General features: G+C 40.9%; 3 protein-coding genes and 1 pseudogene across 5 annotated transcripts; 3 read left to right on the top strand and 1 right to left on the bottom strand.

The window, feature by feature from the left end:
- Positions 1 to 29,929: 29,929 nt before the first annotated feature.
- LOC149404337 (dihydrolipoyllysine-residue acetyltransferase component 1 of pyruvate dehydrogenase complex, mitochondrial-like) lies at positions 29,930 to 33,278 on the top strand (annotated as a pseudogene).
- Positions 33,279 to 41,089: 7,811 nt separating this feature from the next.
- LOC149404336 (uncharacterized) lies at positions 41,090 to 42,364 on the bottom strand. Its single transcript, XM_089607491.1, has one exon. The coding sequence runs from the start codon at positions 42,362 to 42,364 to the stop codon at positions 41,090 to 41,092; it is 1,275 nt and encodes a 424-aa protein (XP_089463617.1).
- A 7,287-nt stretch (positions 42,365 to 49,651) lies between these two features.
- On the top strand, positions 49,652 to 54,523 carry LOC149404335 (Cysteine proteinases superfamily protein). 3 transcript variants are annotated; one of them, XM_089601322.1, is made up of 8 exons: positions 49,655 to 49,734; positions 49,889 to 50,071; positions 50,180 to 50,264; positions 52,124 to 52,187; positions 52,719 to 52,824; positions 52,999 to 53,053; positions 53,710 to 53,763; positions 54,009 to 54,523. In XM_089601322.1, exons 2-8 carry the CDS (start codon positions 49,908 to 49,910, stop codon positions 54,150 to 54,152), a joined length of 672 nt encoding a protein of 223 aa, XP_089457448.1. In that variant the 5' UTR covers positions 49,655 to 49,734; positions 49,889 to 49,907; the 3' UTR covers positions 54,153 to 54,523. The 3 variants fall into 3 exon arrangements, with proteins under 3 accessions (XP_089457451.1, XP_089457448.1, XP_089457444.1); XM_089601318.1 differs by having other exon boundaries at positions 49,666 to 49,734; positions 49,915 to 50,071; XM_089601325.1 differs by lacking the exons at positions 53,710 to 53,763; positions 54,009 to 54,523 and adding an exon at positions 53,138 to 53,676 and having other exon boundaries at positions 49,652 to 49,734; positions 49,917 to 50,071.
- A 5,790-nt stretch (positions 54,524 to 60,313) lies between these two features.
- Positions 60,314 to 60,938, top strand: LOC149404334 (uncharacterized). The gene is made up of 2 exons (XM_089607490.1): positions 60,314 to 60,687; positions 60,764 to 60,938. The coding sequence occupies exons 1-2, from the start codon at positions 60,314 to 60,316 to the stop codon at positions 60,936 to 60,938; spliced, it is 549 nt and encodes a 182-aa protein (XP_089463616.1).
- Positions 60,939 to 72,089: the final 11,151 nt, after the last annotated feature.

The following is a 72,089-nucleotide window of genomic DNA, read 5'->3' as shown; positions in this document are numbered from 1 at the left end:
TAGTGGAGTCAGTTGGCATTAAGCTAAACTTGGAAAAGGTTTGTGAACTTTTGGGTCCAAGTGTTTAGCTCAAGCTTTGTTCATTTGGGTCCATGAGGTCACTGTCACGAATCACATCGATAGGAATAGTTAAACTGGAAGCTAAGTCAAAACAAGAACGAAAATAGTCAAAAGGGTATTTTTGTCTTTTGAGACATATGATGAAATGAATGTCAATAAATTTTTGACAAGGTCATTTTATGACATGTTTCACTCGGCCATGACTTGATCATTGGGCCTTGTGAATTAATTTCATTTCATAGGAATTTTATTGAAAATTCTTATTGGGCCTTTTTCATGTTGTCATGAACAAATGGAAAAGCTTCTAGAAGCCTTTTCTAGAAGGCTATAGGCGCCCAACATACCCAAGAGATAGAGAGAATATTTTGTGCATAAATGTATGAAGATACTTGCCAAAAGAAAAAGAGGAAACAAATTTCCTCTAAGGGAAACAAGAGGTAGGCGCCCAAGTTGAGAAAGAAGCAAGGCAAGGAACAAAAAAGGAAACAAATCCAAGGCTTAATGAAGCCTACCTTGGCCGAGTGCATCATAGAGGAAAAGAGGAAATTGGCTCATGAATATGTGATATTCTATAGAAGAGGAAACTACCTTATTGAAGGTGAGACCTCTCCTATAAATAGGAGCCTCATTCTTCTCATTTTTCTCATTCCACATAAGTTAGAGATTGAGAGCTTCTCTCTCTAGACCTTGTGGTGGCCGAAATCCTCTCTCTCTCTCTCTTTCTATTTTATTTTTTATTTTTCTTGTTTTGGCACCTAGGTCCTCACTCGACCTAGTGTTTAGCTCTGCGACTTCGAGACTCGTTCTTAAGTCGTAGCGTTTAAAAGTGCCCACTCACTGATTCCTTCTTTTCGAGTGATTTAGTGATAGAAACTTTCGTGGTTGCTCGAGGTGCCGAGGAAAGAAAGAGAGACGTGCTGCGAGGGGAGACGAGCGTTGCAAACTTTCCACAAGCTTCTTCAAAGTTCAAGCTTCAAGAAAGGTTAGTAAACTTCTAGCTCATATTGGTTTTTAATTGCATGTACTTGCTCTTGTCTAGGTTAGTAAAAACTGTTTTACTTGTAAAAGAAAATTTTTAAAATTCCGCCGCTTACCGAAGCGTTAATTATTTTCTCAAACCCTAGATCGATTCCAACAGAATACTCTCACTAATTGATCAACATTTCACCAGTGTTCCACATATGTGATTTTCAATCCAGCTACCCAAGCTTAAATTAATCACGGACCATGTTTTAGCTCTCTGCACGAACTTAGATGCCCAACATGTAATTCAGTTTAATACGGAGGCTATGAATGATTATTGTTATTGATTCTAACTATAAAACAACCCACTAATCAATTATGCTTATAAAGCAAACTTTATATTATATTTAGTAATCATTTCTTTTTTTATTTTATTATCATAAATGGGCAATATTCCTAACAGAAGATTCCATGGCCATGGCACGACTAAAGCACGAGCATGGCACAAAGAAGATTCCACGGCCACGACACGACATGGCATGGAGAAAATTTCATGGGCATGACACGAAGAAAACCATTCCCAGACCTCTTTCATCAATGACAAGCCCATTTCACACAATCAACAACTATTTCCTCGGTTACAAGTTCTTAAGAGCTAAGTTCATCGGTCAAAACTCATTCACTCGGTCACAAGCTAGCCTCCAAGGTCCTAGGATTGCCTTCTCAGTCCTAGAAGAATCCTCTCGGCCACGGATGATGCCTTCTCAGTCTCGGACGAATCCTCTCGGTCACAGCCACGTCTCCTTAATCTCGGGCGTGCCTCCTCGGTCCCGGACACTGCCTTCTCAATCACAAGCCCACCTTCTTGGCTAGATACGATCCCGGGCACATCCTTTCGACTAGGGCTTGGTCCCATGCCTGTCCTCTCTGCCTGACACAGTCTCAGACCCATCTTCTCGGCTATGCATGGTCCCAGGCCCACCTCTTGGCCAAGCACGGTTGCAGGTGCGCCCTCCAGCCTGGCATGGTACTAGGCCCCTCATATCGGTCAATAAGGCCATCTCGGCCAGAAAGGCTCCCACGCTTCTTCTTCTCGGCCGACAAGGCTCACAGACATCGTCCTCTCGACAAAGGGCTTTCCAAGCTTCCTTCTCTCAGCCAACATCCCAAAACCGACCAAAAACCCTATCCTACCTATTCTTTCACCTAAAATGGGTCCTACCACCCATTTTAGGACACTCCAACTCCAAGAACTTTATAAAACCCCTTTCATTTCACCACACCCAAGGAGGCCACAAAAAGTATACATACTCTACACAAATTCACTCTTGTCCATATTCTCTCAACCCCACAACCAATTTCCAATTGAGATCAAGAACATCATATCACCTCTCTCTTCTCCCATCACCTCAAAAACACCACATCTTACTCCCATCGCCACAATTTCTCATTCTCTTACGATATTCCTCTCAAATAACAACCACCATAAAGAAGGGAAGTATTTTTCTTCATCTCTCTCTATAATTTGAGAATAACCACTCTTATAATCTTTTCTCAAACACTCCTTCATACATTTACTCATAAACATGTTAGGAATTATTATGCTTATAACCGTGCGAAATATAAATAATTACGCTACTAGATCAAATTAATTAAGCGATTATATAAATGATCTAGATTTGCTAATTGAATACTAACAAGTAGAGAGCAATTTTACCCAAGCGATGCATAAGAGATGAAGGGATTTTCAGAGTACTTACATGTTTAGTATCCAACTACTAAAAACTTTGTTTAAGTTCTTCGTGAACTAATTCTGAGCTCCAATTACTAGATCTTCAAGCTTTGATCTTCAGTCTTGAATCTATGGGTTTTCGGAATCTGGATTGCCTTTCTTGACTCTGAAACTTCGGGAATGACGATAAGACTTTCGTCGTTTGGATCTCCAAGGATGACATCGTAGTCTTCCAAGCCGTAATCTCCGAATGAATAAAAAAATACAGTGTGGGCTCACTCGTTATCTCACACAATGCATTTCCAAAATCCATGTTGTATATTTGAAAGAGGTTGACCCCGTTCTTCTCGCATGCTACAATCCTCTTCACGCGGAACCCCATTTCTCCTCGGTCTACAGAGACAAAATTCTGAGTTGACTAACTAATATAAAATGCTAATATGATAGAAAAGAACTGTCTTTTCTGTATACTTTCCTCGTTCCATTGCTATCGCAGGCTTTATACAATCGAGCAAATGATATCGGATCAGATAGATATCTCTTCAGCACAACATATGTCATTGAAAGGATCTCGGAGAACCACCAAAGCACGAAAGCCAGGCTCTGTCAGAAAATGGATTCATATTTGAAGAGTGCATAACTGCATGGATAAGCTCATACTAACCCGTCAATTTGGGATCCGATTCGGGATTTTCCTTGGGAGGTCTCGGGAAGGAATTGGAATGTGATAATATCAATTTATACCTAACAATCACTGAATTAGGAGTTCGGGTCGTAGTCGTATTTTTGGAATTGGAATCACGAATTCCAAGGGATAAGGATAGAGCAAAATTCGGCTACCAAGAGAGAGAGAGAAGCGGAAATTTGCTCTGTTGCTCTTATTTATAGTGGTAGGAAAGATATATTTTAGAAAAGAATTCGGTTTTCTTATTCTCCTATATTCATTCTTATTATGTAATCAATTATGAACTATTGGATCTTTGATTATTAATTCTATTTTTTTTCTCTCAACCATAATATCATAATCTGGGATATTATATTTCATTATTTTCCTCCTAGATTTAAGGAAACTAGTTATGAGAAAATAATAAGGACAATATTTTATTTTCTTATTTAATAGTGAGAGAACTTATTTTCTTATTTACTAGAGAGAGAATATCTCAACCATTATTCTTTCTTAGATATTAGGAAAAGTAATTATGAGAGATTACTAAAGACAATATCTTATTTATTTATTGGAGCGAGAAAATCTCAACAATAATTATTGTAAAGGATAAACTTTTGAACCACTCGACTGGTAAATTCACTTTTAATAAACGAGCTTCCGTTTGTTACAATTAAATTATTGAGTGAATTATGATCATAAAATTTTATCGAATTAATTTAAAATATTTTGAGGTAATGGAAAATCTCGGAATAAATAAAAGATTTATCGAGTTCGTCTCGAATAATAAATATTTTCCGAAGAAATATTCCGGAAATTAATTTAAGAAATAAATTCTCAAGAATGAGAATTATTTTCGAGAAACCTTAAATATTTTTAAATTAATCGAAAACGAACGAGAAAATTCTCAGTTTAATCATATAATTAAAATCCGATCGGTTACAGATTTAATTAGATAATTATTTGATGAATGATATAATTGTAACAATGTTTATGACCCATTTGAAAGGAAATTCTCAAGTGGGGTCAGTTTGAGGTTATGAGAACAGAAGGAATCAATGAATAAATTTTGAAACTTCCTTCATATATAAGGAAATTAATTCTCTCTCTCTCTCTCCTCCTCATTATCTCCTTCGACTTCTTCTTCTTCTTTCCTTCTTCTTCTCGCGCGCCCACCTGCAAACACAAACAGAGGGGAAATAAATTCAAACAAACAACAACAAAGCAACATCAACAACCACCACCATCATCACCATCCTTTTCTTCATCTTCTTCTTCTCCTGGCTCTTCTTATTCCTCGCGCGCTGTCAACCCTCGAGACTGAGCTCCACCGCGCGTGCGCTCTGGCCAAGAAGGACGAACGCCGTGACCTCACCAAGGATGCCGACCGAGAACCAACGCCGGGAAAAGAGTGAGTGAGCACCGGGAAGCTTGAATCTCACGAAATCAAGGTAAGAAATTCTTACCCGAAGTGGATTTTGGGATTTAGGGTTCCGAGATTCAAAATTGGGGATTTTTTTTTATTAAATTGAGGAGTTTCGTGAAATTGAAATGTTTAAGATGTTGGGTGTGCTTGGTTTGTGTTGATTGTTGCCCGGAATCGTGGATTTGAAATGGGTTGCTTGAGTTTTTCTTGATTTGGCCAAAAATTGGAAGAATTAGGGTTTATGTTCATCAAATAGGGGTTTTGTTATGAGGATTGTTTGATGATTTAGAGACGTTTTCTGGATTGCTTGTGCTCAGATTTGTGAATTTGAGTTGATTTTGTATTGTTTTAATTTTATGAACCTATCTAGACAGCTTGATAAAACGAAACGTGGGCAGTCCAATGTATTCTGAGATAATTCTTGTTGATATTTTTTTCCTGGATTGTAGACTGAATGGGCTTTATAAAACATCTAAGAATCTAAAAATCCATTAAGTATTGAATGAGACATGAATTTTTGAAAGAATTTTGTAACTAATTAGGCCATTACAAACAACACGCTTGGGATAGAGCAACGTTTGCATACTTTTAAAATAAATAATCAAACAGCATAGGTGGCATAAGTGATAATTAATAAAAATTACTTTTATGACATTAGTCGTTTAAATTCGTTGTTCTCTCTCTTTAGGTTATGAATTCGTCACTTTCTCTATCCTATTTTTTTTTCAAACATTTTTTTTCAATAAAAACTTCAAAAATCAATATCTATCTCATATTAACTCGAATAGACCCATTGTGTTAGATGAAAAATAATTTTTAATACCATAGATGTAGAAAAATTACGTTACTGCCTTAGATATGGAAATAACATATTTTTTTTAAATCATATGGAAATAAATGGAAATTTATTGAATATTTCTAGGAAAGTAATTTTTATCGGCTATCACTTATGCCACCTAGGCTGTTTGGTTATTTTTCCAAACGTTTTTAAACGTTGGCTATTTCAAAAACATGAATATTTTTGTTGGCTATTAAACTACAGTGCCCTTTTTGAAATCGGTGTTTCAAAGCTGGGAAAATTGAAACTCCGAACCTGTGAACTAATTTTACGAGATGTTTTTTAGATAGTTGTCTTGATCCAAATTTGGCTTATATATCTCGTTAGAAAAGTATGGAAGTTAGTTTTGTTATGAAACTAGAATTGTTGGATTTCGATTTGTGTAGCTGAAATTATGACATGTTCTTTAGCAGCTATTCGGATCTTAGATTTTTTTTTAAAATTTTTGGGTTTGTACTTGTTTGATTCCAGTTTTGATTTGTGAAATGTGAGATTTGTGGGCTGGTTCTGATCTGTTTGGCTGGCTATTAGTATGGTCTGAAATTGTGTGTTGTTGTGGTTTGATGGTTTGAGTCGGAAATTCTATGGTTCGGTGATGATTCGTTTTTAACCGAGGTTTGTTTCCGAAGATCATTTGGCTGATTGTTGTCTCGGTTTGAATTGTTTGTCTCTCGTGATTATTTTCGGCTAGATATCGGATTTGTGACTCGTTGTTTGAAACTCGGCCAAATGATACAGAAAATCAAAAAGAATTTGAGAATGTTGTTTATGTTCGTGTTTGGTTTCGATACCCGATCGAATTGTGATATGGTTAAATTGATTTGAGTAGTGGTTTGAATTTGATTTGTTTGAAAATTTGTGTTTCGCATCCGGTTTTGGTTTGGAAATTATTGGGTTTGTTTGATTGAGGATTATGGCTCGCCGTTCAGTGACGGAGTATCGGGAATTTCTCGGATCTCGAAGTGAGATCGAGAATCTAGTTTTTAGGATTCGAGTATGAATTTGGATTGTGAAATTGACTCGAGGCTCATTTTCTGAAGTTTACAGCTTATTTACAGATCGAGTCGGGACGAGGAGAGCCGACAGAACCGAATGCATCGAAGCAGGAAGTTACAAAATTGAAAAAAAAGTAGATCCCGATCTAACTCGTGAGTTCGTAAATCACTTTCTAGCGTTTAATACTCTCAAGTTAGATCGCAGATCTAATGATTTGGATTTGCTTTAAATAATTGTTAATTATTTAATTAAAAGATGTTCGGGAATTTAATTTTGGTTTATTAATTTGGAATTCTCGGTTGGTATGATTTCGGATTATTTATTTAAGACTCGTTAAAAATAATTATTGGATTTTATTTTGTACTATTTCTTCGGTTCGAACACATATGGGTCTTAAATAAGTTTAATTTCTAAAAGATCGGGAAATAAGTAAATTAAATTCTCAAACCACGAATCGACTCGCCACGAATCCCGACAACGAACCTTAACCTCTTCAACATTTCCTAATCGAATAACTAACAGCGTTTCAAGTTTGGATTCTAGTTCTCTCGACGCTTCAGGACGTGCTAAGGGTCTTGAGAAACGTGTAAAGCGAAGAAACTTCGGAAGTCAACAGGTTTTCCGACGAACTGTTCCGGGTAAGTGTGGAGACCTAAGTTAACTACATACCAAGGGAATAACTCTGTTTACGTGCATTTTTACGTGTTAGTAAACAAGAGTAGGAAAATACTTAAAAACGAATAATCTCAAAGATTAAGCTTCGACCTCTTTTCTTGAAAACTTAGCTCGGGTTCGCCCGATAAGTTCAAACATAGACTTGTGAAACCCAGCCTCTGCTACGTGATATAATCATCCCCAAGGGGAGAGGAGTTCTCCTTTTGGTCGAATTCTATAGCTAATCAATTAGGTTAATTTTTGCCTCTCATGAACCTCATATTTATAGTAGCAAAAAGAAGATATTCTAGAATATTCTATAATATATTATTTCTTTTTATTGTGTTCACACTGTGTGTTCACATTATGGATTTAATCTTAGCCATTGGATCTCATTTCATGAATCCTACTTTTTCTCTCATCCATCAGATCAGTATCTAGGATTTTATTTTATATGATATTTTATTTGTTAAGAGAATAAGAAAATATTTCTCCTTAATATTCTCCTAAAAATAAGGAGAGAATATATGACAATCTTATTTCCATATATATTATTTTATATCTCCTTTATTTTAGGAACAACAAAGAGAAAAAAAATTGGTTTTTTTGCCTAACTGATATAATCGGCCATTTAGCAGTAGGGGAGGCCGAAATTTGCTCAGTGCAAGGCCCAATTGCTTTAAACCCATTTAACTCTTATTTACTTGTCGAACAATAAATAAAAAAATTTATTTACTTGATCCAACAATAAATAAACTGTATTATTATAAATATTTATTTAATTCCGTAAATACCTGTTTTTCAGAATTAATGTTGTTAATCACCATTACAGCTTTGTGAGATAATAATAATGTAATCATTATTATTAGAAAGTTCTTATTCGCATTTATCGAAGCCGAATCGGGACGATGGACTTAGTATTTGAAGCTTAACAATCTTGATCAAAAGAAGAAATGGTCTTTTCTCTTTTACGTATCGATTTGTCTAATCTTGGTCAGTACTCCACGGTGTAAGCCAAGACTGCGCTCTCCTTTAATACTAGAATTATATTTACTCATCGTGACGAGTGTCACTGATTTAGTCAGTACGTGATCTTGATCCTCCAGGTTCAACTCGTATCGAGATAGGTCAATTTGTTCCGTTATACCTTTTCCGTTACATATATACCCTGAGCACAGTTGCTTCCCTAGCGAAAGATTCTTCCGAACGTAAGCCAACTTCGGAAGTGCGCGCAATCAATCGGTTCTAGAATCAACCATTCAGTGAAGAACATTTACCTTCTTTAAGGAATGCTGAATTTGTTGGCATTGGTGCCCACAAAGAATAGTAGTAGTCATTACTTATGTACATTTGACGTACTGAAGTCTCACGAAGACTCTGGCTTGTAACTGCTGAAACATAGAGAATCTCAGTGTGATTGTTATGAGAATTTATGATGACTGGTTATGAGACATAGAGAGTTGGAGACTCTGTAGTTCTTCCCAGGTATCTTCTGAAGATACTGAATTGACCAGTGCAATCCTAGAGACATTGTAAAAACAAACCATTTAACATCTTCTGTCTCAGAGTCACTATGTATGAATTGCATCATACTTACCTCAATCATGAAATGAGATATGTCATTTCATAGCTTACGTATTCTCATTTGAGAAAGTCAGAGTTCTAGATTCACTATGTGACATAGACAAGACCTATTGGTGAAGTACTAAGTTATGGAGATGTCATCAACAACTTTGTGAAGATCTCATAGATATGGAATTCATGTACAAGATTGTTGAAATGTAATGTATATCACATCATGTTTTGTTCCTTGGAATGTGAATAAATGAACAAGCTAGTGTCCAAATTGAGTCATGACTCTTTTGGATGAATCAATGTGACTTGTTAGCTCCTCGTCAATACATTGTTTCTAACTTATTCACAAGCGACAAATGAGTTGAGAAATAACAACTAGAAGGGTAAAATGGTAATTTTATAAATCTCATCTAGTTGATGATATTCATGAAGGGTAAACATAGATAATATTCAATGGATCCACTCATCACAATTAAGTAGAATTTTGAGTAGAAAATATATTCATTTGAATCGAGAGATTTTCAGTGTCAACTCTTTAGTGGAGTCAGTTGACATTAAGCTAGAACTTGGAAAATGTTTGTGAACTTTTGTGTCCGAGCATGCTAGCTCAAGCTTTGTTCATTTGGATCCATGAGATCACTACCACAAGTCATTAGAGTATGATTTGTTAAACTAGTAGCTAACTCAAAACAAGTTCAAGTGTTGAATTAGACAAATTTTACGAAAATTGTCTAAAAGGATAATTTTGTCCATAAGGACCATAAGTGGTATAAATTTCAAAATAAGATTTTGGACATTGTCATATGATGACAATGTAGATAATCCACACAGCCAACATGGACATTTGGGCCTTGAGGATTGAATCTCATTTTATGGAATTTTATGTGAAAATTCTACATGGGCTTTTCTTATGTTGTCATGAACAAATAAAGACATCTAGAAGTTTATTCTAGACACTAAATTTCGTGGCCCTCCATCAAGAGAAAGGGAATTTATTTTGTGCATTGATGTTTGAAGATACTTGCCAAAAAGGAAAATAGGAAACAAATTATAGCACATGTGCTACATGGTTTGGGCGGCCAAGACAAGAAAAAAGGGAAACAATTTTCAACCTTGGTATTTTGATAGGAATGAGAAATAAAGATTGTGCACATGAATATTTGATATTCAATAGAAAAGAGGAAACTACCTCTTCAAGGCAATCCATTCTCCTATAAATACCACACCTCATTCACAATGTTGAAGACACAAGTTTTAGAGAATGAGAGCTTCTCTCTCTAGCCTTGGAATGTGAATAAATGAACAAGCTAGAGTCCAAATTGAGTCATGACTCTTTTGGATGAATCAATGTGACTTGTTAGCTCCTCGTCAATACATTGTTTCTAACTTATTCACAAGCGACAAATGAGTTGGGAAATAACAACTAGAAGGGTAAAATGGTAATTTTATAAATCTCATCTAGTTGATGATATTCATGAAGGGTAAACATAGATAATATTCAATGGATCCACTCATCACAATTAAGTAGAATTTTGAGTAGAAAATATATTCATTTGAATCGAGAGATTTTCAGTGTCAACTCTTTAGTGGAGTCAGTTGACATTAAGCTAGAACTTGGAAAATGTTTGTGAACTTTTGTGTCCGAGCATGCTAGCTCAAGCTTTGTTCATTTGGATCCATGAGATCACTACCACAAGTCATTAGAGTATGATTTGTTAAACTAGTAGCTAACTCAAAACAAGTTCAAGTGTTGAATTAGACAAATTTTACGAAAATTGTCTAAAAGGGTAATTTTGTCCATAAGGACCATAAGTGGTATAAATTTCAAAATACGATTTTGGACATTGTCATATGATGACAATGTAGATAATCCACACAGCCAACATGGACATTTGGGCCTTGAGGATTGAATCTCATTTTATGGAATTTTATGTGAAAATTCTACATGGGCTTTTCTTATGTTGTCATGAACAAATAAAGACATCTAGAAGTTTATTCTAGACACTAAATTTCGTGGCCCTCCATCAAGAGAAAGGGAATTTATTTTGTGCATTGATGTTTGAAGATACTTGCCAAAAAGGAAAATAGGAAACAAATTATAGCACATGTGCTACATGGTTTGGGCGGCCAAGACAAGAAAAAAGGGAAACAATTTTCAACCTTGGTATTTTGATAGGAATGAGAAATAAAGATTGTGCACATGAATATTTGATATTCAATAGAAAAGAGGAAACTACCTCTTCAAGGCAATCCATTCTCCTATAAATACCATACCTCATTCACAATGTTGAAGACACAAGTTTTAGAGAATGAGAGCTTCTCTCTCTAGCCTTGCCATCCCAACCCCCCCCCCCCCCCCCATTTCTCTCTCTCTCTCTCTCTCTCTCTCTCTCTCTCTCTCTCTCTCTCTTCTTGTTCTTTTGTTTTGGCACATAGGTCATCATTAGACCTAGTGTTTTGTTTTAGCTCTTTGGCTTCAAGAAAAGTTCTTGAGTCATAGTGTTTAAAAGTGCCCACACACTAAATCCTAACCATACTCGAAAGACTCTAGTGGTAGCAACGTTCGTGGTTACTCACTGGTTCAAGAAGACTCGGGGGAGACATGCTTAGTGGGGAGACGAGCGATTCAACCTTTCCAAAGGCTTCTCAACACTCAAGCTTCTAACGAGGTTGGTACCGAGTGAAAACTCAAAGTAGTTTTATAATTTTAAATTATATGCTCATGCACTTTGTCTGGATAGTAAAATCGTTTTACAAATTTTTAAAGAAATTTTTATATTTCGCCGCTTGCTATAAGCGATAATCTTTTCTTAAATCCTAGATCTATTCCAACATAATTTTGTATCTGTAAATCACTTCCTCCTACGACCATGTCCAGACCTCCCAAAACACCTATTTAGTCAGCGTTTTATTAGCCTTTAACATGGTGAATCAAAGAACCCAGCAACATGATCTAGATGTCCATGATTACTTCAGGATTTAGATCAAGCGTCATTGTGACCATCATAAGCGATCATGGCTAGTGCATCGTAATGGTCCTTAAACGACGCATCTATCCAAACCAAAGTCTGTCCAGGTCGTACACCTTCTTCAAGTGTAGAATGCTCCCACTGAGTGAAAAACCTTCACGCATGTCCCACATATATGACTTTAGATATGGCTTTCCAGGCGCATATCAGTCATCGACCGTGTTTTAGTTCACTGCATGAACTTGGATGCCTAGCATGCGACTCAGTTTAATACAGAGACTATAGAATGATAAATATTTGATAAATCTTTGGATTAAGATACTATCGTTTTCAACTAAAAAAATATAATGAATGTCAAAACTTTATTTTATTAAATATTTCAGTGAGAAGTTACAAATAATATCCTCTCGTGGGCAAGAATTCCTAACACGGACCTGTATCTCTTGACTTATGGGCTAATGGAAACTCACCTGAGATCAACTCTTTGTATAATAATCTTTTTTTGAACCCTTTCTGTAATCTACGTTCCTAAAACTATCTCCTGTAAATATCGCAAACCCAGGAGTTTATATGTATATATAAAAGTCGTTATGAGACTCAAAGTTTGAATTGAGAAAAACGAAAAATTTCCTTGGGTTTTTTGTATAACCACTTTTGATACTTATATATTATTGTACTTAAATTATGTTTAATATAAGTGTTTATGGTTATTATGTTTATTTATTTTTGTATCTGTTTGATATGATATAGTGATATGACGATTATATGATATGTGATGTTGACCTCCGTTGCGGCTCGTGAGTCAACAGGAGCTCGCGGGGCGTGACAAGTTTTGTGATATTAGAGCCCATGTTTAGCCTTTTCTGTAGATTTGAGATATACGTTTCCGGTATGGATTGTGGTGTCGTGCAAGTGTTGATCGTTGACCTATCTCTTGATAGGTACGGATGGCACATGCGGGGATCCACACGTATCAGGAGGCGCTGTTGAGCATTCCTCCGTCCGCACCGACTTTCAGCGGATTTAGAGGTACATTAACTTGGACTAGATGGATCGGCCTCACTATAGTGGATGGATGCTGTTGTGATGCATTTTAGGTTCTGGACGAGTGTAGCCCTGACCTTACTTCAAGGTTCTGCGTTGAGCCGCTGGACGCGGTACGCTTCGACTCTAGGCATCTGTCGTGATTGACAGATGTTTCAGGTGGTGCTTGGAGGGGCATTTAAGCACCGGGAACATCGAGATCACTGGGAGGAGGTGGCTCGAGAGTTTCACCAGCTAGGTTTTGAGTCTTTCCGCCAGTATGAGGATCGTTTTGCAGATGACATCATCGGCGACTGCCCGTGCGCACATGATTGGGGGTAGCAAGTTATCTTTTACCGGGGTCTACGTTACGAGTTCCGATACCCAGCTCTGCTCCATGATTGTCCCTTGATCATAGTGATCCTGTTTAGTGTGCAGTAACAGTATTTAACCGACACGTCAACAACCAAAATCTGTTCAGGCCGTACAATTATCAAGTGTAGAATGCTCTCCTAAAGTGGTCAACTTTTACTTCATTCCACATATATGATTTTAGATTCAGCTATCCTGGCATGGATCAATCACCGACCACGTTTTAGCTGACTGCACAAACTTAGATGACCATCATGTAATTCAGTATACAACAGAGGCTATGGATGATAGTTATTGAAATTCTGATTAGTTGCGAAGACAAGATGTCGCACACAATATTTTGACAATGTGTCCGACAACTTGCTTGAACACAGATTATGGATAAACAACAAACAGTGCAAAACAAAGTACACACGATATGGTTACCCAGTTCGGTGAAACACACCTACGTCTGGGGGCACTCTGCCAGTGGAAATGATTTCACTATCTTGTAGTCAATAGTACACGCAAGGTTTATATATGATTACAATCAACAAATCAATAAAACCTAGAGACTATTACCACCAGTGAACACCTAGTCAGGGACTCCCCCTGAATTTGAGCTCCGTCTCAATTCCACCATTCGAGCAACCGCCTGGCTCGGATGACCTTCAGCTGTTCGTGAACCTTCAATCACGCGAACACAAAACCCAACTCTCACAAACACTCAATCTTTGTGGAATAGTGTTTGAGAGAATACACCGCTATTAACAAAACACACAGCCTCCCAGTCCGCCGGTCTTGCACGTCTAAGAGCTCTGAGTGTTTTATCAAAAGCGTCAAGGCTGCTAAGGGGGAGCGCATGTCTTTTATAGCAGCTTCACAAGCCTGGAAGTGAATTTCGGGTTTCCTTACCCAGCCTCAAATGAATATCAAATAATCAAGTCACCAGCGAGGCAAATATCTTGCAATGAAGACAGCAACGAGGCAAATATATTGTAATGAAGTCAGCAGCGAGAATATCTCATAATTAAGTCACCAGGGAAGCAATCTGTAAATACTGGAAACTTGCCTGAAATAAAGTCTGCACACAAGAGGAAAGATGTCATACCAGAAGCAGAAACATAACGACCGACATCTTTCCTCATAACTTGCACTAAAAAATAAAGCCAACAAATAGCGTAACAACAATCTCCTCCTTTGGCTATTTTTTAGGCAAGCACTTCCAGGAACAGTTCTCAACCAGAATGAAGTCAAAATAATACCAAAGGCAATGATCGACCCACACAGAGGGAGGAACAAACAACAACCTGAAAAAGGATGAGAACTTGAACAAACAGCATTACATAATCCATCAAGGGAGAGGGAGAAGATGTCTTACAAACCAACCAGAAAATAGTCTGAGACACAAAGTAAACTGTAGCGACACACCAACAGAAAGATGTCTGAAAAGAAGTTAGATGTTACAGGCCAGAACAAATAAACATCAACCAGAGGAATTAGAAACATCTTTTGCTTGTCCTTCAGAGCCCTCGGAATCACTGACAGCATCATCCTCGGTATCTTCATTGTCTGTGTTGTCATCCGGATGCACAAAGTGACTTGGCTGAGAAGTGGTAGCACCATCAGAGGTAGAGGAAGAAGTCATAACCGAGATAAGCCGTTCACAAGCTAATTTCCTTCGAGAGGAGATATCAATGATTTCCTTGAGCGCAGCAACTTCTTCAAACAGGCCTTTGAGAACATCACTCCTAGCATTTTCCGAAAGGGGAGCAACCTTGATGGTGTGACCACGGGCGACAGAAGATGCGACAGAAGGCATAGCAAGATCTCTGGCATGTTTCCCCTTCATACAACTTAGGGCTGAAAGAAAGTTCATTGGGAGGCTTACGAGCAATGTCATCAGCCCTTAGTAAATCTCTCTTCTGACCACCATTATACCAGATAGGAGAGAAGGGAAGCCAATGGGAAGCTTCACAGCAAAGGACTTAGCGTGCTTGGCCAGTTGGTTGAACACGAACTCCCCGAAGTCGAAAGACACCCGAGTACCACTCTGATAAATGAGGCATGCTAGGTCGGACTTGATGCTCGAGCCATGAGAGGAAGGAGCCCAATTAGCAATCCCAATTATGTACAGAACAGAATATTTTGCCGAGAGATCTGAGGATGGCAGGGAACCCTTAGAGGGCCAAATCTTCTTCTCGTCGTTAGTGAGCTCTTTGGCAATTGTTGTCGCAGTTTTTCGGACAACGATTTAGGAGTCGCAGACGGTCAGACCCAAGGCCGGACCAAGTGGTCTCGTCTCGACTCGAGCGTGTCGGACTTGGTATCCCAAGTCGTCCCTTAGCTGTTTGTGATATCTGTCCCGTCCAGGCATCTAAAAAGCAAGTAGAAAAGGTGTGAACTACAAAGGGGAAACAGAGGGGTTGCCTCTGTTTACCTCTCCGACGCTCAACATTAGTAGGATTGAGGTGGTTTGTAGAGGGTTTAGTGTTTAGGGGGCCATGGACGGCTCTGACCCGGCCATGGCCGGCTCTGACTCGGCCGTGGAGGCCATGGCCGGCTCTGACCCGGCCATGGCCGGCTCTGACTCGGCCGTGGAGGCCATGGCCGGCTCTGACCTGGCCATGGCCGGCTCTGACTCGGCCGTGGAGGCCATGGCTGGCTCTGACTCGGCCGTAGAGGCCATGGCCGGCTCTGACCCGGCCATGGCCGGCTCTGACTCGGCCGTGGAGGCCATGGCCGGCTCTGACCCGGCCATGGCCGGCTCTGACTCAGCCGTGGAGGCCATGGCCGGCTCTGACTCGGCCATGGCCGGCTCTGAGGTGGCCGTGCGCCGGGAAAGGCTCGGGGAAGCCGCCACATGATGTCGTTGCCGTACCGGGCCGGGACGGACCGGTAACAACAATCACATCCAAGGAGGGAAGCCGATCGGCAGTGACAATTTTCCCTCTTCCAAAGAAACTCATTGATTGTAGTGGAAGAGACATCAAAGCAGTGGCCACGAACGTAGACTTTCCCAAACTCAGGGTGATGAGGCTGATCAATCTCAGAAGACAAATTCACAATGCACTCTTTCACCAGTTTTGGGTAATAAGGCCCGATCCCAGAGACAGTTTTGAGGAGTTGAGCATCATACATGAGTTCCATAATCACGTCAATCTTCAAGGCTTCCTTAGACAGTTCCTTTTCGGGAAAAACAGTTCTGTGATAGACATACCTCCACTTTCTGACACGATCTTCCTCATGAAAGGAGATATTATCCAGAGGAGCGGCAGGAACATCTTTAGGAAGCTTTTGACCCCCAACAGATTTCCTGGATGCAAGAGACACGATCTCTAGATGAGCAGCCTCTTCTTCCTCCTCCATATCCTTCAGAACATCAGGAATAATCTCCTCAACGGATTTTCTCTTCAGCTTCTTCTTGTTCAAACCCATCTTTACCGGTTTCTTCATCTTCTTCTTAGCCGGGATGGGAGCGGCAGCAGCACTTTCTTCCAAGGACTTTCTCTTCTTCTTTCTCTTCTCCGATAGAAGAGTGGCAATAGAGACGTCATCATCTTTCTGTACCTTCTCCTTTAGAGAGGTAAGAATATCCTCTCCATCATTCTGGACTTGATCAGTCTTCCTCTCTTGTCCCAGAGACGAAGATGTTGGGACATTTTTCACGACTTCTTCAGTTAAGCCCAGAATGCCACCAATGTCATCAACAGGAGGTGGCTCTTGAACATGGAGGAGTGGATCTAACATTTCACTATCCCTAGGATTATCAACATGGGTAATAGAGTGGAGTTCTTCATCCCGAGTGGAGTTCTTCGTTAGGAGCCGCTTCCTCTCTTCTTGTGAGGGCTCTCAACAGAAGATCCTCCAGAGTGGAGTTCTTCATCAGTAGCCGCTTCATCTCTTCTTCCTACTTCAGAAGAACTGATGGAGCTTGCTTCTCCGGTGATGTCTGTGATCGAGAGAGCGGCTTTCTTGAGCATTGCACTTCTAGCGGAGAGTGAGGGATTCACAGGAGGAATTGATGACCCAGTGATTGCACCTCCGGCCTGACCATCGGCGCATTCACTGGATCGCAATCCTCGAACCCTGACACCGTGCTTGTTGCTCTCCGGTCTAGGTTTCCTTGTCTTGACATCTTTCCCCTTCATTGTGGTTTTTTCTTTCTTAGAAGGAATGGTTGTGTTAATCCCGCTTCTGGTACCAACCATTTTGAAGAGAATTTCAAGAAAACTGCCACACAAGTAACCGTCGAGAGGGGTGAAAGCGCAAATATGAGAAATAAAGCTCAAGAACAGCGAAGAAAAACAAGGAATTTCAAAGTTCGAACAAGAGGTAACTTCCCTTTCTTTCTCGAGAATGGAACCGTCTGCATGTATGAGAAACTGGCAAGTATCAACACGACGTCGTGACATATAGTGGACCTTGATCCATCTTAAGCCCAAGGAAATAACAAGTGGCACTTTAGCCCGGCAAAACAGTCGAATGGGCCAACTAGAGAAATGAGCCCATGAGAAAACTTTCACGGAGCATCTGTGGACAAATAACAGAGAGATACCAATACTAACAACACAGAGAATAAAACCAAAATTCCCGCCAAAAAACTGTAATTGCTATTGTTCAATCACACACAATCCTAGATAGGATATGAGATTTTCAAATCGGTTAGCATCCAAAGCCTTAGTGAAAATATCTGCGAGCTGTTTTTCGGTGTGAATATATTCGAGTTTGATCTTTTTATCTTCTACATGATCTCGAATAAAATGATGTATGATCTCAATATGCTTGGTCTTACTATGTCGAACTGGATTCTTTGAGATATTGATGGCGCTGATATTGTCGCAGAATAATGTCATGACATCTTGTCCAAAATCATATTCAACAAGCAACTGTTTCATCCAGAGGAGCTGAGTGCAACTGCTCCCTGCAGCGATGTATTCAGCCTCAGCTGTGGACAAGGAAATGCAGTTATGCTTCTTGGTGAACCAGGAGATGAGATTGTTTCCAAGGTAGAAACATCCACCAGAGGTACTTCTTCTATCGACCGTGCTACCTGCCCAGTCAGCATCATAGTATCCCACAAGCGTAGAGGTGGTATCATAAGTATACAAAAGGCCAAAATTAGCAGTTCCTGAGATGTACCTTATGATTCGCTTTGCTTGAGCCAGATGGCTAGCTTCGGGATTAGCTTGATATCGAGCACACACACCAACAGAGTATGCTATGTCCGGTCGACTGGCAGTGAGGTAGAGGAGACTACCAATGATGCTTCTGTAGAGGCTTTGATCAATAGATTCTCCATGTTCATCCTTAGTAAGCTTAATATGGGTAGCGGCGGGGGTCCGCTTGTGAGAGGATTGTTCCAATCCAAACTTCTTTACTAAGTTTTTAGCATACTTACTTTGGGAGATAAAGATACCATCACTCATTTGACTGATCTGAAAGCCCAGAAAATAATTAAGCTCACCTACCATACTCATTTCGAATTCAGACTGCATTTGTCGAATAAAAAGATCCACCATCTTGTTCGACATTCCTCCAAAGATGATATCATCAACATAGATTTGAGCTATCATGAGATTGCCATCCTCTTTCTTTATGAACAAAGTTTTATCAATGCCACCTCTGGTGTAACCATTCTGGACAAGGAACTGAGTTAGTCTTTCATACCATGCCCGAGGAGCCTGCTTAAGGCCGTAGAGAGCTTTTCTGAGTTTGTAGACATGTTGTGATGAGCTGGGATCTACAAAGCCTTTAGGTTGGGCCACATAGACTTCCTCATTCAAGTACCCATTGAGAACTGCACTTTTAACATCCATCTGGAAAAGTTTGAAGTGTAGATGACAAGAGATGCCAAGTAAGAGTCTGATGGCTTCAAGTCTCGCAACAGGGGCAAAGGTTTCATCAAAGTCTATGCCTTCCACCTGTGTATAACCCTGCGCCACAAGTCTAGCTTTGTTTCGAGTTATATTACCATGCTCATCAGATTTATTTTTAAAAATCCACTTAGTTCCAATGACATTCACATTGTCAGGTTTAGGAACTAGCTCCCAGACTTCATTTCTTTCAAATTGAACAAGTTCCTCTTGCATAACATTAACCCAATATTCATCATCAATAGCCTCATTTACATTCTTAGGTTCAATCTTAGAGACAAAGCAGAGATTACCAATCATCTCCCGATAGTTTACAGGAGGTTTGGGGCGAGTCCTTATTCCTTCACTGATTTCGCCAGTCACCTCATGAGCAGGATGATTTTTCTGAATTCTTCCGGAAGGAATTCTTTGTTCAGTCTCAGGAGGAGTCCCTTCATCCGGAACAATGTCGCTCATTTTGTCATCAGCATCTGTCCTGACATTAGGGCTTCCAAAAGAGATGTCGTCCAACGAGTTCTCAACAACAGTCCTGACATCTGTGTTACTAGGAAAAACTTCATCTTCATCATTAGTATTATTAGTAACATCATGATCATCGTTTACCACCACATTTATGGATTTTATCATAGACTTAGTGCGTTTGTTAAAGACACAATAGGCCCGACTATTTCTAGACTACCCAAGAAATATACCTTCATCACTTTTAGGGTCAAATTTACGTCGAGGATCCCTGTCAGCAAGGATATAACAAACAGAACCAAAGACATGGAAGTATTTCACATTTGGCTTTCTCCCCCTCCATATTTCATAATGAGTGATGGAAGTACCTGGACGAATAGTAACTCTATTATGAATATGGCAAGCAGTATTGAGAGCTTCAGCCCAGAAGTGTGCTGGAATGTCTTTGGCCAACATCATCACTCTAGCCATTTCTTGAAGGGTTCAATTTTTCCTCTCAACAATTCCATTTTGTTGTGGTGTGATGGGAGCAGAGAATTCATGGGCTATTCCTTCTGCAGTACAAAACTTAGCAAAGCTCATATTCTCAAATTCTCTCCCATGATCACTCCAAATTCTGATCACTTTGCCGATGCTTTCTCCTTTTTCTCTCTGAACCTTCTTGCATAAGGCTTCAAAAACAGCAAAAGTGTCAGATTTCTCACGAATAAAATCAACCCAAGTATACCTGGAGTAGTCATCCACACACACAAACACGTATCTCTTCCCTCCAAGACTCTCGACCTACATCGGTCCCATCAGATCCATGTGAAGGAGTTCCAGAACACAAGATGTGGTAAGATGTTGCACCATCTTGTGAGACTTCTTCACCTGTTTCCCATTCTGGCATTCACCACATATTCTTCCTTCAACAATCTTTAGATTGGGGACACCGACAATGGCTTTCTCAGAAACAATTTTCTACATGCTCCTGAGATTTAAGTGTCCAAGCTTTTGATGCCACAACTTGGTTTCGTCAACCTTGGTCATGAGACAGTTGTTGGTCTAAGTGTTTTGAACGGGAGACCACATGTAGCAGTTGTCACGAGATCTGGTTCCTCGCATCAGTTCATCATGTTCCTCATTTACCACCACACACTTATCACGAATAAAATTGACACGTAAGTTCAGATCACAAAGCTGAATAATACTGATAAGATTAGCAGTAAGACCTTCTACCAACAAAGCCTCAGTCAAGCAAGACATACCAGGATAGTTTAGCTGACCTTTACCCACAATTTTGGCTTTCACTCCATCTCCAAGGTAACATGACAGTTAGAGTAAGGTTTCACGTTGGTCAGGAAGGTATGATCACCTGTCATGTGGCGGGAGCAACCACTATCGAAGTACCAGTCACTCCCGGTGGACGCACTCAGAGATGTGTAAGCAATATTGGCATGGTAGGATGTATCTTTTACTCTCCATTCCAACCGAGTAGAAGGTTGTCGGCGAGGCAGGGCATTTTTGTAAATGAACTTTTGCTGACGGACATTTCTCCCGTATAACCGATAGCAAAAAGGTCGAATATGGCCCTTTCTACCACAATAATGGCAGACCCAACGAGGTCTGTTGACAAGAGACCTGGTTGGTCCAGAGGGATGTTGCTGATGTAGATCTTGAAATTTGTCATTACCAGATGGTTGAGACATGTTTAGCAACATTTGGCTAGCCTGCTTTTGGGGAACAAAAGTGGTGTGGGATGATGAAGCACCGTGAGTATATCCAAGCCCTTTCATGTTCTTTGCAGGTTTGCCAATGGTGAGGATTTTGTCAAGACTGTCAGTCCTGGAGTTCAGCATCCTGACAGATTTAGTCATCTGATCTAGTTCTCCATTCAGCCGACTGACTTCCTTCTTCAGATCTACAATGGTTTCTAGAAGCCTTGCCTTGTCTTCAGTCAGAGTGAGGATAAGAGCACTCTGTTTGTCGAGAATCTGGGATTCCTCAACCCATTTGGTGTGCAGAGTATTGTATGCATCATTCATGGCATCGTCAGATAGTTCTTCCTCTAGAACAAATTTCTGGGAGCATTCACCTAATTCATTAGTAGATTCATGAGTATGGATAGAAGCAGTAAAGGCCACAAAGTTACTTATCTGATCGGAGTCGCTATCTTCATCTTCTTCATCCGATAGAGTAGCGTTGTACCCCTTTTTCTGTTTCTTGAGGAAGTTGGGACACTCCTTCTGAATATGTCTGAAACCTTCACATTCATGACACTGAATACCTTTCCCTTTTCCGGAGCGTTCACCACTTTTACCATTCCTGTGAGGGTTAATATTCTTCTGGAATCTTTGTTGGAAATTGTCCTTGACATCTTGCGAGACATTTTTCCCATTCATCTGATTGAGTCTCTTCATAACCCTGCTATATTTTTTTGCCAGCATAGCTATAGTATCGTCAATATCATTGTCAGAATCCGAGTATACCTGTTCCTTTTGTTCATGAATAGAGCTTTTGAGGGCCATCCCTTTGTGTTTCTTCTCCATCTTGGGCATAGAAAGCTCAAAAGTCATGAGGGATCCCATGAGTTCGTCAAACTTCAGCGCGTTCAGGTCATGGACTTCTTCAATGGCCGTGATCTTCATTTTGAATCTTGGGCTTAAAGCCCTCAGGGTTTTTCGAACAAGGTCTCGGATGCGAACGTTGAATTCAGCAACTGATTCATCTTCAAGCATAGTGAGGGCTTCAAAGTTAGTTGTGCGATACTGTAGCTTCTGCTCACGGACCTTTGTGGTTCCCTCATAGGCAACAACAAGAATTTCCCAGGCCTCTTTGGCACTAGTGCATTTGTTTATCAACCTGAAAACATTTTTATCAACTCCGTTAAAAATGGCATTAAGTGCACGAGAGTTACCCAGAGCCCCCTCATCTTCAGCAGGGGTCCAGTCCTTTTCGGGTTTTTGACCAGTAGAGGCTCCTTTGTCATCAACATTAACATGAGCTTCCCACCCATGTATCACAGCTTTCCATGTTCTGCTATCAAGGGATTTCATGAACACGGCTGGACTGCTTCGAGCTCCACCTTTCCCGCGCGCAGGTCGTGCTCGGTCGAGCTCCTCCATCGTCCTCGCTCGCCTCTCCGCTTGCAGCTTCTTCTACCCGGGGAGTTGCGCTCGGCCAAGGGTCACCTTCGTCGGGCCTGGAGAAGAACGCCACCTCGAGCTCGTCGGAGCTTCTTTCGCTCGGTGGCGGACGCGCGCGCTCCTCCGACCCGGCACCGGTTCCTCGAGTTCCTCGGGCCCCGGTGATGCTCCCTGGCCCCGGTGTCTCGCGCGCGCAAGGACGGTCTCAGTCGAGCTGGGCCAGCAACAGAGGTTCTCACCCCTCAGATCCACGTGACGAGGGCCGACGTTCCTCAGATCCGGCAGGCCTCCGTCCTTCGCCGGTGCCAGCTAGGCTTATTCCCTCTCACCCGAGCCCTTCTTCCCCGGAGAGGGACGTCTCGGTTTCGGCTGGGTGGGGTGAGCTGCCTTCGTCCCCGAGCTCGTCTCTTCCCGCGTGCCCAGATCCCGACAGCGCGGGCCCAGGTTGTGGTGTCCTCGAGCTTGGCCCATCCCCGTCGAGCTCGGCACGCGTTGTCCGGGCTTCGTCGGTGACGTCACTGTGCGCGGACCAGATCCAAACGTCGTCGGAGCCCGCTCTCCTCAGCGGTGGATGCGCGAACCTCTCCGAGCCGGCGGGAGTCCCCCGGGCCCCTTCTCTCTTGGCGGCGCTCCTTGGTGTCCATACTTCGCTCGCCGGAGGGGGTCTCAGGTCGGGACAGCGGGCGAGCTCCTCCGTCTCCGTCCCGCGCGGCAAGAGTTGGGCTCCTCTAGCCTCGGCGACATCCTCCGGCCTGGACGAGCTCCCTCTCCCTCACATTGAGTACGGCCCGAGCGCGCGATTTCAACCTCATGCGATCTCTATTCCGGGAGTGGCTCGGTCCCCGCATGTATTGCCGACTCGGTCTTTCTCAGGTCTGGAACCCGTGAGACGGGACCCGGTGACGTCTTCTTCTTTGAACCCGTGCGACAAGGACGAGCCTCGTCCGGGCTCGATGGTGGTCCCTTCCGGTGTGTGTAGCACAGAGGGTCGGCCCTCTTTCCGCGAGGAGTCTCCCGTAGGTTCGATGGCGTGCTTGGATCATACAGAGGTCGCGCCAGATCCGTCCCGCGGGGAGGCGCCTACCTCGCAGGGCTGGAGCGAGGTTCCTACGATAGGAGCGGGCGTAGCGCGGGGCTCGCCTTACCTTATTATGTCGAGTTTCGCGGGCGACGGCGTCCGGGAGGGAGGAGGTCGCTCCGTTGCGGTCCCGACGGGCGTGGAGCCGGGATGTGGGGGTAAGTCTCTTGATTTTGTACCTTGTGTGGAAAGAGGTTCGCGTGGTGGCAGGTCGGAGCGCGGCGAGGCGCCCCGCGTCCCCGTCGTTAGGCTGATTTCGTCAAGTAAAGGGTCAGAGCGTCTCGTCCCCAGGCCGCGGGTGGATTCTTTACGTGCTCCGGCCATAACGTCGGCCCCTCGCGCCGACCCCGACTACCACCCTTCTTTTGAGAAGACGAGGAGGAGAAAATATGTGAAGTCTCGCGGTGAACGGAGACGTAGGTTGGGGGAGTCGCCCGTAGACGGGGGCGTGCCTCGCCTGAAGAAGAAGAAATCGCGGGCAAGGTCGAGGCCGCCCGTAGATGAAGCTGAGCCTGCCTTGAAGAAAACTTGGCCCTGCTCCCGTCTCGCCTCAAATTCAGCGAAACCACATGGTTTCTCCGGTCTCAACGTGCCAAGTTCGGTCACTCTCGGCAAGATTACGAGGTTTCGGGATGAGTTTGGCGCCTTGTTCGGCGTGGAGCTCCGCGTGCCACGAGAGATGGAGGTACCAAGCCGTCCGCCAGAGGGCTTCATTGCCGTCCATCTCGACAGTTTGAAGAATGGCATGGGTCTTCCGCTGCAGCCCGTCCTGCAGCATCTTCTTACCGCCCTTGGTCTCCACCCTGCGTAGCTGAGTCCCTCTTGTTATCGGTATGCTGCGGCGTGTCACGTGGCGTGGTACGAGAAATGCCAACGCGCCATGACACTCGATGAGTTTCGCAGTTTGTTCACGTACTATCCTAACGTGAGCGCGCGAGGCTTGTACTCCCCTCGGAACCGTACTAACTCATTGTTCCTTAAGGGTTTTCCTTTGAGGGTAGCCAAGATATGGAGGTCTGACTGGGTGTGGGCGCCTGACCATTTACTGGGGGTCGTTCCCAGGCAGTTTGGCGTGATGGTTGACTTCCCCCCGGGCGAGAGCTCGTGCGACATCGAGGAGTTTCTCGAGCATTTCGAGAACCTCTCCGAGTATGATGACGAGGGTGCCACGTATATGACCCCCGAGCGGTGGAGTAGTTCGGGTTGGTTCCCACCTTGCGGATCCTCCCCTGCCGACGTGTCGCGATCTCTTCCAACCGTTCCTTCCGATCCGGGGTCGCCTTCTGTCGCGCGATCGGGATCGCGGTCATGTTCGGGATCCTCGACGTCGTCAGCTTCGACATTGCCCCTCTCAGACTCTTCGGCGACCTCTGCGGGGTCGTTGACCCGGGCCGCCATGCGTCACGCATCGCCCGGGGGTGCTTCTATGCCGCGCCCGTCGGATCCAACTCCCTTATCATCTCCGCGCGCTCTGACTCCCTTGGTAGACCTCTCGGATCCGCCGCCCCCCAGGTCACCGACGGCGGTGCAGGATGGTAGACGGACCTTCTAGACCGAACTTTATACTTAGCCATTTTTCTCAGCTTCCGTTCATGTTATCTTTACTTGCATTATACTTAGCCATTTTTCCTCAGCTTGTTCATGCTATCTTTACTTGCATTATACTTAGCCATTTTTCTTCAGCTTCTGTTCATGCTATCTTTACTTACATTATACTTAGCCATTTTTCCTCAGCTTCTCCTTTTTTTTTTCAGGCATGGCTCCTACAGGTCAGGGCGCGAGGAGAAGGTTCGTGCCTTCGTTGGTTCCGCCCGTCAAATTTCGTGGGGCGTCTGACGTGTGTGGTCCTATTGAAGCTCCGACCCCCCGAGCTCCGCGTGAGAGGACGAGCGAGCGGAGGAGGTTCACTTCTTGACCGGATCTTCCGGTCACCTCTCAGGGCGGGCCGGACGCTTGTGGCTCTGACGTGGTTCCCGTTCCTTGCCCTGTCGGTGAGGAGGGGGGTGCGTGCCCCCTCCAGCCTTACCGGTCGCGCCCCGCGCCGCACCGAGCGCTCGTGACCCAGCGACTAACTCTCTCCCCCCGCATGATGGTGGTTTGAAATGCCGTGCCTCCGACGCCGACCCCCCCCCCCCCTGCCGAAGAAACCTCGCGGTCCGACAGTCTCCGAGCTTACGGATCGCCTTGGCGAGCGCTGCCTTCAAGACTTGGGGAAAGTTCGCATCGGAGACTTCAAATCGGTAGTGTCGAAGGGCGGTTCCCAATCGATACGAGATGCGACCGAGCTTTCTCGCTCAGTAAGTCTTCTTTCCTCACCCTCTCGTCGGTGGTGTTAGTTTCTTGACCGTCTTTCTTTCGTGCAACTTTTTATGGTATGCGAGCATAACGAGCAGGTGTACCGAGCTTCTCACGACCGGTTGCAGGAGATAGGGGACGTCCGCAAAGAGAGGGACTCCCTTCGCAAGGAGGTGGAACGGCTGAAATTGGAGGCCCAGTCTGCGCGAGTCGTCGGCTTCGACGAAGGCAAGGCGACCGCTCGCGTCAAGGTGGCGCAGCTGAAGAAGAAATTGGAGGAACGCGACCTGGAGCTGAAAGAGGCGGTGTTATCATCCGACGAGCGGTCCGTCGAAGTATCTCGTGCTCGTCATGAGATTTTCGATCTCAAGGAACGAGTGAGGTGTCTTCAGGGTGAGGCGGGACATAACGCCGGTAAGCTCGCTTCCATGTGCGCTCAGCTTGACGAGGGTGAGAAAATGATCGAGTCTCTCCGTGCTGACCTAGCGAGCGCGGCGACGACCATCGCCCAGCTCGAAAAGTCGATCGAGGTCGAGCTAGAGAGGATGGAGGCTACGTGGGACGAGGCTTCTGGCAAGATGTTTTGGATGGGGGCTACCATGTGCCACGAAGGCTACCAGATGGAGAATGCCGGCACCGCTCCGACTTACGTGTTTCTTGACATCGAGGGCGATCCTGCAAGACTCCGTGCTGCCCAGCCTGCCGTGCTCGCGCCCGACGTCCCGATTGCCTTTCCTGTCCCCACTCAGGCGGTCCTCGAGGGTTCAACCGTGCCGCCCGCAGCGACCACTCAGCCGGGTCAGCAGGAGGGTCCTTCCGAGGGTGAGGCGTACGTGGACCTGGGGGATAGCCTTGATGGTGATTTTGATGATGAGGATTGACGCCTCTGTAGTGCTCTCGTTATTTAGTTAGCTTTTCCTTTTGCATAGACTTTTCTTTTGGTGTAGCGCGGTTTGTTGTGCGCTTAGTTAGATTACGAATTTAGGGGACGGTGCAGTTGGTTGTGCACCTAGTTAGATGTTTGTTCGACTCTCTTTTGGTGTGTTTAAATGGTGGAATGAGAGTTGCCTTTGATCTTCATCTTTGAATGTTATACTGTGTTGAATATCTTGCTTGCTTTGATGTCTTTGACTTTAGGGGCGCTTTGCCGTCTTCCTCGCTGTTGGGCCGGACATCGTTGATGTCTCGAGTCCCCGTTCGCGTGAGTGCCTCGTGGGCGCCTCGCCGCCTCCCTCGTTGTTGGGCCGGACATCTTTGATGTCTCGAGTCCCTGTTCGCGTGAGTGCCTCGTGGGCGCCTCGCCGCCTTCCTCGCTATTGGGCCGGACATCTTTGACGTCTCGAGTCCCTGTTCGCGTGAGTGCCTCGTGGGCGCCTCACCGCCTTCCTCGCTGTTGGGCCGGACATCGTTGATGTCTCGAGTCCCTGTTCGCGTGAATGCCTCGTGGGCGCCTCGCCGCCTCCCTCACTGTTGGGCCGGACATCTTTGATGTCTCGAGTCCCTGTTCGCGTGAGTGCCTCGTGGGCGCCTCGCCGCCTTCCTCGCTGTTGGGCCGGACATCTTTGATGTCTCGAGTCCCTGTTCGCGTGAGTGCCTCGTGGGCGCCTCGCCGCCTTCCTCGCCGTTGGGTTGGACATACCTGACGTCTCTGACCTGCGTGAGTGCCTCATGGGCGCCTCGCCGTTGGGTTAGACGTACCTGGCGTCTCTGACCCTGTTCGCGTGAGTGCCTCGTGGGCGCCTCGCCGCCTTCCTCGCTGTTGGGCCGGACATCGTTGATGTCTCGAGTCCCTGTGTATCATTAACCCCCTAGTCTCTTGCGTGATCTTGTAAAGATCGGGGAAGAGACTTAGGAGGCTACTTTCACCCTTAGTTCCCTTCATTGTGACATAAACATAAGCGATAATTACGCGTCAGGTGGTAAATAAGGATTCGAGAAAGGGGTAAATGGATGTCATTGAACTAAAATAGTGTTTTGCGGTTACATGGGACCGATTACAAAGACACTTTCATCTGTGTTTCACTACACATTTCGTTGAAATAAAAAATAAAGAAGGTAGAAATAAGTCGCTGGCTGAGTTCGTGCATCACTGGTAATATTATCTCAGATGTTCGGCGTTCCATGGGTGCTTGATTTCCTTCCCGCTTGTCTCCTCGAGGCGGTAGGTTCCGTCACGGATCTTCCCAGGTGGGTCCGAGCACTCCTGCGCCGAGCTCTTGGGTGTTCTGGAAAACTCTCCGTAAGACGAGCCTGCCTTCACACTACCAGAAATGTGGGATATAACTACAGTTTTTTTTTTAACTTTAGTTTAGCCTTTTAATGGAGTCTTTGAATACAGACTACAGTCACCTTTTTTTAGGCCTATATTAGACTCTAGTCGAATATAAAGCTGTAGTTAATGGTCTTTTTTTCTCTACAGTCAATATAAAGAAGTAGTGGTAATACCAAAAAATTTAAAAATTACCAAAATTTCACCACTTTTGAATGGAGGGAAATTTCCCACTAAAATTTAGCACATTTCACTACAGCTAAATCTAAAAAAGTAGTGGTAGCACTAAAAAAAAAAATCTAACATTTCATTATTTTGACGTTGGAGGGAAATTTCCCACTAAATTTTTTGTTTTAACAGGTACATCAAAATCTCTAAGTCTAAAATTGACTAAGTAAAAAAATAAACCTTGTCTCTCTCATATTCGTGTATCTCACATTCTCAGTCACTCTCTCTTCGTAAACCTCAGATACTCTCTCTCTCTCTCTCATCTCGTATTTTCACCCATCGCCGTCAATCTTCTTCATCTTCTCCGGTCTTATTCTTCCACGTTTCTTTTCCCCTCCGCGAACTTGTGACTGAGCTTGTGGTTCCTTGGTTTCAGCGAGATTAAGCGTTGATTGGGAGGAAGTGAAAGAGTCCCTGAGTGCTCTGAAATTCGTTCAAGCAAGGTAAAACTTAAAACCCTTAACAGCCTTGAATCTGAGATTAGGTATTTAGTTTCGGATATTTGGGGCTTTTCGTTGTGTTTATGGGTCTTAGTTGTTGATTTCCGTGGCTGAGATTGTTTTTTAGATTGTGCAGTATTTATTTGTAATTATCAATGATCTTCGTCTGACTAAGGATGGTCTTGTGAGTGATTTTTCAGTTGATTGATCCTGTGGACAAGACAGTTGACAGAGACTTGTCTCTCATTCAAGAATTGGGGCTTAAGCTTGTATACGCGATGAACACTCATGTCCACGCCGATCACATCACCGGGACCGGTCTCATTAAGGTTTGTCAACACACTACTCTTTCCCTTGACTCAGAACTTGTGATTGTTTGAAATCGTAAGGTCATTGTAATTTTTTATATTTTGGGATTTTGATTGATAGTTGAATTGAAACGCAATTGATTTGAGCAGGGCAAAGTGGCGGGCGTGAAGTCAGTGATTTCTAAAGCAAGTGGTTCAAAAGCTGATGTTCTCACCGAACCGGGTGATAAAATCCATTTTGGGGGTCTTTCTCTCGAGGTAATTAAGGATGATAAAAGTCAAAACATTACTCTTTAATCCTCGGGAGTTGCAGGGTTTTAGCTTTGCTTTAATAGGAGTAAACGTCAATGAATGTGAACCATTGCAAGTGATTTGTTTCTTGAGTCGTTTTAATCTACTAAATTTTGAATCTTTTTTCTTTTATCATATTTCGAATTGATTGGGTCAATGTAAGGTATAATTTAACATATATGTATATATTATACATATATGATATTTGGTTTACTGCCTCTGTTAATACAAAGATTATTGTTTAAAAAAAAAGATTTAGCTCCTCTGATTGAAGCTTGGTTGTTTATATTTCATTTTTCTTACTTTGTGATGCAGAATCAAGGGAATATTGCTAAATGAATGAAGAAAGAAGGAGATAAGGTTAGGATTTCAATTAACTGCTAGAATAGTTTCTCACGTGGACATTTTAAGCCATCGTAGCTTAAGTGTAACTTTGCTTCTTGAATCTTCAACCTAACAGATTGAAGTTGGTGATGTGATTTGTGAGATAGACACTGATAAGGCAACCCTTGAATTCGAATGCCTTGAGGAAGGGTAATTTTCTATCCTTCTGCTCTATAATCTTGTATGAAGTTGTGTTTCTATATAATATTCTTTAATCAGATAAAACTTAAATTTAGATCAATTTTACATATTCTTAACCTCTCTGTGTATTGCAAACCTTATCATTGCTACTTTGATCATGCAAGTCTTAATTCTGGCAACAAACATCTTAGAGCTTTTCAGATCCAACTGGATGAAAAGTTCATTAGCTGTCAATCAATCATATATAATTGTCTGCAAACATAAAACATCTTCCTCTTTCAGGTACTTGGCAAAGATATTGGCCCCTGAAGGTTCAAGAGATGTGCTTGTTGGACAACCAATTGCTGTAACAGTAAGAAAATAACATTTACAGTTGACTTGGTTTCTTTTATTAGGATCAGTGTGCCTTCTCGAGCTATTAAAATAATAGGGTTTAAGAGCAGATAGAGTCACAAAATTGGATAACAAAACCAAACAAACAATTATGGTGGTAAAGATAGTAGCCCCTGGAAGAATTCTTACAATTAAACACTCTTTTCTTTTACAGTGGCATTTTCATTGCTTGTTGTATTTTCTCTTTGAATTAACTATTGAGTTTCAAGTCTCTTGAACATGAAATTTTCATTGTTGGCTGTATGTTTAGGTCGAGGATCCGGCGGATTTGGAAACTGAAAAAAATGGAGTGAGCGGTGGCTCATCATCTGCAAAGGAGCCCATCCGAAATGATGTTAAAAAGGAAACGGTTCTTCAGAAGAACCCAGTCTAAAGGATCAGCCCATCAGTAAAGATACTTATTGCAAAACATGGATTAGACTCATCGTCTTTGAACGCATCAGGCTTTCATGGACGTTATTGAATTGGGGTGTTTTAGCTGCAATCAAATCGGGAATCGGATCTTCAAAAGCTTCTTCATCTAAAGAAAAGTCAACGCCCTCTCATCAATCTCACCCAAAACCAGCCCCCACAGCAACGACCGACAAAATATCACAGTCGAAGATGTCGGGTTCGTTTGAAGATTTTCCCAATACTCAAATACGGAAGGTAATTTTCTTTTTCTTGTTGTAAACGCTATATAATTTTTTTTGTTGTAAACGCTATATATTTTTTTTTTCTTGTTTCCTTTGCTGACAGGTGATTGCTAAAAGGTTGTTGGATTCAAAACAGAATACACCACACTTATATCTCTCATCAGGTTAAATTACTCTACACTCATCAAACATCTTCTGTCGCTAAGTAACCGACTTGAAGGATTTTATATTTCCATCTTCACTTCATTTTTACAAATGCATAATAAATTAATTTGTTTCCCTTTTTATTTAAAGGTAAATCTTATATAATATTTTTTTTTATTATCATCTGTTTCAGATGTTGTACTTGATCCACTTCTTTCACTCAGGAAGACTCTTATAGGTACGTCACACAATTCTACTTGGGTAGTTTTTGAGATTCATTGACCCTTGCACATAATATATTTTTGCTGTTATCTCAACTACAAATCAGGATAATGTTAAGGTTTCAGTGAACGATATTGTGATTAAAGCCGTAGTTGTCGCTTTGCGAAATGTACCAGAAGCAAATTGTAATAACTCACCAGTTTCTTCTTCGTCTTTCACTTCAAAAAGCACGTTGTTTTGGTTTGTTTCTGAATTTTTTCATTCTTCCAACTAAATTTAATAATGTGAAATATTCTGATCCCATTGCCGATCTATGTGTGTTCTTAAAGAATGAAGCCTTTGTCTCCTGCATCCAGTTTCATGTCATTGTCAGAAATTAGGTTCGCTTAAAATTCTAATATTGAAGTAATTTGGTTTTGTGCATTAAAGCTTACTGGGATGCTGAGAAATGAGAGATTGTTCCGTGTGAGTCTGTTGACATATCAATCGCAATGGCCACCGAGAAGGTAATCTGTCAGAAACATAAGCTGAGAATTGAAATCATAAACCACATCCATTTTTAAATCACATAAATTATAACTTTGCAGGGTTTGATGACTCCAATCGTGAGGAATGCTGACCAGAAAACCATTTCAGCTATCTCCGCAGAGGTACATTACTAACTATTTTAGTTTTCTGAAATAAAATTCCATGGCCATGTCTATTCTTCTTTCACTCATTCCTGTGACTACTTGCCATGGGATCTTTCAGTGGGAAACAAATGATCATTTGATTCAACATAGTTATTAGACTATCAAGGATAATTTGTTTATTCAATGACTTAGATTAGGTTCTCATATATATACATATATTTGTTACATTTGATCGTTTTAGGTCAAAGAACTAGCTCAGAAGGCTCGGGCAGGAAAGCTCAAGCCACATGAATTCCAAGGAGGGACTTTCAGGTGATGATTTTTTCTGAATTTGTTTATGTTATCACCCAATACTTCTCTGCTCATTGAACACCACTAAGAGGGGGATTTTTCAATGTTTGTTCAGCATTTCAAATTTGGGAATGTTTCCAGTGGACAAATTTTGCGCAATCATAAACCCGCCACAGGTTTGTTGTCTTGTTTAATTTTGTGTCATAAAACATTCCTTTAGGTCTTTGAAATCTCTCGTTCAGCTGACAAAAGATTATATCTGTACTTTTAGTTTGCCGTAATCTTTCAATCATTGCAGGCTGGTATCCTAGCAGTAGGACGAGGCAACAAAGTTGTTGAACCAGTTGCTGGCTATATCGGTAAAGTTTAAGCTCCCAGTAGTGTAGCCCAACATCTTTACTAATACAGCTTGTGTACTTTATTTTTTTCCTTCTCATTGTCTCGCATCTTTTAGAAGTTTATTAATGGATATATTTTCAGGCCCTCATCTTTGCCTATACTTGGTAGAGTTCATGATAAAATTCCAGATTACAAGGTTAGTATGTTAAATCATATATAGTTTCAAGATCATACATGCGCAAATTTTGTTCTCTGACCTACAATGGTAAGGGAACGGTGCCTAGATACCATAATGGACATTTTGAGCTTTATTTTCTTTTGATTCAAATAAGCAAACGTGTCTATCGATATATGTTCTGCAGAATCAAGGAAATATTGCAAAGTGGAAAAAGAAAGAAGGAGATAAGGTTAGCTGTTAAGTCTTTAGATCACCAAGAGTTGTTGACTCGATTGAACTTTAGAAAAAGAAAAGTGTAACATCCATTTTTTTGTCTGTCTTTAAAATTATTCAAGTATCTTTCAAATAGTATCCATCTGTATAGATACAATGATAAAAACACTCGTATTTTTATTGTTTCACTTTCCAGTACTAATTTTGGGTGTATTTCTTATATTCCAAAAACTTGTAATGCCATATTTATGTAAATGATATTTATTATTGATTGAATGAAATATGATATTTTTGGATATTATTATTATGTGTTTTATTGAATATTTATATATTATAAATGTATTTAAATATATATTTTTATTAAAAAAATGCTCTACAGAAATAAGATGTAGTCTATATTGTAAAAATATAATTTCATAAATATAAACTACAGCTAAACAATGTAGTCTTCAACAGAAAAGAATGGAGTTATAGGCAAAGAGATAAGACTCCAGTGCAATAGATGCCACGAAAACGCCGTAGTCTGTCCAACTCAATTAATTATATCTACTCTTTAAAGTTGTAGTGTTTATTGACTCAAAATTTGAACAACTACATTATTAAAATGTAGTCTTCAACAGAAAACACTGGAGTCATAGGCAAAAAGATAAGACTCCAGTGCAATAGATGCCACAAAAACGACGTAGTCTGTCTAATTGACTCAATTAAGACTACTTGTTAAAACTGTAGTTTTTTTATCTTATGTAATTGAGGTCTATATAACTACAGCATAACATTCTAGTAATTATATATGCCACTAGTAAGACTACATCTAAACAATGTAGTTATATATTTTAACTACAGTCTTATAAAACAGATACACTACGGCCAAACACTGGAGTCATAATCAAAGAGATAAGACTCCAGTGCAATAGATGACAGTCAGTAAACTGTAGTGGATTTAAAATGACTACAGCGTTCGGCAGTAGTTAGAGGCCAAATTTCTGGTAGTGTCAGCGAAGCGACGAGCCTTCACCCTGGAATTGTATTGGCGTTCGACGACCCTCTTTTGCGCCGCCATGGGTGTGAGTGCGTCTTCTCTTCTTTCTTCGATCAGGTCCAGCTCGCCTCGGAGGGTTTCGTCATTCCCTTCTGTTGGAATTGATCTAGGGTTTAAGAAAAAGTTTAACGCTTCGTTAAGCGGCGGAATTTTAAAAATTTTCTTTTTCAAGTAAAACAGTTTTTACTAACCTAGACAAAGTGCAAGCACATGTAAATAAAAACTAATATGAGCATAGAAGTTTACTAACCTCTTTAGAAGCTTGAACGTTGATGAGCCTTCGGAAGGTTGAAAACGTTCGTCTCCCTCGCAGCACGTCTCTCTTTCTTTCCTCGGCAACTCGAGCAACCACGAAAGTTTCTATCACTAAATCACTCGAAATAAAAGGAATTAGTGTGTGGGCACTTTTAAACACTACGACTTAAGAATGAGTCTTGAAGTCGCAGAGCTAAACTCTAGGTCAAATGAGGACCTAGGTGCCAAAACAATAAAACGAAATTGACAAGAGAGAGAGAGGAGAGGGGCGGTCACAAAGTCTAGAGAGAGGCTCTCAATCTCTAACTTATGTGGAATAAATATAATGAGAGGAATGAGAGTCCTATTTATAGGAGAAGGGTTGGCCTTGGAAAGAAGTAGTTTCCTCTTATTTTCAAAACCTTTATGAGCAATCTTTTATTTCCCATTCCTATCCAAGATAGGCGCCCACCTCATGCAAATCCCCAAGGGATTAGTTTCCTCTTTTGTTTCTCTCTTGGTTGCCTTGGCCGAAATTCCCTATATAAGCATGGGAAATTTGTTTCCTCTTTTTCTTTTGGCAAGTATCTTCATACATTAATGCACAAAAGGAACTCTCTTTCGCTTGGGTATTTGGGCGCCCATTTCTCATCTAGAAGAAGCTTCTTCATTTGTTCATGACAACATGAAAAAGGCCCATTAAGAATTTTCAATAAAATTCTTATGAAATGAAATTAATCCACAATGCCCAATAAGACTAATATTGGCCGAGTGAAACATGTCATTAAATGACCTTGTCAAAAAATTTATTGACTTTCATTTCATCCTATGTCTCAAAAGACAAAAATACCATTTTGACTATTTTCGTTCTTGTTTTGACTTAGCTTCCAGTTTAACTATTCCTAATCGATGTGATTCGTGACAGTGACCTCATGGATCCAAATGAACAAAGCTTGAGCTAAATACTTGGACTCAAAAGTTCACAAACCTTTTCCAAGTTTAGCTTAATGTCAACTGACTCCACTAAAGAGTTGACACTGAAAATCTATCGGTTCAAATGAATTTATTTTCTACTCAAGAATTCAACCTAATTGTAATGAGCGGATCCACTGAATATTTTCAGTGTTTACCCTTCATGAATATCATCAGCTAGTCGGGATTTACAAAATTATCATTTTACTCTTCTAGCTGTTATTTCCTCAACTCATTTGTCGCTTGTGAATAAGTTAGAAACGATGTATTGACGAGGAGCTAACAAGTCACATTGTTTCATCCAAAAGAGTCAAGACTCAATTTGGACACTGGCCACTTCATTTATTCACACTCCAAGGAACAAAACATGAGGTGATATACATTGCATTTCAGCAATCTTGTACATGAATTCCATATCTATGAGAACTTCACAAAGTTACTCATGACATTCTCACAACTTAGTACCTCACCAATAGGCCCTGTTCGGAATAACGTAGTGAGTCCGAACTCTGACTTTCTCAAATGAGAATACGTAAGCTGTGAAATGGCATGTCTCATTTCAGGATAAAGGTAAGCACAATGCAATTCATACGTAGTGACTTCGAGACATAAGAGGTTAAATGGTTTGTTCTTATCTTGTCTCTAGAAGTGCACTGGTCAATTCAGTACCTTCAGAAGATACCTAGAAGAACTATAGAGTCTCCAACTCTCAATGCCTCATAACCAGACATCATAAATTCTTCTAACAATCATACTGAGGTCAATAGTCCTTTGACCCTTAGATTGCGAATATATCGTTTTAAGCAAACTACGAAGAGTTTGTTCATGCAAATCTACATTTGTCTCTTCGTAAGTTGTTTAGTTTGTTTATGGACTAAAGACTAATGTTTTATCATAAAGCTTCAAACAGACAAGGAAGAATGTATGAACGTTTCAACTTTTTATTAATGAATAAGCAATTACAAGCAAGAGTCTTCGTGAGACTTTATTGCATCAAATGTACAATATAAAGACTACAACTCTTCTTGTGGGCACCATTGACAACAAACTCCCACTTGACTCAAAGAAGATGTGTGTAGTCCTTCATGCCTAATCCCTCTCGATGTTGGTCGAAGACCTTTTTCGCTAGGGCCTTGGTGAATGGAACTGCTAGGTTGTCCACCGTTGAGATCTTCTTCACTTCCACGTCTCCGCGCTGCACGATCTCTCGAATCAAATGGTATTTCCTCTCAATATGTTTAGAGCGCTTATGGCTTCAAGGTTCCTTTGAGTTAGCGACAGCCCCACTATTATCACAATAAAGGGTCATGGGCTCGTCGACGTTTGGAACAACTTCCAAATACTTAAGGAATTTTCTAAGCCATACAGCCTCTTTAAATGCTTCACAAGCAGCCATATATTCTGCTTCCATTGTGGAGTCAGCAATGCAAGATTGCTTAATACTCCTCCACACAACAGCTCCACCATTAAGGATGAACACAGATCCCGAAGTGGATTTCCTGGAATCCTTATCCGCTTGAAAATCGGAGTCGGTATATCCCGTCATAGTCAGGTCAGTACCTGAGTATGTAAGCATCAAGTTCCTAGTTCTTCGAAGATACTTAAGAACATGCTTAACAGCAATCCAGTGCTCGGGTCCAGGGTTGGATTGGAAACGGCTAACTACGCCAACGACGAAATAGATGTCAGGTCTAGTGCAAAGCATAGCATACATGAGGCTTCCTACGGCAGAGGCGTACGGAATTTTCCTCATGTCTTCAATCTCTTGTGCAGTCTTGGGAGACTGGTCCTTAGAGAGTGAGACTCCATGCCTAAAGGGTGTTTATCCCTTCTTGGAGTCTTGCATCAAGAAGCGATCCATCACCTTATCAATATAAGATGCTTGAGAGAGTGACAGTGTCCGGTTTTTCCAATCTCGAAAGATTTGGATCCCCAGAATGTACGCGACTTCTCCTAGATCCTTCATGTCGAATTGCTTTGCTAACTAGACCTTAACCTCAGATAACTTACCCACGTCATTACCAATGAGTAGTATATCATCGACATATAGTACCAGAAACACAACTTTGCTTTCGTGTATTAACTTGTAAACACAAGGCTCATCTATTGACTGTTCAAAGCCGAAGCTCTTCAAAGTTTCATCGAATCTAATATTCCATGACCTAGATGCTTGCTTTAATCCATAAATGGACTTAAGCAACTCACAAACCTTGGTCTCTTGACCTTCTTCCACGAAACCGTCTGGTTGAGCCATGTAAATGCGCTCGTCAAGATTGCCATTCAGGAAGGCTGTCTTGACATCCATTTGCCAGATCTCATAGTCGAGAGCTGCAGCTATGGATAAGAGTATACGGATGGATTTAAGCATCGCAACTGGCGTGAAGGTTTCTTCATAGTCAATCCCTTCTTGTTGGGTATAACCCTTCGCCACAAGTCGTGCTTTGAACGTCTCGACGTTCCCATCAGGACCCCTTTTCTTCTTGTATATCCACTTACACCCTACGGGTTTAATCCCTTCAGGAAGGTCTACAAGTTTCCAGACTTTGTTGACATACATCGAGTGCATCTCAACTTTCATGGCGTCAAGCCAAAGGTTTGATTCAGAACAAGCCATCGCTTGGTTATAGGAAACAGAATCATCCATGTCAGAGACGGCTACGAGAGAGTCTCCATATGACATGTACCTGTCAGGCTTTTGAGTAGCCCTCCCACTACGTCGAAGTACTACTTGACGAGATTCTGATGAGTTAGGTTGTGTTTCAGTTGGGGTAAGAACAGTTCTTACAGATGAGGTAGAAGCTTCCTCACCCAACTTTTCTTCAAGCACAATTTTGCTTCTAGGTTTTGCATTCTTCATAAAGTCCTCCTCGAGGAAACGAGCATTCGTGCTAACAAAAGTCTTATCGTCCTCGGGACTATAGAAGATGAAACCCTTGGTTTCCTTTGGATATCCCACAAACAAGCACAATTCTGACCTACTAGCCAACTTGCTAGTCTTTTGCCTTAGCACGTGTGCAGGGCAACCCCAAATTCGGATGTGGCCCAGATTTACTTTACGGCCAGTCCATCGTTCATAAGGAGTACCAGGAACCTATTTGGACGGAACTTGGTTCAGAATATAAGCGGTTGTTTCGAGGGCATATCCCTAAAAGGAAAGAGGGAGTGATGAGTAACTCATCATTGATCTAACCATTTCCATAAGAGTTCGGTTCCTTCTCTCTGACACTCCGTTTTGTTGAGGTGTGCCAGGTGCGGTAAGCTGAGAAGCGATACCTTCTTCTTTAAGAAAGTCATCGAACTCTCTAGTTATATACTCACCACCTCGATCAGCTACTAAACAAGCTTCAGTAATAAGTACAATACCTTTTACTTTGGTTTTGAGGTAGGCAGGAAAGTTCCTACGCCAGTGACCAGGCTCATTGCAGTGGTGGCATTTGTCGTTAGACTTATCCACCTTTGGAGCCTTTGGCGCCTTCTTCTTCGTTTGAACCTTAGGTTGGTTCTTCTTCTCGGCCTTGCGAGGTCTCTTCTTAGATCCAGAGGTGGAGGCAGTAGCATGTACCTCTCCTAGAGCCCTCTTTTTCTTAGTGAGTGCCTCACCGATTTAAAGTTCCTTCATGAGCTCGGTAACAGTGTACTCTAGCTTGTTCATGGAGTAATTCAGCCTGAAGGTATCAAAGGTTTCGGGGAGAGTTTCCAAGATCATATCTATTTTAGTCTCCCCATCAATCTCATATCCAAGGATCTCCATTTCGTTTAGATAGCTAATGATCAGCATCATATGATCTCTAACGAGAGTCCCAGCCTTCATGCGACAGTTCATAAACTGTCGGACCGCTTGTTGCCTAGCTTGACGTCCTTGCCCTCCAAACATCTCATGGAGATTGTAGAGCATATCGGTGGCAGTTTCGTAATCACGATGTTGTTGTTGCAACACATTGTTCATCGATGCCAGAATATAGCACCTCGCAATCTCATCAGATCGAAGCCAGGCCGCCAGGGCGTCTTTTTCCTCTTGCGTCGAATCTTCATTCGTTTGAGGACAGGGGGTGGTGAGAACCCATTTGTGATTGTCGACAGTAAGGACTATGTCGAGGTTACGTTTCCAATCGACGTAATTGTCGCCTTCGAGTTTATTCGAGGAAAAAATGGTTGAGAGAGGGTTGAGAGATATTTTGCCTATAAAAGTTGAAACAAGTTTATGATTAGTCTTTGGTTTAGGATTTAAGTTTTTAAATATTTAATAAAATCCAAAGGTGTTATAAACTAAACGATAATTTACTCCTTCGAGGGAAGGCCGCAAAAAATCTCCATTTATAAGTAAATGACTCATCATTAATGCTTAGCCAAGATGTCAATACACCAATTTTGACCAGCCACCTTTTAAATTGGTTTGATCACTCACATCCTTTCGCAGGGCCTCGAGGGAGGATTACTAGGGATTGAGTCTAAGTGTGTAACCAACCACTTAGTCCAAAAGATTGACTTTGAAAAACAATCCGCCGAGGGGAGGTCTTGTCTCATTGTCTCACTTTCGGATTTAGCTCAATGCCTTATAACCAGACATCATAGATTCTTCTCACAATCATACTGAGGTCAATAGTCCTTTGACCCTTAGATTGCGAATATATCGTTTTAAGCAAACTACGAAGAGTTTGTTCATGCAAATCTACAAGCAAGAGGTCAATAGTCCTTTGACTCTTCGTAAGTTGTTTAGTTTGTTTATGGACTAAAGACTAATGTTTTATCATAAAACTTCAAACAGACAAGGAAGAATGAATGAACATTTCAACTTTTTATTAATGAATAAGCAATTACAAGCAAGAGTCTTCATGAGACTTTATTACATCAAATGTACAATATAAAGACTACAACTCTTCTTGTGGGCACCATTGACAACACCTTCTTCATCGAAGTGTTCCACTCGGGGGGAGGGGATTGCTACTTCGGCAGGGATGGCTGCCTCGACGCCGTAGGTGAGGGCGAAAGGTGTTTCGCCGGTGGCGGAGCGGGTTGTCGTCCTGTACGCCCAGAGAACGAAATGGAGCTCTTCTGTCCACTTACCCTTCTTGTCTTCCAGCTTCTTCTTCAGGTTTTCCTTTATGGTTTTGTTGATGGCCTCGACTTGACCGTTTGCCTGGGGGTGTCTGGGAGATGAGAACGTCTTGCTGATCCCTAGTTCCTCGCACAGGTGACGGAGCTTGTCGTTGTCGAACTGCCTCTCATTGTCTGTGACTATGGACGCAGGTATCCCGTGGCGACATATTATGTTCCTCCATATAAAGTTCGTGGTGTTGCCCTCCGTGATGAGACCCAAGGGTTCTGCTTCGACCCACTTCGTGAAATAGTCGATGGCAACGATCGCGTACTCTCGCCCCCAGGTGCTTTTGGCAGCTTTCCAATCAGGTCGATCCCCCACTTCGCAAGGGTCGTGGGACCAGGACCGGGCATAATGGGGCCGGAGGCTGATGGGGGACATGAGCGAATCGTTGGCATTTGTCGCACTTTCGAGCCAGGTCGTGTGCGTCTTTCTTGAGCGTAGGCCAGAAGTATCCCTGCCGAGTGATTCCCGCAGATTCCCTCGTGGATCTCTCTAAGGACACGGTCAGCCTCGTCGTTTTCCAGGCATCGGAGGAGTGGTTGCAAGAATCCTCACTTGTAGAGCGTGTCACCCTGCAAGGTATACCTGGATGCTTGGTACTTGAGTCGTTTCGCTTCCTCATGGTCGGCGGGTAGCTCGCCGTGGCGCAAGTATTTCGTCAGGGGGGTCGTCCAGGTCGGCTCGCCTCCCGTGTTGATGGCGAGGATCTCTGCCCTCTCGATTGATGGACACGCGAGCGCCTCGACAGGGACCCTCCCCAGCTCCTCGTCGTCCGCCCCAGAGGCCATCCTGGCAAGTGCGTCGGCCTCGGCATTGGAGCCCCTCGGTACTTGTTTGATCTCGTACCAGGCGAATGCTTCTAGACGGCGACGGGCTTCGGCTAGATATGCGATCATGTTCTCTTCCTTGGCTTGATATTCTCCTTCGACCTGCTTTGTGATAAGCTGTGAGTCACAGTGTATCCTGAGGTTGCATGCGCCGAGCTTCCTGGCAATCTCAAGTCCTGTGAGGAGGGCCTCATACTCAGCCTCGTTGTTCAAAGCTTTGCAGCTGAAGCGGAGAGCGTACTTGAGCTTTTCATTTTGCGGGTTGGTGAGTACCACGCCTGCCCCTGAACCGTGGGAGTTCGACGCCCCGTCGACGTGCATATCCCACACTGGGCCGCAGGGGGCGGCCTTTCTCTTCGGAGCTGGCGGCTTCTCTTTTGGTTCTTCCTCTGCTTGTTGTGTCTCCACGTCATATGTGAATTCCGCGATGAAGTCGGCCACCGCCTGACCCTTGATGGTGACCCTGGGTTGAAATTCCATGCCGTACTCGCCTAACTCTTGGGACCAGATTGCCACTCTAGAGGATGTCCCTTTTTGTAAGGCTTTCCTGATCGGGTGCTCCGTTCGCACCACGACCTGGTGAGCCTGGAAGTAAGGGCGAAGCTTCCTGGCGGCCGTGGCCAAGGCGAGGGCGAGTTTTTCTATCTCGGGGTACCTGGTCTCGGCGTCCAAGAGCGCCTTGCTGACATAGTAGATGGGTTGTTGGACCTTGTCTTCTTCTCGAACCAGGACGGCGCTGACCGCCCTGGTTGATACAGACATGTAGAGGTAGAGTGTCTCGCCGTCTTTCGGCTTTGCGAGGAGTAGTGGGGAGCCGAAGTAGGCCTTGAGCTTTTGGAACGTTGCTTCGCACTTTTCGTCCCACACAAAGTTTTTCCCACCCTTTAAAGCCTGGAAGAAATGTTGGCACCTGTCCGTTGCCTTGGACACGAAGCGACTCAGGGCGGCGACGCGCCCGGTCAGGCTCTGAACTTCCTTGACTCTCCGTGGGCTTTTCATTTCGAGCAGTGCTCGAATCTTCTCGGGGTTTGCCACTAGTACAAAAAAGACCTTTGGGTGCGACTTTTTTCGCACCCAAAAGTCAATTTTCGCACCCAAAGATATCATTAGGTGCGACTTTGGGTGCGACTTTTCCGCACCCGAAAGTCCGCACCTAAAAGTCTTGGGTGCGAAAAGTCGCACCCAAAAGTCTTGACTTTCGGGTGCGACATTTAGGTGCGACTTTCCGCACCTAAAGTCGCACCTAAAATGTCACCAAAATCCATGGAAAAGGCGGGTAAAAGAGCATTCGGTGCGACTTTGTCGCACCCAATACTTTCCCGCTATGACAAGAAATAGTGCTTTAGACGTCACTCTATTATAAAGTGACTTTAAATCTTTGGAAAAACATGCTTTAGTTGTCACCTAATTTAAAAGTGACTTCAATTCTTAATTTATTTATAAAAATAAAAAGCAATTAAATACATTCAACCTCAAACTTTGAAACACATCCTCAACATACATATGAACAAGAGATCTTCAGCCTCAAACTTTTTTAATATCATATCCCAACAATATAAGTCTAACTTTGGCTCGTCCCATAATGGGAGGCACACAAAGCATATAAAGATAATATCCATCAATCCCAACAATACAAGTAATTTGAAAAACAACATGCAACTCAAATCCAAGTGCTAGTCAATAAAATAAGTCCCACAAACTATTGCTCGTTGTAAAGAATACAGTGCAGTCGTTAATTTATGAATACAAATCTAGTCTGTTGCTCATATTCCTTCTCTATGTGTATGCCTGCTCACCTACTACCACTCACGAAGAAGGGTTTCCCTTTCTTTGATAAAGCAACGGCTCCAACGGCACCCATATGACCTTTACCGACCCCAAGACAAAGTCCACTTTCTGAATCCCATAGCCGAACCTGCACATGTAAGAAAATAGCTTTCAAATAAAGAAATCGAATCAGACAAATAGCAGACCAAATTGTTATAAAGACGTAATTCATCCTATAAATTGATATAAAATAACCCAAATGCAAGGAAGAATAAAACAACCTTACAAGCAAACAAAGGAATGTAAAACTTACGTCTTTGTCTTTGCTGCTCTGTCAAGATATAAACAGAACCAACAATTAATTAGACATTAACTGTGAGCAATAAGGATCAGAAAAATCAAAAGCTTAACTAGACGTACCACTTCATAACTATAACCATATAACAGAATAAAACAAAACTTTCTAGGAAAATACTAAAAGGCTTACCTTATTTGTTTTTGTCAACACAGATAACTGAAACGAGGATTTACTAGCAGTAGCTTACTAAATTTATACATTATATGAAGAACTGTAGATGAGCACCTGGCGTGTAGACGCATCCCAAACAGTTACTACACCGTCATAGTCACTGCTTGCAATGTGACCTTTCGTGTATTTATTCCAGCTCAAACAACTAAGTTTACATCGCGCTGGCATCTCAACAATAGGGCAGTGGATATCAGCTGGTTCATTAACCACCTGGAAGCAGTAACAGAATCTTAACTGTCAGCAAATTGATTCAATTGAAACATAAAAAAACAATCTGTGACTGTACATATCTTGGTGTTATTGTATAAAATCCTCTTCGAAACTCTTGTATCTGATAAATGATAAGCTGGATGGCCAATTCAGGTGATAATGTTTATCAAACCCAACACTACGGCGTAGCACATCATTGGAGCCACGAATTGACATGGCTTTCAATGTTTAAGGATTTTGTACTGAATTTGACAGACTATGACTCTCAAACTAAGTTTTGATGCTAACCGTGGAAAATTCAAAGACCTTGATGCGCCGTGAAACTCCAGTAGTGGCAAATAGTTCATCATCACGATCAAATTCTATACTGCAGCGTATATAATCGTGGTTTTCCAAATGATGAAACAGGCAGAGTAAAAAATGACCATTAATGGCATTAAATTCATATGTGGTGTGCTAAAAATGAGTCCATGTATAAAAGTTTAATGGCACGAAGAGTTTTACTTCAAAGAAATGTAACTAACATTCTAGCAAAAAATTTCTGACCTGAAAGGATCATCATCCGCGGAACAAACATGACACAGCAAGAGATGCATTTTGACTCACCTGGACACAATGTTAGCAGCGTTGAAAAGATCGCCTTCTCTCAGTTCAGCAATGACTTTTAATCGACTAACCGGAGCAAGAAAATAAGAAAAAGAATTATAAGCAAGCATGTCGGATAGGATTCTATAACGCTTGGGTAATTCATATATTGTGGAAGTCCGTACCTATATTTTGTGAAGGTACTTAAAACAGATTGAAAATCTACAAGACCTGCACTATATCCGCCTCTATTCGAAATATTATATTTGGAATCTTCCCATTTTTGTGATTTCGTATGCAAATTTCGTCGCCTTAGCAGGTAACACTCTTGCAAGTCATTGAACTGCAGCAAAATGTAAAAAAAATCACGAGAACATAAAAAATTAGAATATTAACGAACTGATTTACAAGTCTTGTTATGCGAAGCAATGAATCAGTCTAAAAGTACAGATACTCCACAGCTTTTGTAGATCGTTCTAATCATAGCTAGTTTATATCAAACGAGAACTGACCTGTGAATGAACCTGCCTTTTCCTTGATATAGCTAGTCCCGACGGAGTGATAGACTGGAAAGAATCCTTGAGCTTGAGCCACTGAAAGTTTGCCGGAGTGTTTAAATCGGGTATCTTGAGCTGAGAACTTCCTGAACCCTGTTGGAATTGGCTGGAATAGGGACTGTAGTTGATGCCATTTCCGTGCCTCTGCACAAAAGAAGACGAGGTAAAAGGCAATGCTGTTTCTGGATTGGGGTCATCCACATCCATTCTCGTTCTCCCCGAGAAGCAGTAACAGAATCTTAACTGTCAGCAAATTGATTCAATTGAAACTCATTGATTCAATTGATACGTAGGGCGAGCAGTAGTCGTTGATTGGCCAAGAGTAACAAAAACATCAAAAATTCGTCCAAAAATCGTTTTAATACAAAACGAAGATTGTCGATCGAAACCCAAACACCAAACAAGCCACAAAACACTCCAGAATCATCAAACTAATCTCAGAAATTAAAAGCCCCAAATCATAATTCCTCAACCCTAATTTTTTTCCAATTTTCGGCCAAAAATTCAAACACACGCTCAGAATTCCCAGCTTTAAAACCCTGTTTTAAAAAATTCATAACTCACTCAAATCTCAACGGATTTACACGTTCTTGGTCATTTTAGAAAGCCCATAACGTCTACTTTCCAGGAAAAATATCAACAAATCAAAATTAAATCGGTACTGATCTGACCACGTCAATTTACAGAGGCTGTTCACAGCGAACTTAAAATCGATTCAAACTCATGTATCCGAGCACAAGCAATAAAATCCGAGCACCAAAACGAGCTCAAACTCACTTAAATTCCACAACCCAAGCTCAGAAATCAAAAGCCCCAAATCCAAACTAAGAACCCTAATTTTTTCAAAAATCCATTTCGGGTAAGAACTTTTCTTACCTTGATTTCGTGAAATTTCTTATTCCCGGTGCTCTCTCGTCCTTTTCCCGGAGGTGACTCATGGTTGGCGTGCTCCGGTGACTCGTGGCCAATCTTGTTGACGAACTGCTTCCGATAATCAAACTGCAACAGTGTTCGCCAATCTCCGGTGTAATCCATAGCCAGTGGTTCTCCAACTTGTATAGGCGTCCAGTTATTATCGTCCATCGAAACAACTTCAACAGAGTGCTACAATAAACCAATGAAAAATACAAAAACCAAGGTCGGTGAATTTAGCTGACTTTGAAATGAGAAAGTCAAATAAAAATCCAATAACAAAGTCATTTTCGAGGATATGTATCATCAGGAAGTTCAGGTGATTTAAAAAAAAATCCTAAAAATCCTTGTCATTTCTATTTTCATTCTTGAACCCTGATATATGATTTCAGCGTACGCATATCGGTTCGATCATGTAGAAACTTGCTAACAATATGAATACATTTTTCAAGAGCGCTAAAAAAGTTGAATTGAAATTCGAATGGGTGAATAGGGTCTCGACATACAGAGATTGAAAAAATCGGACGTTCGAAAGCTCGATTCGTGAAAGAAAAAGTACGACTTTAGGACGCGGGTGAAAGAAAAGACAAAGAAGAAGAAACAAATTTGGGGGAAACAAATTCTCACCTTTATGGCTGTGAAACCAACCATCCGGTACTCTCAGCCTCGTTTTCCGGCGTCTCCTCTCGGTCCGGCGTCCTCGGCGGCTCACGGCGTCCTCCTCTTCTCGGCTGAGACGCGCGCGCTCGAGATGGTTTCAGGTCTCGGTGGCTTGCTGTTGGTCGAGCTTCCTCCTCCTCCGTGAGCTCACCCCCGTTTCTCACTCCCTCGCTCTCTTCCTCTCTCTCCTTCTCTCGGCTCTCTCTCTCCTTCTCTCGGTCTCTCTCTTTCCCTTTCTCTCTTCTTTCTTTTCTTTCTTGATTTCTTTTCTTTTCGCAAGAAGATAATTTTTTGGAAGTGAAATTTTAGAAGTGAAATAAGAGGGAACAAAATCACGCTGATTTTTTAGACGAAATGTTTTGGACTTTTGGGTGCGACTTTGTCGCACCCAAATGTATTAATGAACTTTTGGGTGCGATTTTTCGCACCCAAATTTAAAAAAATCAGCGAAAGTTTTTAGTTGCTTCAATATCTTTTGGATGCGACTTTTCGCACTCGAAAGTCTTTTTTGGTGCGACTTTTAGGTGCGAAAAGTCGCACCCAAAAGTCATCCGCACCGAAAGACTGTATTTGTAGTAGTGTGCTTCGATCCCCCGCTGGTTGACCATGAAACCTAAAAAATTTCCAGACTCAACCCCGAATGCGCACTTCGTGGGGTTGAGTTTCATCTTGTACCTGCGGAGGAGTGTGAACATTTCCTTCAAGTCTTGCACATGATCCGACGCCTTGAGGCTTTTGACGAGCATGTCGTCAACGTACACTTCCATGGTTCTCTCTATCTGTTTCGCGAACATGCGATTCACCAGGCGTTGGTACGTGGCGCCGGCATTTTTTAGCCCGAAGGGCATGACTTTATAACAGTATAATCCCCGATCGGTCGTGAATGTCGTGTTGATCTGGTCGGGCTCGTGCATGCGAATTTGGTTGTATCCCGAGTAGGCGTCCATGAAGCTCATGAGTTCATGTCCGACCGTGGCGTCAACCAGCTGGTCGATCCTCGGGAGAGGAAAACAATCTTTTGGGCATGTGGCGTTGAGGTCGGAGTAGTTGATGCATATTCGCCACTTGCCGTTTGTTTTCTTTACCATAACCACGTTGGAGACCCAGTCGGGGTACTCGACTTCGCGGATGAACTTGGCGGCGATCAACTTGTCGACCTCCTCGTTGATGGCAAGGTATCGTTCAGCGTTGAACGTCCTCATTCTTTGAACCTTAGCCATTTTTCCCTTGAAGATGTTGAGGCGGTGGACTATGATCTTGGGGTCGATGCCGGGCATGTCTGCATGGGTCCATGCGAAGACGTCCTTGTGTTCATGTAGGAAAGAAGCCAGTTGAGTTTTTATCATCACGGGCAGGTGGGCGCCGACCAAGACCGTCTGCTCAGGTTTCTATTCGTCTAGCATGACCGGGATCATGTCCGAGGAGGCCTCCACTGCCTTTCTGCGCGGCTCCTGGCCTGGAGGTCGAGCCTGGCTTGGAGGTCGAGCCTGCCTGGAGGTCGATCCTGCCTGGAGGTCGAGCCTGCCCGGAGGTCGAGCCTGCTTGGAGGTCGAGCCTGGCCTGGAGGTCGACCCTGGCCTGGAGGTCGAGCCTGCCTGGAGGTCGAGCCTGGCCTGGAGGTCGACCCTGGCCTGGAGGTCGACCCTGCCTGGAGGTCGAGCCTGGCTAGAGGTCGAGCCTGGCCTGGAGGTCGATCCTGGTCTGGAGGTCGATCCGGCCTGGAGGTCGAGCTTGGCCTGGAGGTCGACCCTGCCTGGAGGTCGAGCCGGCCTGGAGGTCGAGCCTGGCCTGGAGGTCGAGCCTGCCTGGAGGTCGAGCCTGCCTGGAGGTCGAGCCTGGCTGGGGGTCGAGCCTGACTGGAAGTCGAGCCTGGACGCTAAGATGGGAGGTCCCCTCAGGGGTGAGCTCGACTTATCATAATCCCGGACTCTACTCTTTGGGTCGGGGCCGCCATGCATCCTTGCTTGAGTTGGGCCTTGATGTTTTTTTGGATGGGAAAAATCCCACACAACAATGTATGTTATTAATATAGTATAATATAGTATCAGTAATTATGATTATAAAATACATAAAAAAAATTATAAAAAATATATTGATGAGAGAGGGAGAAAAAAAACAATATACATAAAAAAAATTTACAAAATAGATTGAAAAAAAACTAAAAAAAAAACGATATAGTATAATTAAGAAAAAACCCTTAGAAATCATGAACGAATAATAAAATGTAAAAAATTTATTTTGTACATTGATTAGATTTTCATGGGTAAATAAGACTTGCATTCGCTTTTCAATGTATATATATATATATATATATATATTTTTTTAGGGAAAAACCTGATATCATTAAACCAGGGACTGAATGTCCTTCTTGATACACTCTTCAAGCCACACAGGGCTGACCAGGGACCACAAATCACACCTTAGAATGCTTAAACGGGTTTTAGCAATAACATTAGCAGCCTCATTACAAACTCGAGGCACCAAAAAACAAGAAATAGCCAGGGACTCCAAAATCGCACAGATGCTCTGGACAATCGGGCCCTGCAGGCTGCGCACACTCCGACTATCGATCAGCTGCGTCGCTCGCAAACAATCCGACTCCACCTCGCTGACTTGCCACCCATAGGATTGTACAAACCGAAGCCCTTCCAAAATAGCCCGACACTCAGTTGTGAGCGCCGAATCAACGTCACAAACCAGTATATTATTGATATAGTATAATATAGTCAAAATAATGTATGTTATTGATATAGTATAATATAGTATCAGTAATTTTGATTATAAAATACATAAAAAAAATTATACAAAATATATTGATGAGAGAGAGAGAAAATAAACAATATAAATAAAAAAATTATAAAATAGAAAAAAACTTAAAATAAAACAAAACAAAAAACGAAAGGCAAAGAAAAAAGAAAATAAAAACGGAAAGGCAAAGAAAAAAAAAACCAAAGGTAAAAAAAAAAAAAAAAATCGCCACGTGACGGTACGATGAAAGTCGAGGGAGAGGTTGTGTTTATCAACTATGTTATAGAAATATCTCCCATTTAAAAAAAATATATATAAATAGATCTCTTCTCAATGCTCCGATGGAGTGTCTATCCGTCGATTACCCACCACCATGTCCGTTGCTCACAGGCCTTGTAATGGTATTTCCAAAACTTAATCACACCACATCTCTACTTACTATCGCTTTTTCGTATTCTCAGTACTTTCACATAATCGACAACATATGATTCTTCGGTAACTTTTCAGCTGACAAACATAAAATTTCTCAAACTTTATTCATCTGTATTTTCTCAGTCGTTTCATATCGTTTTCTATGCAAGAGTCTATTCTGGATCGGCTCAGGAAGGGAACAGCAAATTTCGAGCTTGTCTCATTCCCCGTTTCTCCGATAACAACGCCGAGTAGGTCTCAAGTATCTCAGCCACCATTTCTGGGAGCCTGTAGCCACAGATTCTTCGCTAGAATCGGGCCTCCAATGTTAGTCTTTCCCTCTTTTCCTAAAATCTTTAATGAGGTAAATTTGCTACGTGTTTGGACATTATAGACATAATTATTGTATATTGGCTTTGATTTTGGTTGAAGCAGAGATTCGGGGGCGGCGACAAAGAAGGTTGAGCGTTTGTCGGTTCGGAGAGTCACCGGAGATGGCCGTTGTCTATTTCGTGCACTGGTACTTTTTAATTTATATTTGCAATCTAGTCCTTTTATTTAGTTCATGATAATTGTTGTTCTTTTCAGTTGGCTTTGAGTACAATCATATGTAAACTATATTCAAAAGAATTAGAGTTTGTATTGTATCCTTGTTTTTTCAGGAAGCACTTAGCTTTACGGCTTGTGAAGCCACAATTATTTATCATAATTTTTTTTTAATTATTTGAGCTAGCTCACTGTCTTTTTTTTTTTTTTTTTTGGATCACTTTATTTGATTTACTTCTTTTCTTTTCTATTTTCAGTAATGTTTTTTTTAGGAATAGTAATGACTCTACATGCAATGATTTTTTTTACCTTGCATCTAGCAAGAACTAAATTTTTTTAGGGAAACCATAAGAACATATATAAATCTTGAAAGGAATCAAAGAATAAGGTTTCACCAGTAGTGCGTAGTCATTGATGAAAACACGGGTTGATTTTTATCCCGCCATAAACAAGAAAATATATTAAACAAATGACAGTTTAATTAAATCTGAAAAATTAAAGTCTTCAAATTTCAAACTTGATGCTGATAACAAAAGGGCCATGGATTTTGTTAGGCTTTGCCCGAATACCTTTAAAATACAATTTTTTTTTTTTTTTTATTCAAAATACAATTCTTATTTATGAATAAGTTTTTGTTTCTGACTCCCAACACTCCAAGCCGACGCAAGGACTAGAATTTTTGTTGATGTTCACCGTTTAGACTTTATTTTTTGTCCTGGGAGAACATGAAACAGCAAAATTTCCTCAAGCGAAAAAAGACTGTCTTCAACTAAAAGATCCGATCTTGTTCAAGCCCACACCTGAAGAAAAATGACTGCTCACAAAGACATATTTGGCGGAACTGCTGTCACTTTTATACAGAGGACATATACGTGGCGATAACAATGTTAGATATTTTCTTCTCTATGTGTCAACCTTTTTGATAGCCAAAATGCATCCAAAACCTGAACTGTCTTTGGGATGCGTTGTAGAAAGGGGCAGGATTTTCAGCACAGGAAGAGGAAATATTAAAATAAATAAATAATTTTCTACAATAAAAGCTTTTACGTCGAGTATCCAAGTCTGTCTATCCTGGAATCCTTCCCATAAAGATACCGCCTGCAAGGTCTCCAATAAGTTTGCCACTTCGCTAAGCTCGTCCGGTCTTATTAGCTAAAAATATTAGATACCCTTTCCTCTCTAATAAAAAAACTGTGAACTGATCGGTTGGGACTACTTTGACGAGGCAAATCATAGACAGAGCTGGAAACCTCGATGCCAGTGTTCAAGGTCCAATCGAAAAATCCTCCCAAAATCTAACAATCGATCAGTCTTGGACAGTCCGCTCTGCCCTATTGGAGAAATATTCCTTAACTGAAAATATCGATCTCCACGGGCGACGGAAGGTGCTGTTTGAACAATCCCCGGGTCCCAACCATTGGCACCATAACCGTGCATCTCAGAGATGATTTTGTGGCATAGAGCTTCCTTTTCTATAGGGAAAGTAGTAATTCTGACTTTTAGTTTGTGAGAATTTTGGATTTGCAAAGAAAACCAATTAGATATTGGTTGAAACAGCTCAACCTTAGTCTAATGTGATTTGAATTAGTTGTTGATGAGTAATTTTTATTTTTTATTCTTGTGGCAATTTTGATCAAGCTATAGCAACACAATAGTGAAAAGAAAGCCATACAAGTCTCGTTCTAAAAAAAACTCTGAGTTTGCTTAGAATTGTCTTGGGATCACTTTTGTGTGTATGCAATCTTGCTTAGAAATGTTCTCATTCGAAAACAAACTTGCTTTGATTGGAAGCAGCTTTGTTTTGTTAAATCATCTCATGTTTCCTGAATTTAGGCTAAGGGAATGGCTTTCAACAAGGGAACTTCTCTTAGCCCACGAGAAGAGAGAGAAGATGCAGGTATGTTGAATTGTATTATTAGTCAACGTTACCAATTTTTTTAATCTCTGAATTGTAAAGTCGCATGTAGCTTCTTTTCAAAAAAGATCTTTGTAAAGTTTTAGTATTACACTTGACCGGCCTCCTGGTTTGTGGGAGGTAAGACAAGGTTCGGCGGTGCTTTCGCACCCTCTTTTGTAGAGTTTTTTTGTTTTATTTTATTTTTTTTATTTGACCGGCCTCCTGGTTCTTTGTGGGAGGTAAGACACGGTTCGGCGGTGCTCTCGCAGTGCGCCACTTTTGTAATTAGGCTTACTGCCTTGTTTATATAAAGAGTCCCGTTTCAAAAAAAAAAAAAAAAAAAAAAAAGTCGCATGTAGCTTCAAACTGATAATGCGACATCATAAGATATCGGCTCAGTTCATCTGATATGTGTGGTGCAGCGTGATTGTTTTTTTGTTTTTTTAATATTAACATATTTTATACAAATCAACAAATAATCTGTTACAAACAATGTTTCTCTTGCCACCTAATTTTTCGTTTTAAAAGTAGATGACTTGCGCATGGCGGTAAAAGAAGTTATATGTGAAAATGACGAAGAACGACATCAATATGAAGCAGCGCTGGTTGCTATTACGGTTGAGGAATCTTTAAAACGGTAAGACCGATAACTATATTTTCCAGAACCATCCAAAGTAAATTCTCTGTCAGTGTTCTGATGTTAGTTAAGCACAATTTAATGCATAGTCTGCAAATCAAGTCGTCGTCGTCATCGTCATCATCATCATCATTATTATTAATAGTATTATTCTTCTTATCATTTCCTTGGTAGGTACTGCCAACGAATTGGAAGACCTGACTTCTGGGGAGGAGAGTCGGAGCTTTTGGTTAGTTATTTTTAAAAATAAAGACTTTATTTAATCTAGAAAAACTGACAAGCCAATACTTTTTTTTTTTTTTTTTTTTTTAAGTTCCTACACCCTTTTTTTTGGAACTTTCGCAATTACAATTCTCCATGACGTCAATCACAACAGACACTCCATTCCCCGTTATGTCCCTCGAAATTCGGCCGGGTTTTCCATCACCAAAAGATCGACAGCAACATCACAGAGCCATTTGGTGACTTCTCTTCGAAGTAGCACACTAAACCTCCTGTGGGAGTTGTCATCTTCCGACCTGACCAAATTTCCGTCATGCCAAATTGAGACATCGAACCTCTTCCTTTCTAAATAAAATTGGCTACAAACTGATTTTGAATAATTTTAGCCATGTTTAAATCAGTGAACCACAGCTAAACCAGGGAAAAAAAACTCGAAAGTAGCAAGGAGAGAGGAGATAGAAAAAAATAGGAGAGGGGAGAGAAGACCACATCATCGGTTTTTTTAAGTAATTCCCTTTAGGTTATTTATATTCTCCATTGATAGTTTAATAGTGTTCTTTTTGTTGGAGTTTAAGACTTGACTTTCAGTTGTATTTGCCAAACCAGTTTATGACTTCATTTTTTTTTTGTCTCTGTCATGTTCGAAATTGTGGGACTATACAGGTGCTATCAAAGCTGTGTAAGCAGCCAATCATAGTGTACATACCAGAGCATGAGGTATTTTGATCAATCATATAGATTATATACGTAAATTCTATTTATTCTTATAAATATATATTGTTAAAAGCAGCTTGAGTTGATTGTTTGATTCTCTAGTGCTTTCTTACGTTCGTATGTATTAATAAGAACATTACAGGATTTGTTTTCAAATCCTGGATAAAAAAATGCCATTTAGGTTTCATGAAGTAGGAAATCTCTAATGTGATTCATTATTCTTGACTCTCCTGGGCTATTATTTGCAGCATAGTAGCGGTGGTTGGGGATCGGGGTTTCTTCCAATAGCAGAATATGGAGCTGAGTTTGGAAAAGGTTCAATCCGAAGGAAGGCCAAAAAGGCAGTGAAGCTACTTTACAGTGGTAGGAATCACTATGACCTTCTCATCTAATTAAGACCTAATTAGCGGTGGAAAGATTATCATCATTTCTTAGCAAACAAGGAACAGATTGAACTCAACGAAAACATCCTGCCACACATGACATTATTATATCGTTCTTCATTTATTTTTTGGAGCTAGTTAATCAATCTAAGATGATTGAATTCTTTTCTTTTTCTTTTCCTAGTCATTCAAGAAGAATATCGAGCCCCCCTATGATCTGTGTTATGTTATGAAACAATGAATGTCGGACAGCATCGATATACTGATAAACCAAATTACCTACTTTCCTTTTAGTCCGTTAATGGACGTGAGTAGGAATAATCTCATGGTAGGAAATGTTTCTTTTTTTGGAAAATGACATTCTTAGGAGTGGTTTTAGACGAGTGATTTAGGAGAAATTGGAAGGCCAAAATATCCCCCCGGTATAATCCGTGAAAACAACCCCAAAAAGACTCTACTTTTCTCACCATTTTTTTTAGGGTTATTAAGTTATATAGCCACACGGATATAGTGGATTGAGATATAGCCCACCTTTGGTTAATTTATTGTAAATAATCAAGTAAACTTATTAACAAATTAATAAAAGCCTTATTTAACACAACCAAACATATATTTTAGGCAGTTAATAAGCTGCCACGTATGCAAGTTGGCTATTTACAAATTATTTACCAAAGGTTGGCTAATTTACAATTACTATAGTTTAAGTGGCTTACGTAGCCAATTTTTTGTTTTTTTTTTTGGAAAATATCAATAGCATCCCTTCAGTTTAATCGAAATACGCGATTTATATCCTCAGTTTTTAGAAATATCAGACATATCATTTACGTTTAGTATAAATGATATATATCTCCCCTAAAAATATGTTATATTTCAAATATCACCCTTTTCATTTTTTTTTACAAAAAAAATTTGAATTCTCCAAAATACCCTTAATGAAATAATTTTTTATTTTCTATTTTATATATAAAAAATTGAATTAAAAACTTTCTTTATAAAAAGTTGAGGATTTTTATTTATAAGAGAAGTTTTAATTTTTTTTTCTTCAATAAAATAGTAAATAAATATTTATTCTATTAAGGGTATTTTGGAGAATTCAAATTATTTTTTATAAAAAAATAAACGAAAATGGTGGTATTTGAAATATAACATATTTTTAGGGGAGATATATGTCATTTACATTAAGCTGAAAGAATATGTCTGATATTTCTAAAAACTGAGGGTATAAATCGCGTATTTTGATTAAACCGAAGGGATATTTACCCTTTTTTTTTATCACGCAATCACTTTAATCCTTTTTCACCGTCCCGTTCATAGATTTGATTTTGAACTTTAATCGCTTGACTCGTAGCGTTTATTGATCACAACCGTTTTTTTAGAGAAGTTGAAGGTGGTTGCGAGAAAGGGTAAATTTGTAAAAGTATTTTACTAGCTACAAAAAAACACTTCTAAAAAAGTTATCTTTTTTTGAAACACTTCCCTAAATTGAAATTAGTCCTACTCGCGTCCATTATCTTTTTTTTTTTGAAGGACAACCATTATCTTTTTTTTTTTGAAGACATGTTTGCTGCAGTGAGAATTGAACCCACGACCTCCACAAAAGAAGTGGTGTGGAATTACCACTAGGCTATCCTAGTTACCATAGGACGTCCATTATCTTTCTATTATTGAAACTTTCAACATAATAAAAAATTAAGGGAAATTGCTCTAAATAGGAGTAAATAAAAGGCTTTTTACTTTTTTGGACTTTTTTTTTCAAAAAGATCACAAATAGGACTTCATAATTAATTTGGATTTATGTAATTACCCTTTTACTCCCGTGAATATTAAAATTTAAATAAAAAATCACCAAAAAACCGGATTTCTTCATTTACCTTACTTCCACGTCACCTTCCTCACTTACCTTGCCTCCACGTCACCTTCCTCTTCATTTCTTCATTGACCGAGTTTAACCAGAAGAGAGAGAGAGAGAGAGAGAGAGAGAGAGAGAGAGCGAAAAAAAAAACCGTCCAACTTCCTTAACCAACACTCCAAAAACCGTCTCGATTTGTTTTTCAAACTTCATAATCTCACTCATTTCGTCACTCTCGTCCATTCTTCGCCCAAGAAATGAAGAAAAAGAACAGGTTGCCGACCAAACGCCCCCCAAAAGTTCCAAAACATAACCCTAAAAAGAGGAGTCTTCCTCAATCATCGGTCGAAACTCCACCTTCAGTGACGCATGCATCCCCGCGTTAGAGTCCGCGCGTGACTTTTGGCTCGGAGTCACCAATGCAAAACTCCCCGGCGAAGAAATGGAAGAAGGTTCTTGCGCCGCCGAAGAGGAAGAGGAAGGTGGTTCTTGAGTCGCCTTCAAATTGTGACTCCTCTGTCCCTTGTACATCCGAGAGACCTCACAAGGTGAGTTTTTTTACTTGCAATTGGTGGTTTCAGTTTTTTGGTTGCTTAAATTTTTTATTTCGTGACAAAAACGAAAACTTTTGGGTTTGCATGTTAATTTTGTGTTGATTATGTGTGGATTTTGTGTTGATTCATGGGTTTGAATGTTTATTGTGTGTTTCATGTAACTGTTAGTTTGACAAAAGTGTTCATTTTTTTATGTTATTGGGGATTATGTGTGTATTTTGTAAGAAAATTAGATTTTTCTAGGCTTGCTCATATTAGATGTAAGTTCTGTGAATTGTTTTGTGTCACACATTTCTGGGTATCGTGATAATTGTGTCATGAAATTTATGGATTTCCGTGACAATTGTGTCACGAAATATCTGGGTTTCGTGACACCTATGTGACGAAATTTCTGGGTATCGTGACAACTATATCACGAATTTCAGGGTATCGTGACAACTATGTCACGATACCCTGAAATTCGTGACACAATTGTAGCGAAACCCATAAATTTCGTGACATAGGTGTCACGAAACCCTAAAAATTTCGTGACACAATTATCACGAAACGCAGAAGTTTCGTGACACAAGAGTCACAAAACCCAGAAATTTCGTGACACAATTGTCACGAAAACCACAATGTTTATGTGTTTAATGTTCCAACTCATATGTGTTTAATGTTTTAACTTTTATGTGTTTAATGTTGTAATTTTTAGGGTTTCATACGAAGGATAAAAGAAGATGAAATAGACTCAGGCTACTCGTTCAACTTCCATGGGAACTTGGACGACTTCGAAAAGGAGACCGGCATGACCGTCAACCAAAAAGACTTAGTCAAAAAGACGTATTTTGGGCAGTTTCTAGACATGCCCTTGATAACAAAATCATCCAGAATAATAAGTCATTTGGTATTGAGATCTGGTTATTATGATGAGGCCGGTGCATCTAACGATTCTCTGGTCATGGAGATTGGTGGAAGACCTCGCGAGTTCACCAAAGATCACTTTTCCCTGATCACAGGGTTAAGATTCAGCGAAAACTACGCAGAACAACCACGGTACGCTAATGTGGTTGAGAGAGAGCTATACAATGTCACCTTCTGTAATGGTGCTCTTTGCCGGAAAAGGGCCACCATTGGTGCAGTCCTTGAGAGTAGCCAGGAATGGCCAGATGAGAGGAGGGTGAGACTACTCCTCCTCCACTTTCTGTACAATGTTCTCTTGGCGGCCGAGAAGACCATCAACCTCCCCTGCGATAGCTACATCAAGATGGTGGATAGCCCGGTTGTTTTCAACAACTACCCATGGGGAGACGTCGCCTGGAACTTCTTTCTAGGTTCTATCGTGGGCTTTGTGAGCAAGGCCAAGACCATCAAGGAGGGTAAGAACCCAAAACTCCACCTGCCGGGTTTCGTGCTCCCATTCCAGATATGGGGTTACGAGTGCATCTCACGATTCGTGGAGCTGGACTTCGCCTCAATACTCGTTGCCGACGCAACGCCGCTGATGAGGCGTTGGGCTACTAAATGAGGGAAGGTCTTGGAGTCCCAACTACAAAAGATTCGATTCCAAGAGGTATGAATATGATTGATAAGAATATGTACATTTAATTAAATTTTAATCTCTTACTTATAAGAACATGCAAATTTAATTAACTTCGGACCTCTTCCAGATCGAATTCAAGCCGATCATTGGTGAGGTAGAGTCTGCGACAACTGCGAGGACTGTTGTGAGCCCCTCTGAGAAGAGGGGGAAGAAGAAAAAAGAAGACATTGTTACCACAGCATCATCATCAACTGAGGTAATGGTTTCTTAAGTAAAGTAAATTCGTGACAGTAAAGTCACGAAATCAAGTAAATTCGTGACATATATGTCACGAAATCAATTATATTCGTGACATGTAAGTCACGAATTCCAATATTTAGGTGATAACAGTCACGAAATGGGTAAGTATGTTTGTGACATTATTATTGTCACCAAATATATTTGATTTCGTGACTTTCATGGCACGAGTATACGTGATTTCGTGACATCTATGTCACGAAAGTATGTCACGAATATAATTGATTTCGTGACTTGTATGTCACGAAAATACTTCATTTCGTGATTCTATTCTCATACAAAATTATTTTTACATTGCAGATACGCATGTCCGCCATGGAAAAAGATCTGAAACATTTCAGAATAGAGTTTCTTGAGTGGAAGAAGCAGTTTTCCACTGAAGTGTGATCCATTTCAGAAACCTTGAAAGAGGTTGTGGACAAGCAACAAGTCTCTCAGGATGATGATTTTGTCAACCTCCAGAAATATGAAGAAGAGGTGAAGGAGAAGGAAGAAGAGAATATGGAAGATGTGAACAAAGAAGAATGGCACGGGAATGATGGGACAGAAGTTCCCATGAACGACGTCGATGTTGAAGAGAAACAAGGAGAAGAAGAAGAGAGCAAGGAAGATGAGAAGGACAAAGAAGAGGAGAAGGACAAAGAAGATGAGAAGGGTAATGAAGAAGTAGTTGTGGACAAATCAAATGAGTTGGAGAACAACAACGAATAAGCCGAGAAAAATGATGAAGATCAGCCATCTATTGGAGGCAAATGTAAAGAAAATGATCTTCAGAAGAAAAAAGATGATAGTGAAGATGACGAAGACGGTGGGAGAGGTCCTGAAGATGAAGGGCCAAAAGAAGTAGACAGGAACCAAACGCACGCTGATGACGGCGAGGACCAGACCCGAGCCGAAGAGACCCAGGAGTCTAAAACGCCTATGCCATGTCCAGAGGCGGTTGATGAGGTCTGTTCCTCGTTGTTGAAGATTCCTGGAAAGCTCATAATGATTTCATCATCGGATGAAAAGCCTACTCGTCATAGGAGGGCGCCAGCGGTCTTCACACTGACACCCGCGCCGGCTGTGTTTACGAGGTTCACATGACCACTTCGGCCACCGTCAGTCTATCCATTCTCCTACCCTAAAGACGAGATTTCTGTGGGAGATATTGCAGCAATGGCTAAATGAATTAAAGTTGGTCTTAAATCGAATCACAAAAATGCGTAAGTATCTTTCTCCTTCTTACATATATTGTATGGTAATTTTAAATAAAAATGAGATCTAATACTTGTGATTTTTCAGCAGTCCGAAGTACAAGTCACCAGAAGAAGATTTATCTCCCCGTTCCATTTTACGGTGGTTGAGATTACTTCGAAGACGTGGTTTTACTCTTTGTGGACCCCGGTTGAGTGGCTTACGGGAGAGGTACGTCCGCTCAACCAGGTTTTTTAGAGCCAGGGATGACAAACACCACTGCACTTCGGATTGTTTTTTTGTTTGTGTGAATGTAAATAGATAAAACCATGGTTTTTCTAGCTTTGTTGTGACCTGTTTTTTATTTGGTTTTTTGAACTTCTGCGAAGCGGGGCATCCGGTGGTGCTAGCTGGTAATGTTCATGTAATAAATTCTATATGTCGTGAAAATGAATTTCTGAACCTGGATACCTGAATTAATTCACTTGGATTTCGCTTGTTATTCTACATACTCAATAGTCAACTGCATTTATTTTTTGTTGTTAATATTTAGTACGTGACAACATTGTCACCAGAAACTGTGTTGTTGTCACCACATGAAGATAAGAATCTGGTGACAATATTATCACGAAGTGAACACTTATATGTTACTGATTTCTGTGAATTTTTTATTTTGCAACATATGGACGTCATTTTCTACTACTTGAGAAAGAAGGGGAAGTATGGAATTGTCCGAAAGCCGTTTACGACAACCAACTCGTACTTTCTACCAATGCTCACCCGATGCCATGATGCTTGGTCCAAATGGAAGAACAAGGACGTGTTTGATTGGACGGACCATTTAGTTGTGCTTGACTACATAACTGCAAAAAAAAAACAGGTTGCAAACACTCCATGGGCAGATGTTAACACTATCTACGTCCCTGTCCATGTGCCGGACCACTGGCTCCTTGTCGTAATTTCCCTAAGCCGTAGAGCGCTAACAATATACGACTCTATGGACTCGAAGTATGCACGCAATGTTCGTGATAGCATACGGATGATGGCGGATTTTATCCCCATTGTGTTGGGCGTCGTCGGTCTGGGAGATGGCAACTCGGAGCCATTTAAAATAGTAATAGCGCCTATGCCACAACAATCCAATGGGTAAGATCTCTTCTCATAATTGTTTATCATGTTCTATTTTGATGTATATTTAATACTAGTAAGCAACCATGAACAGGGGAGACTGTGGCATGTTTTGCGTAACGGCCGCCGAATTTATGATCCATGGGATTCCGGTGAGTAGTTTGCATCAAGACAATATTTCCATGTACAGAAAGAAGATGGCAACCGAGTTGTACAAGCACGGGGCATTAAAGATCGCAAACAATGTTGAGTCAGACGAAGAGAATTGAAAGTAGGAGAAGTGATTAGTGATCCAAATCTTATAAGTAGGTTGAAGTGTATTCTTTTGGAATGTCTTTATGATGGCGGTGTGACTCTTAATTTTTCTTTGTAGAATTTGTGTGACAAGGTCATCACGAAGACATGGTCTATGTTTTATACGTACGTATAGGGGCCAGTAAATTATTAAATATGTAATTCTATACTCTTTTGGATGTGATTATATGAAATACAATTCATATGATTTCATAACAACGCCAAATAGATTCTTGATGTCACTTAATGGGTACGCATCTCGTGACGTTACTGTCACGAAAAATGGGGACTTCGTGACGTTCCTGTCATGAAAAATAGTGATCTCATGACGTTCCTGTCACGAAACATGGGGACTTCGTGACGTTCCTGTCACGAAACATGGGGACTTCGTGACGTTCCTGTCAAGAAAAATGGGGATTTCGTTACTTCTCTGTCACGAAAAATGGGGACTTCGTTACTTCTCTGTCACGAAAAAAGTAGACACATTTTTATTATTTTTAATAAAATAAGTTTGAAATTAATAGGGAAAATTATAAGAGTATCCCTCGTGTTTAATCAAAATGCGAGATTTATCCCCTAAAAAAAATATTATATTACAAATATCACCATTTTCGTTTATTTTTTACAAAAAAATAATTTGAACTCCCGAAAATCCTTAATGAAATAATTTTTTATTTTCTATTCTACATACAAAAAAATTAAATTAAAAAATTAATATAATGTCACGAAAGTGGGATTTCGTGACGTTCCTGTCACGAACAATGAGTATAACGAGTCTAACCTGAACTCCAGCTTTTAATTGTATAAATTTAAATTTAGTGCTCCACCTATCACGACTCTCCCGATAGCCTAGACGATTGCTATGTGGCTTCCTCTAGGTAACGGGTTCGAAGGTCGTACCGTACTCAAGTTAAACAACTACAAAATAATAAAATGAGGTATTGTAAAATACCTCTTTTTTAATTTTTATATTTATCATTCGTACATGTTACGAAAAATAGTGATCTCGTGACGCTCCTGTCACGAAAATTGTGCACTTCGTGACGTTCATGTCACGAAAAATGGGGATTTCGTGACGTTCCTGTCACGAAAAATGGGGATTTCGTGACGTTCCTGTCACGAAAATGAAGTCTTCAAGTCACGAAACGGTACGTTTTCGTGACATACCAGTCACAAAATTGTTCCCTTTGATGGAATTTAATGAGAAATCTCTTCTTCTTTTCATTAAATCCGTCGTAGGGGATCAATGGTTGCTATGAATATTAAAATGATAAAATTTGAAAAATAAATGGACAGCCATTCTACTTACCTAGAATATCAAGAAAATATGAGAAGGATAAATGGTAAGTGAGTTCTACTTACCTAGAACATTTTGACGAACTAATGTGTTTTGTATCGTGAAGTGTTGTTGACATACATTCATTTGTCCCATTTCATTTCATCATCTCAAAGGGACAGAATTTAAAGTACTCTAAACATATGAACATAGGTGAATGAGGTTGAACGTCATGTCGTCCGACATGTCGTTTTCAACTCTAATTTCTCCTTAATGTTGGAATTTTTGATTAATAGCATTGGTAGTCCTCCCAAAACAACTCATTTAAGAGTCTAGAAGGAAATTTATGAGGACCAAACGAGATCAAATGAGCGAAGTAGATCACGAGTTCGGTTAATTGGTACGCATCTCGTGACGTTCCTGTCACGAAAAATAGTGATCTCATGACGTTCCTGTCACGAAAATTGTGCACTTCGTGACGTTCATGTCACGAAAAATTGGGACTTCGTGACGTTCCTGTCACGAAAAATGGGGATTTCTTGACGTTCCTGTCACAAAAAATGGGGATTTCGTGACGTTCTTGTCACGAAAATGAAGTCTTCAAGTCACGAAACGATACGTTTTCGTGACACACCAGTCACGAAATTGTTCCCTTTGATGGAATTTAATGAGAAATCTCTTCTTCTTTTCATTAAATCCATCGTAGGGGATCAATGGTTGCTATGAATATTAAAATGATAAAATTTGAAAAATAAATGGACAACCGTTCTACTTACCTAGAATATCAAGAAAATATGAGAATGATAAATGGTAAGTGAGTTCTACTTACCTAGAACATCTTGACGAACTAATGTGTTTTGTATCGTGAAGTGTTGCTGACATACATTCATTTGTCCCATTTCATTTCATCATCTCAAAGGGACAGAATTTAAAGTACTCTAAACATATGAACATAGGTGAATGAGGTTGAACGTCATGTCGTCCGACATGTCGTTTTCAACTCTAACTTCGTGACGTTCATGTCACGAAAAATGGGGACTTCGTGACGTTCCTGTCACAAAAAATGGGGATTTCGTGACGTTCCTGTCACGAAAAATGGGGATTTCGTGACGTTCCTGTCACGAAAAATGGGGATTTCGTGACGTTCCTGTCACGAAAAATGGGGATTTCGTGACGTTCATGTCACGAAAAATGGGGATTTCGTGACGTTCCTATCACGAAAATGAAGTCTTCAAGTCACGAAACGGTACGTTTTTGTGACATGCCAGTCACGAAATTGGAAAAAAAGTCCACACCCAACATTAGTACATCAAGAAAAAGTCTTAAAAACATATGAACATAGGAGGAGAATTATACAAATAGTTTTAAAACATGTGATATCGTCTAAACATTAAAACATTGTAAATATTGAGTACCTCATCTCGAACTACATTTTATTTCTTTCCATCCACCCCCCTTTGGCAAGCCGGCAAATCTTTATGGTCTTCGACAATAGCTCCCTTTGATTTCAAAAATTCCTCCCAATTCTCGCCGAATATTTATTGAAGAACGGAGTTAGCCTTCAAAACCGAAGATTTGTAATCCTCACCTGCATGCATCTCTACATACTCGTTGTATTCAGCTTCGCTCATGTCATGACGCTTCTTTAATTTCCTGGGAGGGCGCGGAGATGGAATCATGTAATATCTCGCGGTCGAGTTTGCACTTCCTGAAGGCATCTCCGACGTCTCATTCACCGTCGAAACTTTTTTACACGAATCGCTTCCCTTCATCGTTGGATCTTTAGCGTCCATTTCACCGTTAGACTCTTTCGAACAATATTATCAGTTTGATATGAGGTAAATATCAAAGGTCGGATAAATATGAGGATTCCTTACCTAACTTTTGTAGTAAGTAAATGCTAAAATAAATATTCTTACCTAACTTCCAAAGTTGGTTGTTCAGTAATTTAATTGCTATGAATGCCATTTATTGCTATTAAATATCCATATCCCAATTACCAACTCGGTCAAAACAGCGAAAGATATCATGGTTCACGAAAATGGCTCGAACTTGGTGACTTCTATGTCACAAACTTTCGGGAATTCATGACGTTTCTGTCACGAAACAATTGGATGTCGTGACTTCTATTTCAAGAAAAATGAAGATGTCGTGACTTCTCTGTCACGGAAACAATTGGATGTCGTGACTTCTATGTCACGAAGAATTGTTATTTCGTGACTTCTCTGTCAATAGATTTCGTGACGTTTACATCACGTAAATTGTTTAATGGGACTAAAACGTCACGAATGAGAAATATAAAAATCCATAACAAACATAACAAACTAAATGAGAAATAAAGTAAAGTACAAATCCAAATTGGTACATCAAATAAAATTTTTTAAAAAAAGGAACAATCGAGCTCATGTTCGGGGTCGGCTATGGTGGGTCGGGATCGCGTTGCGACATGTGGCTCGATTATGTCCTACTCCACCACACCGACTGCATTTATTCCTTCTATCCTCATCCCCTTCCCATTGAGAGGGTATTCTTTTCTTTTTCGGTCTTCCGGCGGCACGAGCCGCAACATGAGGTGGATTCACTATTTTTTGCGTGACTTCCTCTGGAAAATTCCACGACTCCTCGCTGCCAATTAGATGAATTACACCTGCATAACAACTTCTCCAATATTCGGTGGTGTAGTAATTTGATATGTACTTCTCAACTGCGAAGTTTCGAAAACCGCAAGCGGCAATGCCGTGGGGACAAATAAAGTTGTCAGTTTGAAAGACACGGCAACTACATGTCTTCTCTCTCAAATTTACAGCCCACTTTTGCCCCTCTCAATCAACGACTTCAAACTCGTACACCGATGACGGATGCACCTGTTCCGCACCCAATACCATTTTGTTTACGGGTTATAATAAAAAACATATTATAAAAAAATTAAAAATTGAATGCCTATCACGTACCCCCATTCCAGTAGATTTAGCGTGGTATTCTTCAAGTATTTTATTCGCGTCAACGCAAAGGATCGTCAACGTTCCCAACGCTTATTCTCTACGTTCGTAAAACCATTTACTCATTCTCTCCCGGAGAAAATCAAATAGCTTGGCAATAGGGAACTCTCTCGGTTTGACATTCATTGCATTCAGCGACTCGGCATTGTTTGGTGTCATTATTGAGTACCTCTTCTCCGTGTAGAAACTACGAGCCCATTTTTCGTAGCCTACGTCGTTCTGAAGATACGCTCGGACTCTTGGATCTTCCTCATCTATCATAAGCGTATACTTTTCAAACTCTGCATACGTGTATGCCTTTGCTGCAGCATAGAACGTCCAATTCACCTCTTTTGATAGACCTTTGATTTGGTTCTTCACGTTCTTCAAAAGATGAAACATGCAATAACCATGGTATGAGGTAGTGAAAACCTTTTTCACACTGTTAATGATTCCCGCGTTCCTGTCAGACACTATGACCTGATGTGACCTCTCCCCGATTGCTTCCTTTAACCTTGTCAAGAAGTAAACCCACGATTCAGTAGATTCTGAATCACCAGCGCCGAATGTGAGGGGGTAAACTTGTTCATTCGCATGCATACCACATGCTGAAAACAGTGTGCCTTTATAGTAACTCTTCAAAAAAGTGCCGTCGATGATAACTATGGGCCGTAGATACTTCCACCCCCTTTTCCAAGCACTAAACGACATGAAGAAGTATTTGAAACGGTGGGATCGAGGAGTTGTGACAAGGTCAAATGACGAACCTGGATTGTTAGTCGACCACATGTACATGAATTTAGGCTGAGATCTATACGATGCATCATCGGTGCCAAACAATGATGATAGTGCTGCCTGTCTTGACCTCCATGCTTTTTTGTAGGACATATCCACTCCAAAATCTTGTTGCATGTAGGACATGATGTCTTTGGGTTTGCATGGTGAATATGAGGGATCGATGTACCTGTGTTTCATAGTCTCGCCTACAAATGTGGACGTAGCCTGATGATGTTCTCCTTGTCCGAATTGTGTAGCACACGTGTGCTCAGAATCATACCTGCAAGAATGTAAGAGCAATGTTAATTTCGGGTGACCACGATAATATCAATGTAGAAATAAGTAATAAGTCACCTCCTCACTTCAAGGATCTCAGATGTAGTCTTTTTTACTCCATGAACAGACCACGCGCATGAGTCATCTCGACAAACAACATGGATATACCGTTTGTTAGAAGTCTTCGTCTTGAACGTAAAATGTTTGGTGATTGCTAACATGCATAAATGTTTCTTCAGAGTTGCTTTGTTGGCGTACAATCCTCCTTTGACTAGTCTCAGCGGAGAGTGAATATCTGACACATCAAGGTCAGGATGCATATTTTGGTTATCCGTGGAAGGCGTAACGCATTGACTCGTCCTCCTCGTTCTAGAGCAAGGCGTACTAAACCGTTTTGGAGTGCCTGAACGCGGAGGGGTCTGCCATGGTGTGCCTGAATGACTCTGATTCGGTTCGGGGATCTCGGGAGAACTAGCCTCTGACTTAGGAGACGACATATCCGCTTGTGTTGGTTGACCGGTGTTCGGAGTTGAACCAACGCCTGAGTCCGAAACCAACGGCTCTTGCTTCAATGGCTCCATATCTACTACCAAACTAAATTTGGATCTGTCCGGTTTCTCCTTCCGAAGATGCAAGTAACATTTCAAACTTAGGTCGGAGTCAATACTTACTGGGAGTACCGACACTTCTGTCTCATAAGAAACACGGAGGACTTGATTTTTAGGTGAGCGATTGAGCGTGGCATACAATAACTGCATAAACACCTCGTACGTTGCTTTTGCCGGTATTAAGATTCCCACTGCACATCCAGGGCCAGCGTCATATCGTTCATGTTTCACCCATCTACCGCCATGCTTGACGAAGGTATGAATGTCTTTCATAACTGCAAATAGTGGAGATAAAGTCTGCAATGACAAACATGAAGCCGATAATAAATGAAAGAAAAGAAAGAAGGAGAGATTGAGAGTAGGATTTAGTTTTTAGGATTCTTTAAAAAAATAAATAGAAAATAAATAAGGGTATAATGGTAATTACATAAATAGAAATAAATGAAGAGGTCCTACTGCTGACCTTTTAAAAAAAAACGTCCAAAAAAGTCATTTGGTCTTTATTTACTCCTAGTTTTGGAAAACTCCCAAAGATTAACCATCAGCTATTATATTAATTATTAATTAAATTTACGGTATTAATAGTATGTTGTATTTTTTTTTCATTCGTCATAAAAAATGATGACTAATTTTAAATTTATAATTTGAGTCTTATGAATAAGCTTGAACTTATTTTGTTTCCTAAGTAGCCCCTCAAGTATAACATTTGCCACCAATTTCATAACATTTTCGCATTTTCATAACATCTATGTCAACAATGTTGACATCTCATAGTGAAGGGAAAAAATAGATGTCAACATTGTTGACATAGATGGTGGTATTTTGGGAAAAATTAGCATTTTGGTGGAAAGTGGAAAAATGTTATGAAATTGATGGCAAATGAGACAATTTCTCTTCAATCTTTATAATATTTATGGCTATTATATAAATGGTTATTTCAAAGTAATTTTTTTAAAAACAAAATAACTATAAATAATAGTCAATTATTTATAATAATCTACCTGATATGTTAGCAGGATAAAAATTTATATGTTTTACGATTTATTTGAATACTTTAATTCTTGAAATGTCGTATAGATGCAAATAAGTTTACATTAGTACTTGATAATATTTTCATTGAACTGGAATAAGATTTATTAGGCGTAATTGGATTGGGTTGATTGGTTTCATCAAGTATTATCGACTTAAACGATACAACATTTATTTCATTATTTCTTAAATTCAAATCAACCCAAGTAAAATGAAATACTAAATCAAATTAAACAAAAAATAATAGTTTATATAATGTTTGAGGATTATTTTTGTGCATCGCGCATGAAATTATATGTGGATATATATATATATATATATATATATATATATATATATATATATATATATATATATATATTACATCCAATGCACATTAAATAGAATCAAAATTTTGCTTATTATGAAATAACATAGACTTTGTTGTGTCTCCCGTAGGAATGTCAATGGGTACGGGTACGGCCGGCTACACCTATTCCGTTACTCGTACCCGCTATAATTTTTTACCCGTTACGCGGACGTGTTTACCCGGGTTTTGAGACGGACTGGGTCTCAGGGATACTCTTCGGGTAGATCCGCTTACTTATTTACAAAATAAAAATCCATCAATAATATAAAGTTTTAAAAAATAAAATTTAGTGGAAAAATATCAAAGTGCTACTAAAATATAAAACAATATAATTCAATATAAATAAAAAATACAAAAAATCCTTCATTCACACTGGAAAAAATTTGTTTCTTAAAAAAAAGGTAAACATGAATATTTTTAAATATTTAAAAGTTAACGGATCGGGTACCGGTAACCGGGTACGAGATGACTATTCCCTTTACCCGTTAAAACCTTAACAGGTATTACCCGTTTATCCAAAAAAACGGGTATTACCCGGGGCCGAAATGCGGGTAACGGGTCAAATTGCCATCCTTAGTCTCCCGCTTTAAATTACAACTCATATAACTTCATTCATATATAATATTTGCAATCTTAAAAAGTTTTAAAATTTAGGATTAAGAGTCATTGGTTCGGTTTGATTCAAGTTAATTGTACCACTATTACAACCCAAACGGACATGAAATGCTTGCAGTTTGGGCCAATAACAACTCGAATTTCTTTGAATTTTGACAAGGCGATTTAATAAAGAATGTGATTTCGTTTGATGCTCGGTGTTGATGCATTTTTTTTTATCAAAAAATTGGCTATGTAAGCCACCTAAACTATATGAATTGTAAATTAGCCAACCTTTGTTAAATACTTTGTAAATAGGTAACTTGCATACGTGGCAGTCTATTAACTGCCTATTTTTTTTAACATGTTTGTCCTTAATAATTTCGGCAAGTTTTTAAATTAGGCAGTTATTATTTTTTTAAAATTTGAATCAATATTCAAACAGAATAGGCAAGTTTTCAAACGTAGAATTTGAATTTTTCTGCAGATTTTGAAAGTTCCAGCCGCATGTTTCTAGTTGATTTGGTTTCTATTTTCGGTTAATAGCATTAAATTACAATCTTTCAATATTTTCCATTTATTGAAAATCTGATATTTATTTTGGCCGCATTTTTCCTAATCTCTTTTTTTGGTCGCCAATTTTACATTCAAATTGTATTCCCTTCAGCGTGTTTGATAATTTCAGATTGTTGAATGTCCAAATTTCTTTCTCACTGTTTTTCATAACCATCTATTCACCATGGCACAAGAACATATCTATAAATAAGCTTACATTTACAATGTATTTACATTTACTTCATCTCTTTCTCTTTTCTGATTTCGGTGTTGACCTTCTTCTTGGTGGGAGACTTTTTGGCCATTTCTTCTTAATTGTGTAAATAATATCGGTCTGGAAAACTAAAACAATCATGCATGCAAAATAAATCAAAACTTGAAAAACAATAATAGATAAGAAAAAATTCAAACACACTTACACTCATAAACACTCGACATAGAGGAATAAAATCCAAAGACCCATTTTTTTTCCCTTTTTTCCAGATTTTAAACCCATTCGGCCATTAACATCTTTCACTCGAAACAAAATATTCAAAACCATTAACACTTTCACTCGAACTAATTTACACAACCATAAACGATAGTCATTTTCTATTTTTTGAAACCCAATTATGAAAACCCTTTTTGGTATAACGAAAATGGTTTTTGATCGACAAAAATTCTCAGAACAACCAACATATTTAAAAAAAAATTTGCCCGAATGTTAATTGCTCTTTCGTACCTTGTTCGTCGCCGTCGGGGTTCAAATCTCTTTGTTCTTCAATCGCCGGTAGATATTTTCGCTTAGAACTTTTAATGGGTTTTAGGGTTTCGGTCGAGAGGTTTTTTTTGGGGTTTTTTCTGGGTCACGTGAAGATTATGGTTGCATGTGATGTTTGATTTTTGGTGTTAAAGATGCTCCCTCGATTTGCGCGAGTAGTTATGGCCGAATATTTGTTTTCCATTTAAATTAATGGGCTGAAAATAATGGACGGGAATTTGTCTGGGTTAAATAAGTCTTTTACTAATATGTTGAATTTGTCTGGGTTAAATAAGTCTTTTACTAATAAGTTAATAAGTCCACTTAGCTATTTACAAGAAATTAACCAAAAGTGGGCTAAATCTCAATTCCCTATAGCCGTGTGGCTATATACCTTAATAACGCTTTTTTTTATTAACATTCAAGGACACGTGGCGTAGGCGGACTTAGTCACGTGTCTAGCCTTGGAGGGCGCAAAGTCACTTTTCTAGACCTCGAGAAGCTCAAGGAAAATCGGAGTGAGAAGATATCCGAGACTTCCAGTTGATCTTTGAATCGTAGAAAATGGGGGAGATCCACTCTTTTAGAAGCCAAAAGAAAGAGAGAACACTTTGCGGGCGTTGGTCCTAAACGTACTTCGATATCTGATTCTCAAGAAGGATTTGAGTATGGTGGTGGTTTCTCGCTCCATTTCACATCGGAAATGGGTTCTTCCTTTCGCTTAGTTGAAATTGAATATATCATGCGTGAGATATAATGAAATGTTCCCCTATTAAGTGAAGAACTTTTTGAGAGTGAATGTGATTTAGTATTATTCTAGCCTTTTGTTTGTAAAAGAAAATATTCGAGAGAGAGATGATATTTATTATTCTATTTTAGAGAAAAATGAAGTAGATCATTCATCTTAATGCTTTAAGGTGAGGGAGTCCTTTCAAAGTGAGCGAGTGATGTCCTATTTATAGTGTCTTATATGTTGTGTTGATGGGACTAGGGCTATTTTGTGGGCCTAGGTTGTAATTGGCCTACTATTGGTGATTGGACCTATTTGGGTGAGTAAAACCTCACTTTAGGGGAATTAATTGGCATATGGGGGCGGAGCCCTTAGCTCGGACTAGAAGATTCTCTTTTGGGCTAGTGGATTTGGTGATGGACGAGAATGTTCTCGTTTTGTGGCTCAACGTGTTTGAGGCTCTCGTCATGCAGTTCGACGACTTTTGGACTCGACGGAGGTTCAACCAAGGACACCGCTATGTCGAGGGGTCTATCGGGGACGTTACTACGTTTCATATGCTTCTCTGCCTTGTCAAGTGGTCCGTCGGGGGCGCTGTAACGCTTCACGGGTTTCTCCGTCTCACTAAGCGGTCCGTCAAATACGCCATAACGCTTCTCGGGCTTCTCCGTCTTGCCGAGCGGTTCATCGGAATCGTGGTAACGTTTCATGGGCTTCTTTGTCTCAACAAGCGGTTCTTCGGGGACACCATAATGCTTCGTAGGTTTCTCTTTCCCGGCAAGTAGTTTGTCGGGGACGTTGTAATGCATCGCATGCTTCTCCATCTCACGAAGCGGTCCTCCATCTCGCCGAACGGTCTGTCGAGGACGCACGAGCTTTTCTATCTCGCCGATCGGTTCGTCGGGGATGTCGTAATGCCTCATAGTCTTCTCCGTCTTGCCTAGCTGTCTGTCGGGGATGCATGAGCTTCTCCGTCTCGCTGAGCGGTCCGGCGAGGATGCCGTAACACCTCACGGACTTCTCCGTCTCACTGAGCGGTCCTTCGATCACACCATAACACCTCGTGAGCTTATTCGTCTGGTTGAGGCTCGTCGTAGCTTGGGGCTTCACGGTGGCTCGTTGGTCAAGGGCTCGTCATGGCGTGGGGCTTCACGATTGGTCTCCGACCAAGGGCTCGTCATGGCGTGGAGCTTTGTGGTGGCTAGCCAGCCAAGG

This window comes from Urtica dioica, chromosome 2 (genome assembly GCF_054948205.1).
Source record: "Urtica dioica subsp. dioica isolate 48M chromosome 2, U.dioica_male_clone48M_v1_H2, whole genome shotgun sequence".
NCBI lineage: Eukaryota > Viridiplantae > Streptophyta > Magnoliopsida > Rosales > Urticaceae > Urtica > Urtica dioica.
This window is presented reverse-complemented; position numbering and strand designations above follow the sequence as displayed.

Bases quoted from the DNA above. Each gene is read 5' to 3' on its own strand.
- LOC149404335 (XM_089601318.1), top strand. From the start codon at position 49,707: ATGTCCGTTGCTCACAGGCCTTGTAATG. The intron at 53,054-53,709 runs GTTAGTTATTTT...GGGACTATACAG, and splicing joins GAGGAGAGTCGGAGCTTTTG to GTGCTATCAAAGCTGTGTAA. The intron at 53,764-54,008 runs GTATTTTGATCA...TATTATTTGCAG, and splicing joins TGTACATACCAGAGCATGAG to CATAGTAGCGGTGGTTGGGG.
- LOC149404334 (XM_089607490.1), top strand. From the start codon at position 60,314: ATGCTCACCCGATGCCATGATGCTTGGTCCAAATGGAAGAACAAGGAC. The intron at 60,688-60,763 runs GTAAGATCTCTT...AACCATGAACAG, and splicing joins ATGCCACAACAATCCAATGG to GGGAGACTGTGGCATGTTTT.
- LOC149404336 (XM_089607491.1), bottom strand. From the start codon at position 42,364: ATGAAAAGCCCACGGAGAGTCAAGGAAGTTCAGAGCCTGACCGGGCGC.